The sequence below is a fragment of the Thalia democratica genome, chromosome 1 (assembly GCF_965202585.1).
Source record: "Thalia democratica chromosome 1, ktThaDemo2.hap1.1, whole genome shotgun sequence".
In the NCBI taxonomy this organism is placed as follows: Eukaryota; Metazoa; Chordata; class Thaliacea; order Salpida; family Salpidae; genus Thalia; species Thalia democratica.
Window position 1 is genome coordinate 85,251,197 of NC_139165.1, and position 72,089 is coordinate 85,323,285.

Here is a 72,089-nt window from a genome sequence, read left to right on the forward strand (position 1 = left end):
ATATCAGCTTTTTCTCATAAAAGCATTTTAAAAATAGCTTTCGTTTCTAATGTTTACAAAGTTTTACCACTTCTAAAGACTCATCAAAATACGGAATAGTCATGGAGCTGATCCTTCCCCACGAGAAAGGAGAAAAGGCGATGAGGCAAGTTGAAAACGGCATCGATGAGGGGACCATGAACTTGCTCAGAAAGAAAGCGTACAAAGCTGGGGTTAAAACAAGCTAACAACTATTGTCATATAATTGTTTTAATTTTTAAAGAAATAGTATAAACAAAAATGTTATTAAAAATGTTTATTAAGATAGTTTTAGTATAAATTTTTAACCAAAAAAACTTGTACTGCTAACCTCCTAACAAATAACAGCAGAAACTATTTTTATTTTAACTGTAGTTCAAGTTTTAATTGAAATTTTTAAACATACAGGTACAAGTGCGACTGCCGAAATTCAGCATTGAGTACGCGAGGGATCTCGTGGATGATCTGAAGCACATGGGCATCAACGACATGTTCGATCCTCTTCACGCGGACTTCTCGCTCATCAACGGGAAGAAGAATTTGTTCTTTTCGTCAGCTCAACACAAGACCTACTTGGAAGTTTGAATGCTTAAAATTTTCATGCAGATAAACAGCATGCTTTTTTCAAAATTTTTATTTTAAATATGATACTCCAAGAATGCAAGTATTTTATAGAAACTTCGACTACTTGTCAACTAAAAGGTCGAACTAATAGTTATTTAATAAATTAGCTAAGTCGTTATCTAAAGGTACAGATAAAAGTTCCTTGATCAAAATATAGCAAGAAATAAATAGCATGCGGTTGTAAAAGCGTTTAACGCTTTTAGTTTGACTCTCTAAAAAATTAAATTGATTACAAAAATCAAAAATTTTGGTTTTAATTAATAAAGTTGATTTCGTTTATGACTATACGTTTTTGTTTTATCAAAAAACGTGATTAAAAATCGAACAACTAACTTTTACGAGTCGAATTGTTTCCGCTTGCCTTCAATTTATTTCATTTTAGACAAGGGCTGCAAAAATAAAGAATTCTCAAGACAAAAAACTAAGAAGCTTTAATTTCAGAAATCAAAATTTTATTTGGTACCTACTTTTTAGTCGAACAAAAAATAGTTTCAATCACAAATAAAACTACATATCAGTTTAACTTATTGGCTTCAGTTTAAATTGTTTATTTTAGTAAAAAAATATTTACTTTAATCAAAACTAAAACATTTTTGAAAAACTTGAACTTTTAACCAATAACAACTATTTATTTCATTAAAATTAACATAAACTATTTGATTTAACTATATATTTTTCTACCAATCAGGTGAACGAGCGCGGCACCGTGGCTTCCGCTTCGTTCGCGGCCGCATCGACACGCTCCACTGCGTACGCCTCCTTCGACAGGCCGTTCTTCGTCGTGCTGAGGGAAGTTTACACCAGAATGCCGCTGTTCATGGGCAGGATCTCCAATCCCAATCAGTAGTGACGCCGAATAAGAATGATTATTTCTTGTTGCTTGAAAAAAGAATATTTTGTCTTTCTGTGTTTATTTTTCAATTTTTTTCCAACATTTTCAAATAAATACCAAGTTTTACGAATTTTATTTTGTTTTTTTTTTAATAACTTTTGTTTGTACAATATATATAACTATAGTTTAGAAAGAATTCTTATAGTATTAACATTTGTATGAAATTTATTTAAGACAACGCAAAATAAATGTCTAATTGTTTTTAAGCAACAACATTTGCTGTTCCCTTTAATAATTGATTTTTTTTCTGAAAAGCGAATCGTACCACAAAATGTAAAGTTATAAACTTCTGTATTCTTGAGACATTAAGTAAAATTATTTAATATTCAGTTCAACTCTAAATCTGATGATAATAAATTGTTAAACTTATTTTAGAATTATTACTTAACTAGTTTCTTTTTATTTTTAAATATTTAGCTAATAAAAAACGTAAGTGCATGTAGTTAAAGTAATATAAAATCTAATACTTTATTAATCTGATTCTTACTTTTTAAGTACAAAAAATTAAATTAGAAACTTTATTATGACGTGTATATACAAATTTAAATGATTGGAGATTATTCATTAAATAACATTTAAAAAAATAATAATACTTACAAAACTATTGACTAAACACAACATCATTAAAGTTACTAAAAATTATACTTAAAACTTAACTAAACTGTTTCATTTATTTGCAGTAATATATTATATTTAATAAAATATTTAGCTTTTAGTGATTTTATGAAAAAACAAAACTGCATTTAAAACAATTTACAAATTAAAAACATAGTAAAAATAAGTTCAAAACTTATTTTAGTTTTTATATACATAAACTTATACAATAACCGTAAAACAGGATCGATCTATAACATCATTTATTCGCTATGAAATAAATTTTACAGTTAAATTAAATTTAAGACACCATAATTTAAAGCTATTGTTAAGCTTAAAATAACCTTGTTTAATTACGTTAATTTTATTCTTTAGGATTATTAGGCACTTTTTACTGCCTATCAAGATTTAAGTAAATTTTGGTATGGATAGTAATAAAAGCTGGAGAGTTCATATGATAAGTTATATAAGCGCAAATTGATAGGTTAAAAATAAGACTGTACTCTACTATTATAAAACCATTGTTAATCAAACTGTTACTTGTTCTCATCACTTTTAATTGCAAGACTTTTTATGCTTTTTAGAACAAAATCCTTTTAGCTTCAACGTGTTGTTTAATTTACATCATGTAAAGAAAAAAAACCTTCAATTATGTATGCTAAAAACAAAAGTTTTGATAAACTTAAATTTTTTAAATTTGAGAGAGTTGTGATGAAGAACGTCTTTTATGTTTAGACAAAATACTTATTTAAAAATTGAATATGTCTCAAAAATTACTTAAACTATAAGTTCTATTAAGAGTTGTTTTAAGTTTGTAATTCAGACATATAGTATTAATTTTTAAATTAAAATTTCAAAACACATATCGAATTAAATTAATCTTCCTTTAAAAGTATCCTTTGATCGGTTTGCTATTTTTTTTAAGAATTTTGTATATTTTCTTTGATTGCTCCTTAGTTGTTTCAACAAAACTAGTAAAATATCCTCTTTTAGATCAAAATAATATTTTTACTATATCATAACTGTCTGAACTTTAAAACTAACTCAGTAGCTATTATCTTGTTGTTTTTGACATTGTAATTATCAACTAAACATATATTTGTATCTTATAATATAATTGTTAAAATAAAACACAAAAACTTCAGTTGAAATTTATCGTTAGTTTTGTTAAAATTAGAATACTGTAATGAATATTTTTACTTTCTAATTTTCTATTTCTTTTAATTTCTTTTATTTAATTCCTTTTACATTTGAGTAAAGTTTATCAGTTCAAACTTGTTTTTATATAACTTTTTTTACTTAATCTATACTATCGTTGTTTGTTATGAAAAAGTTAGACTCACTTTTTTTTATGTTTCACACTCACAATTGTTGCCACAAAGAAGTCACTGGCATAAAACTATTTAAAACTGTTACACTCACAAGGTAGATTTTCTCGTGTTGACCTCAATTTAGCCTTCGAAATCTTAGTGATGACAAATACGCAGTCTAGATTGCAATTTGATCAAAAATTTTCCTTCGTAGTATGAAATTAATTATACTATTTTCTGTTAAGAAAGCTAAAACTTGAAAAGTTTTGTATGAAAAAAATTGCACAAACTAGAATGGTTCGAACTTAGGTTTAGCATTATTTAATGCTATAAATCAAGTTTAAAAACAGATTAACTTGTATTTTAGGTAAAATTTTAGCAACGGACCTTGATTAATGTAAGCAGCGGGGCCGAGCTATAGTTTGGAACATTTGTTTTTTCTGCTACAACTACTAACATACTAAAACAGAAAAAAAAAATTAACAAATTAAACATTTATTACTTATCTATTTTGTCAAGAAAATAATAAAAAAGCTACAAAAAAATCATAATATTTAGGACAAAGATTATCATGGTTCATACAAGCAGCGGGACCCAGACACAATTTCGAGTATTTGTTCTTATTCGATTACATTCGATACTATTCCGATTATATAATACTGAAATCATTCTCCCTTCCACAATCATCTCATCTCTTTCTTTATCGGTCAGCTTTACAATTTTCCACTTATTCCCAATATTGTTGTGTTTGTTACTAAATATTTTCTTAAAGTTGTTAAGTTGTGAGTACAAAAACGTTAATATAGCATTACAAATGTACTTTAAATATAAAATGAACATATTTTGATAAATGTACAATTAGTAGTTAGTGACAAATTTTTCGAGTTGAAAGTTTTTTTTTTTTGATATATTTATTATTTAGAAAACAATTTTTTAAACTTTCATCTAATAAAATACTGAAGAGTGTTTAGCGCTTTTTTTTGAGTAGTCAACAACTCGCTGTGGAACCACGACATTTAATTGGATTTTAATAACATATGTTAATAAGTCAAATAATATTTTTATCTATCAACATAAACTATGTCAAATATTTTTTATTATCAATAGGTCACGGTGGCGTCGCGTGGTCTTTTTGTTAGGGGTGCTGCAGATTGAGATTGTCAAATTAGAAAATCTCCTAGTTTGAAACATTTAGATTAAAATCATAAAGGTAATATGAAGAAATAGAAAATATTTCAGAAAAAAAAGTTTAACATATTCTTTTAACTAAATAATAAATAAAGAAAATAAAAATAAAAACATATAATATAAAATCTGTATATTATCACCCTTTCTTAACAACTATAGCTACTTTTAATTTTATTTATGTTCATGTAAGTTTCTGTGTTTACACAATTATAAACTTACTAACTTAATTTTGTTACTTGTCTAACTATTTGAAAAAAATGTAAGTAACTTAAAAAAATGAGGTTGCCACTACTCGAGTTATTTCTACTCGAATTGCTCTTGCTCGAGTTTTCCCTGCTCGAGTTGCTCCTACTCGAGTTTTTCAAGCTCGAGTTGCCCCTGCTCAAGTTGTTCCTGTTCAAGTTGTTGTTGCTCGAGTTGCCTCTGCTCAATTTTTACCTGCTTGAATTGCTTCTGCTCGAATTACTCCTGCTCGAGTTGCTTCTGCTCGAGTTTTCCCTGCTCAAGTTTTCTCTGCTCGAGTTTTACTTGCTCGATTTTTACCTGCTTGAATTGCACCTGCTCGAGTTTTCCTTGCTCGAGTTTCTTCTGCTCGAGTTTTACTTGTATTATTGTTCTCGAGTTGTACTATATTTTCAACAACATTTTTAGTATTGAGACTTGTGTACGTTTAAAATGCAGCTGACACAGAATGAGCTTGCAGCTACAATTTTACAAACATTTTGAACATCAAATATAAAAACTTGAAAAAAACTAATTTAGCAAGGAAATAAACGACGTTCATTTACATATTTGCCTGTACTTTTTGTACAACTTCATGATAACATAACTTTCTTACGTTTTAGCTCAGGAGTCGGTAGATTTTTGTATCTTGCGGGCCAATTTTTCTTGTCAAAATTGCTCGCGGGCCACACTATTTTAACAAAAATCTTCAAGAGCTGCATTTATTTTAAAATAGTTGTTGTATTTAATATAAAAATACAGTTTTAAATAAAAATACTGTAAAGTAAGCAATAATAAAGCATTAGTAAAGAGTACTTGTTGAAATGAGAGTCTAATTAAAAGTTTTATTACAAAAATATATATTTTTTTTGTTTTCAAAAAATAAACTTTAGATAAAAAGTAACTCGCGGGCCGCAAATTTAGGCTTCAAGGGCCACATTTGGCCTGCGGGCCGCAGTTTGCCGACCCCTGTTTTAGCTAATATAGTACATTTTATATCAATTTAAAGCTCACATCCTCACCTTTATGATAAAGTTACTTTGATGTGGTTTGGGGCTATACAGCTGAATCAGGGGCCTATTTAAAGCAGCGTGTTTAAAGGCTTAAACTCTAAATTCAAAAAAACAATTAGCATAAATTTTAATTTTTCAAGGTGGAGCTACAGCTCCAGCGTTCCACCCCACGCGTCGCCCCTACTAAGTCATGCATATAGTCAAATACATTATTGCAGTATTTAACAAAATTTTAAATAATAAACCACAGTGTAGTAGAAACAACTTTTGCACCAACATTACTCTGAAGTTTTTCATCACGTGAATAACGTTGACATTTTCCTATTTCAAATCCACTTCGCTCACTGAGTGCTTAATAATGATGTTTTCTACTTTTAGAATAAAATATGTTTTGCATTTTTTTAGTAAAATATGTAAATGTGTCTACATTTATAGTAGTAAGTTTTTAAAAACTAAGTGTCTGTAAACAGTTTATTTTCGAAAGATGTTTCTTATAACTTTTGCTTTTAATTATATATTTTTATATATATTAAGCCTTTGAACTTTACCATAACTTTTAATTCAAAGCAAGTTTTTTTTCTTTCTTTTCGGAGTAACAAGTAAAATTGTTTTAACTTTATTGTAAAAATAAAAATATCTATAAGCTTTGTTTAAATCATCATTTTAGCTATAAATTAAAAAACTAATATGCTTTGTTTATCACGTAAATAGCACTACACTGCACCTAACGAATTAAAGTTAAAGTTTACAAAAGGCCGGTAACTAAACGCATCTTTCGAGATCGCTGTACTTTTGTTATTTGTGTTAGAAGTCTAATCAATTTTTGATAAAAATATTATAAAAATACGTTACTAGTTAATTACTATTAAATAAAGTTTTATAAACTTTAAATTTAAAAGATATTTTGCACAAATTATATGAGCCCAAAATTACTAGAAAGACGTTTATCATTTATTGACCAAATAGACCAAGTAAGCATTGTTTGCTGTATTTACTTATCATAAGATATAAAATTCAATAGTAAAATAAATTAATAAAAATTAAAAGTTTACTTTTACAAATTGTTCAGCCTTACTCTAAAAGTTTTAGGCTTTACTTATGTGACGTAGAAAACAAATCGTTATTGTACATTTTATCAACCAAACTTAAGATGAAATTTATGAAGCTAATAATTTTGTAATTTTAAAAGTTTGCAGTAGTTAATACTTGTTTTATATATTTGTATGCATATGATTAGTATAATAAATATTTCTTACTAACTTTTAGTTTGTCAGATTTGTTTTGAGAGCTTTTTTACTCAAACAGCGATTGGAGTTTTTCACAGTAGTTGAAATCATTTTCGAACTCATCTACGATAATTTTAGTTTGGATAATTCTTGTTTTATAGAGTAAACCTTTTTTTTTTTAAGTTTCTTTTATTATGCCATAAAACAAGAATCACAACAATGCAAATTTTCTTGTCATAAAAACATTAGTATAAGTTTTTATTTACTTCATATCGTTATTAAATTAAAACATCTATTAAGTTTAATTTCTTTTTAGCACAGAATATATGTTTGAAAAAAAAATTATTATATAGTTACAATCACAGTACATTAATTAATTTAAAAACTTACTAAATCTTAAACTTAATTAAAAACAAACACATACCATAGAGTTTCTTATCTATATTAGATTTAATTTTAGACAAAATAAAAATAAATTTTAGGGTTGTTTATTTTTTTATTTTCGAAAATATTGTTTTAATTAAAACGTGTAATGTTTTAAAGTATTTTACGTAAGCATTTTTTTGTATAAAAACCTATTATAAATACGATTGTAAAAAAGAATGCTTATCTAAAGAAAAATCAGAGAACAATAAATAATTAAAAAAAACTAAAATTTTAATATTTTTTTAAGCTGTCAGCATTGTGCGTATATGAATTAATTATTTATGCTAATTCTAGACAGATTAAGCTTCAAAATTAAAATATATTAATTTTGCGTTGGAAAATTTCAAAGAAAAATTTTCAAGTATACAAACTTAAGCAGAGTTGAGAAAATTATTCAAAGTACTTTTATAGAACGCCAAAATTTAATGAATCTTTTTTGGTCTGAGAACAATTTTTTTCTATCGTGTTACTGTTAGTGTTTTTTGGCCTTCATTTAAGTTTCAAAATATGATTTAACTCAGTTATTTTAATTTAGATAAACAAACACTTTTAATATTTAAGCTAAAAACTATAGATGTACTAATTAGTTTTTACCAAAACTAACAACAATGCTTTATTGAGTCGAAAAGAAACATATTAGAATTATATACAACATTTATTCTTAGTTTATTTTGCGAATGATAATATTAAGTTGCTGATCTAGTGTCAAATGGTTTGAAATAGCATCAATGTCTGATTACCCTCTTGAGTTGTGAACATTGCTAATTTTATTTGTTTATCTTAAATAGTGAACTTTACGTTCAAACGTTTCAAATGTGCATTTATCCCAATAGAAAACTAGTAAAATCGAGTTAAGACAAAAAATAAAAGTTAGACATATGACATCTAGAGTTATTCGTTTTCATTAAAACTTTTTAAAAGTGTGTTTAGCTATTTGTTTTTACTAATACAACCAAACGGCAACATTGTTTCATTGCATTTTAGATTGTTTTTTAAAACCAGTATTTATTACATACAGTAAAACATTTAAGTATTTATACATTTAAGGTATGTAATTAGCCAGGTTTCATAAATTTATGCCACAAAAATGCTACTGAAAATTGTTAAATTGTTGTTTCTAATACTGTGATATAACTTTTTACTAAATATATTTAGTCACTGTTAACAAACATGGAAACTCAAATATAATATTTATAAATAGTTTTATAAAACACTTAGTACACAGCAGAGACCTAAACACAGAAAAGGACTTTGCACTTAGTTGTGTTAATATTATTTCTTTTAAAGACAAAAATTAAGATATTAAATTTATCCTATCAATAAATAAAATATCTTACTGCTAAATAGTTTTATACATCATTAAACAATTTAAGTTGCCAACTGCTTTGTGAAATTATACACTAACTAAAGTTTAGATAAATATAACACAGTACTAAACTTTAGTTACTGTAAATTGATATGTTACATTATGATATTTCCTTAAAAAAGTTAGTTTATATTATCATAAAAATACAGCTTTCTATCTGAAATAAACTTAAAAACAATTTTATTTTAGAACAAATTAAACATTTATTAAAAAAATAGTTACTATCGGAAAAAAAATTCTAGTAAGCATTAAGGGCCATAAAACCAAACTAATAACTATAATATAGTTGTAATTTTATGTATATATCAATAGCTGTTAATAAAAAGAGGTTTTGATATAGTTTTCAACATTTATTGTGTCTATTATTAACTATTTATCTTAGATTTGTTCTTACCTCATTGAAAACTTCTGTTTTACGTTTTGAAATTAATAAATTTTGATTTACTTATTTACAAAGCTTTTTTTGACTTTATTTTAACATCCATCGAAAGCTTATTTTTTAATGTGCGATACCTTTTTTTTATTTTTTCAAAATTGGTAAATAAGTTATATTAAGTTTTTGTAATTCATTGAAACTTTTCTAATATTAATAGAACAACTTTTTAGAGCTGTATTCGTTTCAACAAAAAAAAAATTATCTATCTTAAAATGCTTTTAAAACAATAGACAAACTAGTTTTTAATATTTTTTAAATGTAGAAATTTAAAATAGCTTACATTAAGATTATGAGATAATGTTTTGGTTTTTATTACAGAAGTTCAATTAGCATATAGCTTTTAAGAAGTATGTATAAGTAAAAAAGTATTAAAAAGTTATTATTAGTTTGATCTTAATCTGCTATAAGGAATAATTAAACATACCAGTAGATTTTATTAAAAATGAAAAAAATAAAACCATTTTTCTTAAGTTTAAGTTTTTTAGGAAAACGAAATGAAAATTTAAACACGTTCGCAAAGACAAAATTGTAATTTTTTTATCTTTTATAAACTATTATTTCAATAGTTATATTTTAAAAAAGGTTTTTTGTTTACTTTTGTACTTTTTACTATTTTCGTTAAATGTTTTGTTAAGTGTTACTTTTTTAATATAAAAACTATTAACAAACATAAATCAAAACTGATCTTTTTTTTTTTTTTTTGTAAAAGTATATGCTAACATGGTAGATTACATTAACAAAACAACTCTTTTTTTTTTTCTAAAATAAACTATAATTAAAAAGGTTTTTCTAATTAACACTCATCACTTTAGTTTTCTAACTTTTGAATTTAAAACACATCCTTAACTTTTAATACCCACCGTTCCAATTTAACATGCCTTCAAACAGTATTTCTAATCTCAAACTACTTTAACACCTTTTTTAATCAAACTTTTTTGTCTTTTCAGGTATTTGTCAAAAATAAAACTAACTTTACCTTCAAAAACTTACACCACTATGGAAAGCAAAAAAGTTGCATGCTTTTTCAAGTCAAACTTATAAGTTTTTTATTTAACCTTTTTTAAAATTTTACTATATTGTAAATTTCAAAAAAAAACAATTTCATAAAGTACTATTTTGGTTTTAACACTTGTATTAGTTTATAATTACTTGGTTAAATTTTATTTTTACTTCTTGTAATAGTATGTTCTTTCTATGATTATGTTAAAGTTTATTTATGTAGAAAGTTATTATTTAAAACCTGTTTCACGATTGCTAATGTTTTATTCCAGTTATTCAGATGACATTATCAGTTCAAAAAAGCAAACATTTACAAAGTATTCAATGTTTTAAACTGTTTACTTCTGGCTATCCCTAATTGTAATTTTTATTTAATTACTGTGTATTAATAGATGATATATAAATTTTTAGCAATTCACAATGTCACATTCTTTTATTACACATGCTTAATTATACTAAATATTGTTGCTTGTGAATAACCTGTATCATTTTTAGGTGATACTATAAAATACCAGTTAGAGATACTATAACAACAATCATAATAGAGAGCTAACAAACTAAATATGAATTAAACAGTCTCATGTCGTTTAAATTTGCACAACAGCATCCTTTTGTTCAATAATTTGATAAAAAGATAAAAATATATGTTATATATTTATTTTCTCAAAGTAAATGAATTGTAGAACAAATTTAAGTATGAATTTTTGGTTCATTTTAAGAATTTTATATAGATTTTATTGACAAAGTAGCTTGAAATAAATTTAACAACTGCTTGATTTGGTGAAATAGTTTTTATAATGTTACATATTGTTATAAATAACTATTACTTGGACTTAGGTTTAGATTACAAAGGTTTTTAATTATAATCATTAGCCTTCTATTTAAAACAATTTAACGAATACTTTATAAAACATAGTTGAAATACTAAACTACTACTATAATCAGTTTACACTAAACATTTTTTTGGGTAGTTATCAAATTAATAGAACAACTAAAAACCTCGTAAAATTAAAAATAATAATAAAACGTTTATCAATCATGAAACATTTTTTAAACAAAAACTTAACTGGAAATTTTTATTAATAACATTTTTTTTTGTTTAAAATGTTTAGAACAAATTGAACAGGTCTACCAACGATGTAAATTCCAAAAAATATACAAAAATATTGAAAACTACTACATACATTAACAGTTATTTTTTAAATATACCTTATGTTATTCACGATAAAATTTTGTTAAAATCCAACTATGTATGTAAAATAGAGTGCTTTTAATTACAGCGACCTTTGAGTTTTAAGCTAAAAATGTTTATACTTTTATCAAACACCACAAAACTCCATATGAAAAGTATTAGATTATTTGAACAAACTTTCATGCTTGCTGGCACCATTTAATTTCCTGAAAACCGACAAATTCAATCTATAAGGGACCAAAAAAGTGTTACCTTAGAGTTTTTATCTGAATATTGTTTCTCAATATGGCAATTATCACATAAGCATATTAATCACAATTTAAGACAAGTATAGAAAGTTTTATGGAGGCACTTTTTGATTTTGTGAAAAAGACTTACTAAAAATAATAAAAGTTACATAAAATCAAGAAAAGCTTACACAGACTAGAAGTTAAAAGTATTAAGCTTTGACATTCCTTTGTTAGTCGTCATGAGTATAGTATTTTACCAATGACTTAAAAATCTAGAAAAATCCTGTATTTAAAGAAAGTTTGCTTTTATTATTATTGAAATTGTTATTAATTTAAAATTAACTCACAAGCGCCGTTTCAGAAAAAAAAAATTATCGGTAATAAATATTAAGCTAATTAAATTTTAACTACATTTTAAGATATTAAAAAAAACATTATTAATATGTGTATTTCGTTTATTCAGACATAGTTTACTTTGTAAACCGAAAACGCATATTTAAATTATGAAAACATCTTTTTACCGACATAAACAGGTTAAGCAGTGTACAAATGTTAACAAAGTAACGGTTTTTAGACTTTATAGCAATGATTAAAAAGAACATAACTTTTTACTTAAATAAGTATTGTAGAAAACAAATCCATTTTGAATTAGTAGTAATATAAAAATAATAATTAATATCAGAATAAACAGAATTGAAAGTTTTTGTAAATTAAATACTATTTACTTCTTAGTTATTTTGTATTTGTAGAATTATAAGTATAACAGCAAAACATTTAGATTAATTGTTTAAATTTAAATATATGAGTTTATACCTTTTTGTATGTATTATCAGTGGTTGTTAAAATATTTATAACCATACTTATAACTAATAAATCCCTATGCGCAGCTAATAATCTAATAATTGATTTTAAGTGTAAAGTCAAGTACCGTAAAATAGTTAAAACATAGATTATTGTTTTCTGATATCAAAATACTGATACAAAATAAATTATTTAACTCCTTTGTAGCTTTAAAACTGTATATATTATTTACATATCAAGAAATATAGACTTTCATCCCTTGGGCTTTTAAAACCTTTATATAAATACCACTTCTTTGTTTTACAACTAAACATATATAAAGTAGAAAAACAGTAAAAATTAAATATTTAAACAATGTTTTTGTCAGAAAAAATTAAATTAAATTTATGAAACATTTTTAAGAAAAGATCAACATTCTCAGTGCTGTTTTAATATTTTTTTTTAGTTAATTTTACTTAAATTATTGGTTTGTGGTTAAATTAAGTTAGTTATAATAAAAATATCCTAACTATTAAAATGATTAGGAATTAACCATTTTTGTTTTTTCATTTGACAAAGCCTCAGATTAAGAATTGTTTTAGTTTTATGTAATAAAATATTTTGTAGTTGATAATAAAAAAGGATTAATTTTTAGCAAAAGAATAGTATTATGAAACTTAGCAAAGTTTGCTCTTGAGCTATTTTATAACAAAAATATGTTACAGAGTAATGATTTAAAGTAAACACTTATTCTGCTATACTTCCACATTTAAAAATAAATTTTGTAGTTTCCTCTACTTTGTAGACCTTTCAGTTTGTGTATATAAATAGGAAAAGGGAAAAAAATAATTACTTATTTGTTTGTAGTTTCAATATGAACTTAAAATATAAAGTCTACATTATATTTTTAGTTTCTCAAGTCACTTTATGAAATTTTATACTCTCTATTGTTAACAGATACGCTAAGTGATGCGTACAACATCTATATACTTAAAAACTTTTATAATAATTGAGTCTAACTCTATAGTCAAATAAAGTTAACTTTATGTTTTACTAGTGATTTGTAAGTTTCTTATAAATAGAGTATTTTAGTTTTTATAAAAATTTATGCTAAAACTTATTTTTTGTCTAATTGTTAACAATAATTAATTTGTATTAAACTTTAATTACTCTTTTTTTATTTTTGTTTAAGATGTACTTCTCATAACAACTAGTAGCATACTTTAAAATTTATTTAATATAAGAAGGTATAAAATAATTTGAATAGAACAAATTTAACAAAATGATTGAAATTTTATTTTCATTGCTTTGTAACGTAAAAAGGAAATGTTTTCTTTTATAATCTTATTAACTTTTAGGTTTGTGCTTTTTGTATAAATTTAACGTTTGATAGGTAAAAACTGTTTGATTAATTTTCAGCAGTGAAAGTCAATAAACGGCGTTTCTTCTTTACAAAAATAAACACTTGACTTTTGCTCCGGTTCGACAAACATGTTTTTATTCTTATTTTAAATATTAGTTCTATTTGAAATGTGAATACCTGAGTCTTGTCCCATGAATATTGATCGTATAAAGAACAAGTGAACTTAATTAAATTTATTTGAATTTTATTTTTCTGATGTGTATACGTAAACACAGTTTTTTGTAATTAATATGCTGTTTTTATTCTTTTTTTTAAATGTCATGTTTTTTTTTTGTTTCCGGTAAAATTTGTGTGAATATGCCAATTTAAATTAAATAAGTAGTTTTTTTAAGGATGTGCGTATTCTTGAAATGTAATTAAAAAAGAATAGTTAATATTTACCTGCAAGTATGTAGTTTACATAAGAAATAAGAAAAATCCGAAAGTAAGTTTTGGTTTGTTTATTGACATTAAGAAAGTTGTATAGTAAATTAATAATCAAGTATGAATGGTTTTCAATTGGTTAAACATTTTTGTTAAGTTGTGGAATAAAAAGAAAATTTATACATGAACACATTTTAAAACCGTTCGAATTTCATTGCAAACAAAACCAAGTTCACAAAACTCCAAATTATACACAAAAGAAAGTGCGCATTCAAACTCAAGTCAATCCGCGCGTAGCATATATGAGGAAAGGCGATACTAGGTTAGCAGCGTTAATTACCCAAAGTTGCGCCGCAAACGAGAGAGCGACAGAAAAAGGAGAGAGAGAGAGAAAAGATAATACCGAGCTTTCCGTTCAGTTTGGCACAAACCATTCATCAACTCGAGTTGACTGCTGGTGTTTCAGCTTTTGCGAATAGAAAATCCAGTCGTTTTAGACGTGCTTTGTTTTGTTTGCTTTTGCACACTGATGTTCCGTGTGCTAGCAGAGCAAAAGTTTTGTTTTTATGAGCTCGAAGGTATGTGTTGGTTTTATTTTGAATGAAAGACAAAGGAGTTGGTTTGAGATTAATGTATAACTTTAATGAAAATAAAAATAGAGTTTTTTTTTATTAAGTTATAGGTTTTAAATAGTTAGTAAGAAAGCTTTAACTGTATCAGCAACTAATAAAAACAAACGCTTTTGTCAGCAAGACAGCTTGTTTGAAAGTGTAATTTGATTTTTAGCAGAAAAATAAAAGATTGTAAAAAATTAAGCTTAATTAGCTAAAAGTTTGAGTTTTAATGCTTTTGTACATCAAACCATGCTTAACTTTTTTTAATTAAACATGGTATTAGAACTAGTTAGAGTTAAAAATTAGAGTTTTAATATTTTCAAACTGCAAACTGTATTGTGCTGCTTGAGTTGTTTTGTTAAAAATATTATAAGAACTTTATAGGTTTTAAAACAAAGTTTATTAAATTATATAAAACCTTGTTTAAAAAACAACAATTTAATAAAGATCGTTAAACTAATTACTACTCACAATCCATTTAATTAAAAGTAAAACCAAAACAATAACTTTATTTTTTGTTTAAGTCTAAAAAGCCAGATCTATAATAACGTTTACTAGAATTATGTTTTATTGTGTAACATGACAATGAATAGATAAAGGTCACTGTTACAAGACTAATAAACTTACGTAAAGTTTTATTTGCTCAAACACTTTTAAGCCAATGGTTTTTCAAAACTGGCCAGTATTTACATTCAGTAGTCTGATCAGTAGTCTTTGTATTTGTTGCAGTTGAATGATATTGAAAAGGTTAAGTAAAACACTTGGTTGGTTTTTGATAACTTTTTAGTTTTAGTAAAACTTAAGTACATTTTTCTCAAAAAACTAGTTTATTATCTAATTATCATTAGTTCATAAAAATATGTTAGAATTTAATTAAACATTTCATTATTTTATTAGCTGGTGTATTATAGTAATAGAATATAAAGCTTATATTTTCAGTTACTATTGATATATCTAATTATTATGTAAAAGATGTTCTTATTGATAAAAATAATACTAAGGTAAATCAAAAGCATGTTTAAAATTATTCAAAATACATCAGAAAAATAGGTAATATAATTAAAACTATACTTTATTAAAATAACATTTTTATAGTTAAACAAAGTTTAAAGGTTATCAAATTACAATGCAATTATTAATTTTCAAACTTTTTAGTGCGGTTTCAATTTCATTAAAGTAACTATAAAAAGGTCAAACTGTTTAATTAAGTTCAATTAGTAAAAAAAAAATTAGAGAACTTACAAAGCGTTTAGTACGCGAAAACGAAACCTACATTTTAAAACATTTTGCCATATGCGTTCAAAGTGCTTGTTTCAAGTGTGAGTATTTGAGCGCAACTTGTTAAGAGCGCAACAATTAGTTCACTGGACTTTAAGCCGAGTGTGTCAAGAAAGCGCAATCCAGTCGGTTAAGAGGTTAATTCCGCGATCATTCGTGATATAACAGCAAGTGGCGTTGAGAGAAAAGCAAGGAAAAAAAGCTTATAAATAAGTAAGCGGCGCGCGTTGTTTCAAGCGCTACAACACAGATGGTCGTTCGCAGTGGGTTTCGTTGTTTTTATTATTTTCAAATTTAAAGTTGCTTTCTCTGGTAGCCGAAGCGGTCCTTTGCACAAGGATCAGAGGTTAATTGGATAATTAAATCACTTTTATTTTGCTGTTCACTGTTTAAAGTTTGTATAAAACGCTTAACTAGAGCTAATGAGCTATTGTTTTGTTATAAAAACACTTAATTAGGTTTGATTAGCTTTTAATAGTTTAAACAATAATAATTAAATTAATGTTTTAAGTATTAAATGTTTTCACGTTTGAATTTACTGATGTAGTATGCTGGTTTTTAAAGTAAAAATTACAGTATTGTAGTTTGTTTAAATATTTCTAGTATTGAGTTAAGTTGAAACCTAGAATTTAAACTTGTCTATTCCAGTTATAAACTTAAATATTTGAACTAAGAGAACACAATATAGCTTGCATAGCAAAACTGTACTGGTTAGAACACAGTAATAACATTAAATACTGTAAAAATCCCAAGGCATGTAAGTAAATGTACATGAAACACTCATAGCAAGTAATATTTTTTTAACTTCCGTATAACTCAATTTAATTTCAGAGTTTTCAAATTATAAATGTACGATTCACAATAAATCAGTTTAAGCAAGTTCTAGAAAAACCCAAAGGACTGAGAAACGTAAGTTTTTCCAAAAACCATCACTTTTTTGTTCCGCTAATTTAATTTGCTTCCGGCCAGTAAAACTTCCCATTTTAAACTTTGCTGAACTTTTAATCCATTGTTTGTTTTGAACCTTTTTTCTGTCTTTTTTTCAACTGAGAAAGGTTTTTTTTTTGCTTTTGTGAGAAAAAAAAATCTTTAGTATGTTTTTTTTACAAAAACCAGCCTAAAGCCCTAAAAGCTTCATAATTTATGATTCGAAAACATTTGTTACCTTGGCAACTAATAATGCTGAAAATAAACTCTAGAGCTTGTAGAGATTTAAGTAAGTTATTTTGAATGGCTAAATGTATACTGCATTGAAAAATTCAAAACTTTAATGTTAAGTTATAAAGTTTATTTATTTAACTCATTTTTGTGCAAACCATTAAATAGTGCTTACAGAGACAAAAAAGTGAAAAATATGAAAAATTGTTAAAACAAAAACACTTATTTTTTAAATTAGAGCAAACTAAGCTTTTTATCTGGCTAAATAGATGTGATAGACAAAATCACAAATTTAAGTAAAAGCAAAAGTATTATAATAGCAAAAGAAGCAGAAATGCAAACTAGTACTAATAACTTCACCTATAGGTGATTAAATCTTATAATGTGGTGCAATTTTTTAAAAGCTAATAAAAACAATAAAGTAAATTATGGTTTAAAAATCCACATTGTGTTGTTTAATACTTCAAACAAATGTATAAATGTTACAGTCAATAGTAAAAGTATCAAAGTGTTCATGAACGCAGTAATTGAAAATTAAATAACAAAGCTTGTAGCATAGTTTTATTGAAGAAGTAAGTGACAGTTTATTTAAGCTAGGTTTAGGAAAAATTTTTAAACACACTTTTTTTGAGTTTAAAACATTTAGAAAAGTAAAATTTGAGTAGACCAACAAAGTATATATATTTTCAAATAAAGTTATCAGAAAAAATACAAAGTTCACAACTATAAACTTAAAAGTTGGAAAAAAATAAATTGCAAAAAAAAATCATTTCCATTTTCTGCAGTTTAAACAATGCAATTTAGTCATTATACTATTGTATTTCTGAAAAGTACCTTGTTATTACATCTTAAATTTGTTTTGTGCTATCAGTTAAATTTAATATAAATTATTTGAAAAATAAAATAATTTTAACTTACTGAAATATTTAAGCTTTTTCCTAACTTGAACATTTAAGATTACTTATTTTAATATAAGAAAACTAGTCAGCTGTTTTTTATAATGAAAGTAGTTAGTTGTGTATTAGTTACAAAATATTTTTTAATCTTGATGTTTAAACACAGACTGTATAAAAGGTTATACAAGTTTAGTTTTTGAAAATAGTTTTGTCATAATTGTTTTCATCATTACAATAAGCCTGTAGGTTTAATACAAGTTAATACAAAAGTTAAAACTAGCTACATTACTACAACACTTAATCTTTATAATATCTACAAATAGTTATAATTTTAAATTATACTGTACAACACAGCTTTTTATTGATTACTTAATTTCTTAGATTTGTTGTAGGTACTTATGTAAGCATTTTAATAAACTACATATACTACTTTTAAAGATTTTATTTGCATTTTAAAGAGAAATGGTACATTATTTAAAGCTTTTTAGATAAATCAAAATAATAGTTTCAACTTAAATTTCAGCTACTTTGAATAAAATAAATCATCAAACATGAATGGTGTTTCTCCAGAAAAAAACCGAAATCTCAATGATTCAGTGGTAAGTTTTTACTCTTAACAAAAGAAATGTTTCCGGTTAAGTTTAAGTAGAGTTTTTATTAAATTTTATTTGTACTAAAGTTTATAATGAAATAACACTTATTTGTTAATTAGAAAAAAAGTTTAATGAAAGATGCTTTTTAAAAAATGACTACATAAATATACATTTAAATTAAAAACAACTACTTTGAACATTTCAAAAATATTAATATTGTGTCTTGTTGTAATGTAATTTTGTTTTATACTTTTCATAATCAGTTTTCATTTTGCTTAAGATAATAATTTCTGCTTTTAGTGTGGGATTAATCTAAACATATATCATCCTAATATATTAAGTTAAATTAAGCTTAGTTTCGTTTTTATATAGTTTCAGACCAGCACTAATTATAACTTTCAAAATTTGTTTCATTTATTTATCATTACAGTCAAGCTCCGGGTCGGAACCCCAGGCCACCAATGACGTCACACCGAGCATCAACGACGTGGCTCGCTACCAGGAGCTGATGCGGAGGGCGCTGCTGGTGCACAACCTGCAGGAGCAGCAGAAGCAGGCGCAGCTGAACCAGCAGAGGCAGGAGCTGCTCAGAATGATGCAGTTCAGCCAGCAGTTCAACAGCTACCAGCAGAACTTCGCCATGCACAACTACATCGCCAACGCCTGTGAGTTACATGTTTATTAATATAAATGTCTTAAAATAAATAGGTTGTTTGTTTGTTTTTAAAAATCTATCAAGTAAAGTATGTGACTATGCTTAAAGAGTGTATTCAATTTTTCTTACCGTATTATCAATCTACAACTTTGTAAACAAGAGTTTTTTTTTTTGTTTTTTTATTAAACAAATATAGCATAGCAAATGTATGAACAAATGTATGAACTAACAAAAAAGTGTAATACTCAACTACCATAGAGTTTAAGAACCAAGGTTATTGCTAGGAACATTTTGTTGCTACCGCAAAAATTTATTAATTTAATAAATTAGTTTAAACTTTAAAAAAGCTTTTATTAGACAAAAATGTTAAAAAAAACTTTACTTACCATCACGAAGAAAGAGCTGGTAATTAAACATCAGTTACGCTTTCACCTCATCGAGCCTACAGCGCAACTTTGGTGGCTCTAATGGAGCGTAACGTCAACGCATCAATCAGGCTTAACTTTCGACAACGAAGCGCGATTCATTTTCTTCCACACCACAAAAAAAAATTAACAGTTAGAAAGGGGAAAAAGCAGACAAGCAAAGACGCATCGCGCCTCGCATCAATAAACCAGCCGATGTTTGATTATGTCACTTAACGGTTCATTGCCTCTCATTTGACCTGCAACAGAAAGTTGGCCTGAAAGCGGCGATTTGCTGCTTGTTTAAACCGGCCTCGCTAATGATGATTAATTTTGAAACGAGACGCTTTGTCTTGATTACCTGTAGTTTTAGTTTACAGAGGTTAAAAATATTCGTTAATGCTCGGGTATACGAGGCCTGAAAAGTTAAATGTTTGTTTTTAAAGTTTAGAATGGGTTATTTTGCCTCTCAAGTGAGGCTTTGTACGTTTTAAATTTATTTATTTTTGTTTAATTTACATTTTACATTTTTATAAGTTCTCAAAGGTATTTTCTATGTTAATAAATCAGATAGTAGTTAAGATTTTAAGATCAGAAAAACATTATGTTTTTTATAAACAAACATGAAATTAGTATTCTTTTAACAAGTATTTACCTTCAAGTTTAAAAACCTTTTTTCGAGACCACATGAAATAATACAATAAGCGAACAAAAACCCTTACAAAAAGCTAAACTCTATTTCAACGTCAATCATAAATTGTAAGATTCTTATGAATTAATATCAGGTTAAACATTAATTTATTGCGTCTTTGTAATTAAAACTTCTTAAAAAATTGTTATCTAAATTTATAATTATTAAAAAGTTAATTTTCAACAGTTTCGCCGCTCGCCCTCCAGCAAAACCACTCGGGCGTGTCGTCCACCACTTCCTCACCGCCCTCCCTCCCCAACAACTCGCCCTCCCCTCCCATGACGTCACCTGTGACGTCATCGAGCAAGAGGACGTACAAGCCGTGCGTGGTTTGCGGCGACAAGTCGTCGGGTTACCACTACGGAGTTTCCAGCTGCGAGGGATGCAAGGTTCTTATTATAAAGTTGTTTGAATTTTTGATTAAGTTTTTGTTAATCAGCTACAAGTATAAATTTGAGCACTCCGTTCTTGTTTAGTGTGCACTTTTTAACTGTGTGTTTAAGAAGTTGGCTTGTGTTATAACGCAGTGCTAATTTTTTTCACTTCCTACCAAATAAACCTTTATTAAAAAGCAAACAAGATACAATCGTCTCACCCCTGAGTACACACATAGAAAAATTTACAAAAGAACTAAACCGGAAGGTGAATGTGTCATCGTTGTAGTTAATAAAAGTACATTCTAGTAAATCAGATTTGTGTCAACTTTCTTTATGTGTTTAAGTTCTGTCTTTTGCTAAGTAAAAGCTTTTACTAGTCCGAGCTAGGTTGTTAATAAAATAACTGAATTTGTTTTCATCAAACATTAAAATTGTAAATTTAAGCCCTAATGCTAATGTATCAATAGCTTTTTTAAAACTTTAGCTTAGCTAACTTAGTTAAGTTTGTATAAAAAAATTCTCTAATACCAACATGATAATGCATCTTAAATAACCAAATAAAACTTAGAATTGAACATTGAAAACTGTAGTAAATATTTTTTTTACAAAAACTTTGTCGAAAAAGTTTTATTCTTACTTCAAAACAACCCTCAACTTTCGTTTTGTTATGCAACTCCTTCCAAATATAAAAACAAACATTTTCATAAAACATGTTTTCAAAACATTCTGCGTTCCCACTGAAAATAAATAAACAAATATATATTTGTAGGAGGGATTTTACAGCCTTGAGAACATAAATATAAAAACAATGATATTTCAGAGCTATAAAGCAAACTTTTTTGGTGCTTTGATATTTTCATTTTTTTTTTAAACTTATTTAACACCCGAGATTATAGTTTTATCGTTTTTAGTAAAACTTGAACATAAAAAACCACTTTAATAAGTAAAGATTACAAGCTAGTCGTAGGTAAAACAAGTTAAGATTTTTATTTTGTTTCAAAACAAAACTGATAGTGCTTAATTTGCATTCTTTATTATATATGCTGACTGCTAAAAAAAAATTTTCTTAAACGTTTTGCAACAAATTACAACGAAAGCAGCTTTTTTTTCCACTTACAAATTCAAACACTTCATTTTGAGCCAAATTAGGTAGTCGCATTTCGTGTTCGGGTCGCTAATATCAAGTCAATTTCAAGTTATTACCTCGTTCAACCAAAAGTTCAAGCACGGCAATTTTTGCGACATTAAAATCAACTTACGCTTTATTGCATTCCATTGTGTGTGTGATTTTCCTTTTCACTTTTTCCGATGCGACACTTACACGGTAGTTGTTGTTTCTGAAGGGCGGAAAGCTTACATGTGGTTGTTTGAGCGCGCATGCGGTTGACTTGTACGGTAGTAATGAAGCATAATGACTGTGTACTGGCCTCACCAACTTTTGAATGTGTTTTGCCGGTTTTTAGTTTATTCTTTTTACTTGTAGCAATTTACTTGCTTGTTTGATTGTTACCTTAACAGTTTTTTGTGCTGAATGTTCTTTCTTATATAACTTGGTTACGTTGTTGCGTATTGAAATTTAAGGCATTACTTACGACCAAATACTACTCATATTGCTAAATAATGTTGAAAAAACTGACAGCAAATCTAGTTTTGACATTATCATTTCTTTCAAAAACACTCCCTTCTACTTGCAGCTTTAAATTTGTTATGCTTTTCTTTTGATTATTAACATTAGATTAGTAAAGTTCAGCTAGTATTGATTAAGGTTACTTTTGTATTAGTCGGTAGCAAAGTTATACATTTTTCTCTAAGTCGAAAAGTGGTAAAAATGCCCTCAATTAAAAATAAAAAGCAGGAAAACTCAATCGCACTGCGCAAACCTAGCTAAACTTTAAGAAAATAAAGGCTTGATTTCCATTGTTGTTATTTTAAGATGAACTTCTTTTCAAAGTTCAATAAAAAGAGAAACATTGTTTTTTTAAAGCATTTAATCATCATTACCTCAAGCTACTTTGGGACAGCTGAAAACTGAAAGTTAAAAAAGTTAAACAGTTTATTATTATCTGTGTTGCAGTTTTGAAATAAACTTTAAGAGTTAGATAAAAACATTAAGTACTTTTTTTTATCCTTATACAAAATAATTACAGCTTGGTGTGCAAACGACAAAAATTGCTTTTATCCAATTATTTCTGTGTTAATTCTGAGCATAACATTCGATTTCGCCTCTGTAAAAAAGGCGCTATTAAATGTCGCTTTCAAGTTCAAACCTATTACCCGCTGCATTTAACTTGTCGCTTTTCACAGCGCACCGCAATAAAACCCGACCAAATCTCAAACGAGGTTGAACAAATTTGGTTATTTTCAGCTTTACGACCGAAAAACGGTGCGAAAAAATGTTAAGTGCGAAAGCATTTTTCTGTGCATTAAAACTTGCTAACGGCTGATTTTTGGTGGCGCAACATATGTTTTTCTGCGCTCAAAAATTAAAACGCTTTTAAAAGCAAAATTCCAACGTGTGAATAATTCGTTCTTAGGTGGGCTTTCAATTCTCGAAAATGTTGTTGTTCTACTTTGTCTTAGTTCGAAAGCCGCTTCTGTTTACTTTGCAAAGTTGGAATTTAAAACGTGTGCGTTTTTCGTGTGGACTTAGATAAACTCGCCAATTAAAGCTCGGTTTGTTTTGTCGCGTATAATGTTACCGTTTTTAATTGGTTAGTTTTGAAACATTTATTTTTTTCATATTCAAAAACAAAGTTGCTAACTTTGGAGAAAACGTTAGGATTAACACAAGTGTTATATAACTTGCATTTTCTTTTTTTTTTTCGGTTACTTATTTGAATGGAAATAAGTTAATGATTAATTGTATTGTTTTTTACGTTTAGTAAACACTTCGTTTAAATAATACTTTTAAACGTTGTTCTTTTAAGTTGTTTTCAATTAAGTGTGGAAATTTTAACGTGTTTAATTTTCGTGATTTGCAACAAAACTTATGCATGTTTTAAAACTTTAGTTTATTTGACCTTTTAATTACAACTAATTTGGTTAGTAGTTTATTTTTCTTAGTATACATCTCGAATGTTTCTTAGCATTTTTTTATTACTAAAACTATGCTCAAAACAAAGTAAAATAAGTACTATAATTTTCGTTGCAAAACAGTAATGTCTTTTAATTAATATCACTTTATCAAAGCAAAATGTCAAACTTATCTTTTGGAGTGTATAGTATAGCTTAGCATAAAAGTTTTACTTGTATTACATGCTATAAGACATTACTCTGATATCATTCTAAATTACAAAGGGTTATCAGAAGGTCGATTATCACTATAATATCTTCACTATATCACTTTAATCTATTTTCTGACTAAACTATCAATCATTAAGCTTTTTAGTTTAGTTCTGCATGGAAGTCTTAAAGCCTTGATAATGTAACTTGTAACAAAATTTTGTTCAAACTTGCACAGGGTTTCTTCAGAAGGTCAATACAGAAGAAGGCAAAGTACAGTTGTCACAGAAAGAAGTGCTGTCCCATCACCAGGGAAACCAGAAGCAGGTGTCAGTTTTGCAGGCTGCAAAAATGTCTCGAAGTCGGAATGCTGAAAGAATGTCAGTTTGTTTAAATGTTTGAAAAAGTTAAGATGGAAAATGAAATAATTATTTTCTAAAAAACATTAAGCTATTTATAACACTTCTTAGATGAATTTTAAACTTTCTACGAAGCTATTGAAACAAAAATTTTATTTATTGAATTTTATATATTGTATGATCTATTAAACTTGAAACTGCAAATAAAATACCTTCAAAGGGATAAAAAGAACGCATTAGTAACACAACTTATTGCTCATTTTTACATTAAAAAACCTAAACAGCGGTTCGAAACGACGGGCACAGGAAGCGGGGCAAGGAGAAGTCCACCGCCGCCAACCTGGTCAAGCTGAAGAACTGCAAGAAGCTGTACTCCAACGTCAAGCAGCTCAACCCGAGCGCGACGAGCGAGATCTTCCCGCGCGAAATCCCGTCGGAAGTGACGTCGGTGGTTGACGTCATCACTCGAGCGCACAAGGCCACTTCGCCCAACCTGAACCAGATCACAAAGTTCTGCTATGTTAGTTTAATTTTAATTTACATCATATACAGCAGATACTTTTAGCATCAAAGTTTGTGAGATTTGACCTGATTGCTCGTAAAATATGTTAGAGTTTTCAGTATAAAAGTGTGACTCATATTTTTGTGTGCGTTAGTTTATAATTCATTTACATAACTTGTATAACAATATCAAATATGCAATGCGTTTGGGATGATTGTTTACATCAAATACTTTCAAGTATTCTATTTAAAGTCTAAACTTTGGTTTTAATTTATTTTATTTTAGTCAACGCTTAGTTTTAGTTTAACGAGTAAAACTTTATTATACTTGTATGGCTCGTAATATTTTATAGAGCAAACTTTACGCTAACAAGAATTTGAACAATACAAGTATACAAAAGATTTTTATAAACTATAATGCAGCAGGGTCGGTATGGTTTTAATAGAAAAAGACAAATTTTTTTTGAAAAATTTACTTGTGACTCGTGCTTATATATAAAAGTCTTCCGCAGGCCGCAGTTATTTAAACTGATTCAAATAATAAATTACAAGTATAGGAATTTTTACTTAAGTTGTAATACAATTAGCAACAAAAAAGCTTTAATACTTATTAATATCTCAACTTACCGAATGATTATAAGTTTTGACCAGAAAAAAATATGTTATCATATTTCTTTTAAAAATTATGTTTTTAGCTTATAAGTTACATCGCGGACCATAAATTTTTGCTTTGTGGGCTACAGTTTGCCTAACCTGCCAAAAAGTATTTAGCTGTTTAGAGTTGTAGAAAAAAGTATTAAAACTGTTTAAAAAAAGAATATGTTTCATCCTTTTTTCTTACGTCATGATTGAATGTGTAATGCTTGTTGTAACTTAATTGCTAAAATAGCCACCATGAATTATAAATATATCAATTTGCTGTTTAGTATATAATCAAATGTAATTAAGTCGTGAAAATTACTATATAAACAAATTTTAGTCAAGTTATTTTAAAACAAAATGTTTTTTTCTTTACACACTGTTAACGGTTTAATCGTCTGTATCTGATTACTTTGGTGATTATAATGTTATTCAATTAGCTATTTTTAAACAACAAAATGTTGCTATTAGGTCTTGAAAGTTTAAATTTTCAAAAAAAAACTTAAGCGAGATACAACGCTAAGTAAGGTTTAAGTTTTAGTAAGTTAAAAACCAAAACTACTTTAAGTAAAAATTTTACTTAATAGGTTGAAAAAGCTCTTGAAACTTTAAAAAAAAGTGTATTAACTAAGTATTAGAACAAAAAGCTTAAATTATATACGTAAGAAAAGGTTACTTATCGGTTTACAAAAGTAATAAAATTAAACTGGTCTAATTACACAAATTATGTAACTTTTTCAAAAACTTGTTCGAATAAGCAAGTTTTGGGTGTACAAAGGTTACAACTGATGATTAAACTTGTATTGTACTTTTAAGCATTACACAGTATGTAAATTATTTTTACAAGTATTTTAAACTGTCACTCTAGAAAAAATCAACTTGAAAAAATAATACAAGTAACAAAGTTTAACTTTTACTGTTTTCAAAAAATTCGTCATAAGTAATTTTTTTATTTTTAGCTGCGCAATTCGAAAACAATTTAAACTTTTTTTGCTTATATAAGCAAAAACCTAGGTTTCTACATATTTGCTGATGGAAATTATATTTAGTACATTCATTTTAGCAAAATTCGTAATTTAGAAGCTACTTACCATATTTTATTTAAACCAGTTACTTTTTTTAACGCAGCTTTGTATGCAATAAAGCTTATCAATCACTAATTATAAAAAAAAGTATTAAGTATATTTTAAAAGCATATTCTTTTAAAACATATATTTATTGTTGTGCAAGCGAATCAATAAATTTTTAAAACTAATAAAAAGTCTTAAAAGATTGTAAGCAACAACCATACGTAACATACAATCTACCCTTATGTATATGTCATAAAGCAATAATCCAAATTTTAAACCTTGAAACATTTTACAGCCTGTGTTGCTGACCTTCAGTGAACGTGACGACCTATTGATATTTATATAACACTTCACAGCACGTGTGAGCGTTTATGTACATAAACTTCCAACATAATTTCTGCTAAATCAAACAATTGATTTTCAGAAAAAAACTCGCCTTTTAACATAAGTTTGTACCTCATGCTACGCACTACAGTTTTTGATGACTTTTTGCACCTGTTATATCGTATATGGAACTTTTACATGTGTAACATTACTTGATTAAATTTCAATGTAGTTCGTGTTTTAACAATTACTTATTAAAAAATTGTACTAAATACATAAATGGAAATCAATAATAAGTAGAAATTTTGAAAAAAAACTTTAAAACTTTGCTACTAGTTCTTAAACGCAATTACAAACTTTACTAATATAATGTAAAATTAATGAATGTTTTTTGTCAGTTTGAACTATTAAGATATAACTATAGTTTTTACGACTAATAAAAACCCCTGTCTTTAGTTTTCAGTAGCTTTTGAAAATTAACTTAACTGAACTTGAAAAACAATAAAATAGATTGCGAAGTTATGTTAGAAACATGGTTTGGGTTTATAAATTGCAATCAGTTTTTATGACCGAAGAATAAAACTCATTTAAACTTAAACAACAACAAGAATAAATTAATCTTTGTAATACTGCAACCTTGCTTTTTACTATATCCAAAGCAAAATATTTACTTCGGCGTAATTTGTCAGCTTTAAATTTAGTTCCAGTTGAAAGGTTTGTTTAAGTTTAAATTTAGTTCCCATAAACTGTTATTAATAACTATAGTTTTTTGATGTTTCAAGAAAAACATCTTACTAGCCAGTTTTTTTCGTTTGGAAACTTATTTATAGTAAATTCAAATGTTTTAAGTGCTGTTAGTCTAAAAGTTTTTTTTATAAACACTAATCCTGTATTAGATTCAAGTGTTGTTCACAGTGCTGTTTTAAACTATTACTAAGTCAAAAGTAGTCATTAGTCATCGAATAATATTTGATTATACGTAATTATACATTATATTATATAAGTTTTAGTAAAATGTTTAACATAAACACTTAATGTAAACATTAGTTATTATTGTGAATTCTAAAAACAAATTTGCATTTGTTAAAGTTATTAATTGTTAGATAATTATAAAAAAAAATACGTTTGTAAATAATAATAGTATAATGTACAATAATCTTCTGACTAAAAACATTTAAAACCTTTAAAAACAATCAAAAATAACTATAATTTTACAATTTTTTGTCACAAAACAACTTTGTTACAAAAGTTGCATACCTACAAAACAACGCTTTTTAAATAACCTTAATTACTTGCCCAGCAGAATTCAGACAATGTGACTGAGGACAAAGATGAAAAGAAGACGGACTTGGATCTGTGGAAAGAGTTCAGCGACAGGAGCAGCAAGTGTATTGAGAAAATTGTTTACTTTGCAAGGGAAATTCCCGGCTTCGAAACATTGAGCACCAACGACAAGATTGTGTTGATCAAGAGAGCCAGCATGGATGTACTGGTTAGTTGAAGTTTAAACATGAGATTGTTTTTTTTTCAGTATTTTAAACAATTAAGATAAAAATGTCCGGTAATAAACAGTACTATCACAAATCATATAAAAACATAGCCTTGTATATTGTTAGAGACAACTTAACTCTTTGAAACTTAAATTACTATTTTTTATTACTTCTTGTAAATAATCTAATAGTATCATGTATTACTACAAAATGCGACTAGCTTAGTTGATAAAATAGCTAGGTCTTTAAGCAGTTAAAACGATTAAATTATTAATTCTATTTGTTTTAGTGACTGTTGGGTAATAAAAACTTTCTGTAAAAAGTTGATGTAAACAATATTTATTAATATAATTATTTGTTGAAATTTATATAAAACTGTATAACTTTATTTAAAAACAATTAAACTATGAAAGTTGTTTACTTGTGTTAGCTTACATTATTTAATTACTTTCTTTTGTTGTTGATAAAAATTCAAAGTACTTAAAACTACCTTTGAACTAGAACAATTATTGGCTAATTGAAAGCACTAAACCTATTAACTTTACAGCAAGCTTTCTATTACATATTTTAAATGATTAAACATTAAACTCTTTTGTAGTAATGCCAACGAAACAAACACACTTAAATTCTTCTGTTTAGTTAAGCTAAACAATTCTTTAGCTTGTTTATGTTCAATAACTTAATAACTTAAAAAGAATAAAATAAATGAATTTTAGTTTGTTAAACATCATAGCTGGATTATATGACCTAAAAGTAAGCGTTAATAATTTGTGAAAGCAACAATGTTTGCTTTTATTTTAACAAATATAGTGATTTAATTATAGGATTAATTCAACAGTAAAACTTGACATTATTACTTCACACTCTTTTTTAGTCACATTTAATTTTACTTAATTTGTTCAAGATACGTACATTTTTAAAACTGTTTCAATAAAAACGGTTTACCGAACAACCTTGACAACATGACGTCACAGAATTATTACGTCACGCAGGTGTTGCGGTTGTGCACGCGGTACGACGTGGCCAACGACACGATGACGCTGAGCGACGGCCTGACCCTCAACAGGGACCAGATGAGGAGGTGCGGGTTCGGGGTGATGACGTCACAGGTGTACGACTTCGCCAGGCGGCTGCTCCCGCTGAACGTCGACGACACGGAGGTGGGCCTGCTGAGCGCGATATGCATCACTTGTCCCGGTACGTTTTGCAGTTTTATACTTCCTTGCGTATTATACAGACTGTAAGTTTTACAAAAGTTTTGTTTAGTGTTTTGCGTTTGTACATGACTGATGAATTTTTTTTTTGTTATTTTTTGTACGTCATCAAAAAAAATCATTTTACGATCGTTTAATAAATGCTTTTTACATTCAAGTTTGCTGAATTTTACAAATTCAGCAAAAAAAAAAACGTTTAAAAACTATAAACACAAAATCAAACAAAAAACTTTTTAATCTAAACAGACCATAACGATCTTGATGATGCTGAAAAAATCGAGAAGATTCAGGAGCCGCTGCTGAGGGCGCTGAAAATTTACTCGAGGAAGAAAAGACCGTTTTGTCCGGTGGTTTACCCGAAGCTCCTGATGAAGATTTACGATCTTCGCACCATCAGTATGAGAGGTATGTTGATTTTAATAAGTCATTAATAACATTTTTATCTTTTGTAAACTAACACAGATTAAAAAATTAAGGTGCCCAATATAAAAATAAATGAGTAGAAAGTTAATATTTTTAATACAAAGTAATTAAATTGTTAAAATAACTATACTTTGAAATTGAGGTTTGTTTTTAGCTTGAAATCTATAACCAAAACCTTTATTAAAATGGTTCATTAACTTCTATTTAGTTTAACTTCAGTCAGAATGGAAAATTTACTGATAAAAACGCTTTTTGTTAACCTTTAAAAGAAGTTTACTTACTGCTGCTGAATTTTTACAAAAATTTTCTTGTCATTCAGACTAAAAGTTCATGTCATGTCATAGAGTTTTAAATTTTTCATTTCAATTTCAGGCGACCTTTTGCGCGGCCTTTTATACGCGACCTTTCAGTATATTGCCGTGTGACCTTTTAATACACTGCTGTTAAATATTTTCAGTCTGAATATTCAATATTAATAATTCATGCGCTGTCTGTTGGATTTTGTTTGCCTTTAATCATTCATTTCTGAACTGTCTAGTTAAAAGCTAAGACTGGGTTTAAACGTATTTTGTTTTGATTTTTTTTGCAAAAAATTTTAATATTTCCCTTGCGCACTAATACGTTAGTACGTCTGTTAAAAGCAATTTCATACGTGCATTTTCTGTTTTCATATTTAAAAAAATTGTTTTAAGTCGAACTACACAAACATTTATGTAGTTATAAAACATGGAAACTTATATCACCTACCCGACCAAAATACCCAATTATAACTCATCATGAACTTAACTTTTTTATGATAAACAAACAACTGGTAAGTATTTAGATTATTTTAATTGTGGTTAATTAAAACTATCTGTTAATCGTAAATATTTAGTTAGATAGTTTACTATATTTCTTCTTCTGGATAAAAACTTATAAATGTTTATATAAAAACTGGAAAAGTTATTCACTATTGTTAATAGCTTAAATTAAAAGCCTGCATGACAAATTCCAAACTACGCTCAAGTCAACCGAGTTTAAGCTCGATGTTCTGATAACTTTGATTGGCCGCTGGAGTTCAAACAAGTTCTCAGTCGATACATCTCTCTGTGTTAGCTGGACAACAACAAGCTGTCGTACAAATTCGAACAACACCAATTTGTTTTTTTAATGCACACTTAATTGACTTCTGCAGCTCATATTTATTTTTAAGTTTGAACAGTTCATGCAGTTGTATGTTTTGTTGGAAAATTTGTGCAAATTTCTTGTGGCTGAACTAAACAGTGAAACAAATTAAGATATTATATAATCAATGTCGCTAATATTCCGAGTGGTAAAACTGTTTAAGAAGTATTAGAACAGCTTTGTGCTATTCAAACATGCTTAAAAATATTTAGTACAATCAGTAAATTTTTGTTGAAAAATTTAAATATCACTAAAAACTGTTATAATAAAAAGCAGTTTAAGTTTTTGGTCAAAAAATGTAAGTATTTTAATAAATAAATTTCACAGAATTTATTTTTAAAACGTTTCTTTTTCTTTGATGATCAAACTAATCATCTCTTAATTGCTTTAACAACTAAATGATAGTAATAGCAAAAGTTAACGTAATCTATTACAGACAATTTTATTATAGCCTAGTATGTAGCTTCAATAGTTTTATCTCCTTAGTCTAATGTCCCATAGATAAAAAGTATTCATAAATGAATTATATTCAGCAACAGCTTTAGATATACGACGAATATGTTTGTAAACTATTAAGTATAACTCATTTACATAGATTTTTAATACGTTGTTTGAATAGGTAAAAAAAAAACTTTTTAAATACAAGTATCTAAAAATTTTGTTGAAAAATAACCGACTATCTTTAAAAATTGAAACCAATAAAAACAGTATTTAGTTTAAAAGAAGTTCATTTAAACTGTTGACTAAAAATAACTAACAAGTAAATTTAATTAAATGTATCTAAAAATTAAGATTATAACTAAAAAATAAACTTTTCAGGTTCCGAAAGGGTTCACTCGGTCAATTCCGAAGTTCCAACGGAGACCATGCCCCCTCTGGTGTCTGAAATGCTCCTGAGAAACGAGGAGAAACCTAAATTACAGAAAAAGTCCCCAAAGAAAGACTTTTCGGAAGCAAAACGTTTGAAACAAGTTTATTCAAACTACATAAAGCAAGATTGAAACAACAGAGTCTTTCTTGCATCAAATGTAAATTATTTGAACAGTCTTATGACTATAATGAGAACTTGTGTATTTGGTGTATAATTAAATTGGATTTGACTAAGTCTTGTAAATTTTGACCTTATGTTTATTTTAATATTTAATTGCCATGAATTGCTTATATAGTATTTTATCTTTTTAGGATTTTAAACTAGTTTATCTTTTTTATATCTGATGATACTAGAATACGTTTTAGTATTTTGATTATGTTAAACTTGAAGAAATTTAAATTTATCTAATGATGTATGTAAAGATTATTTTTATGAATAAAAATTTTTGTTATTTATTTTTACCCTGCACCATTTTTAGTATGCTTTTTTAGTAATGAAAGCATAAAAATTCTAATAAAGTTTTTTTTACAATATTTTAAAAACGTCAAAAGTTTGTGTTTGGAAGAATTTTAAAGTGCTTTTGAATATATAATAAAATGCCAAGTTACTGAATAATGAGTACAAGAAGCTTTATAACATAATGTGATTAAGTTTACTTAGGCTTTGAATAAATTTGCTTCTTAAATTAAGTTTTAAAAACAACTCAATTGTATTTATTTTGTTTTATTTTTCGAACTTTGTGTCAACTTCGTTGTAATAAATTAATAGAAACAAACGTGTTTTTAAATTACATTCTAACCGGTGTAGTCTTATACTGGTTTATTTTGTCAACCTAACTATTAGTATATTTAGAAGTTTCAGTTTGAGCACAATCAAGTAAATATCTAAGCTCTAGTTAAATTTAATTTGTTACTTTTTATTTTAAAAATACCGGTAAACCTGAAATCATAAATATTGCCTCTTATTTAGCTTGTCTAATTAGAGTTTAAATCCTTTAAAAAAAACTAACATATCTGATAAAAATAATAGTGAAAAACATTTTAAATAAGTGTAAGACAATCGTCTTTTTGTAAAATGAAATGTATTAATAAAGTTTTATTTAAAAATATAGCACTGCATAAGTTTAAAAATTAAGTTATACAAGTTTTAAAAAGTTATTTGTAGTTATAATAATTTGTAGTTATAATAACTATTTTTAAAAACTTAAATAATTTAGCTTTACTAATGTTATAAAATGAAACTGAAAACTGGTATAAGTGGTTAAAAATTTTTTATTTTATTTACATTGCACAAAAATAATAAAAAGCATGGGAGATTAATACACGTTAAGTTTGGTTTAAAACCTGCTCACATACTAAAAGGCTGCGGGTATTAGTTTTAACTATAAAAAAGTAATATTTTTAAAAGTCTCAACAACGTTCAAAAATAAACTATTTCAGTTTTAAAGCAATATAATAAACTTATCTAAAAACAAACAAAAAAAGTAAATTGATAAAGATGTTTCAGTTTTATTTGTAAGTTAATTATATAAGTTAGGTTTTATTCTATATATATTCAATGGTTCGACAGAATACTTTAACGCTGAAAATTTAAAGTTTGTTCCAAAACTAATTGTAACAAATTGTTAATTTTTTCAATTAGTTCCATTACTTTAAAGAACAGTTTTTTTACAAGTACTTGATTCTAAAAATTATTAACGTGCAAAATCAAACAGTTATCATGAACACTTTTGAAGGTTTCAGTGATAAAAACCCTTTTCGATCCAGCAATTGTAATTCGCGCAAAAGTCAACAAAACACGAACGGCGTGTCTCTCGCACTCTGTGCAAACAACAGCAGGTAGCAACAGGTTACATAAAGGTTGCATTGAAACAAATGAAATTTCATAAAGGTCGACGCTTTGAAATTAAACAGCAAAGTTTGTTTTAAGTTCATCTCAAGGATTTGTAGGAACACGTTACTGTTGTTTTTGAAAGCAAGAATAAGTTTAAGTTTCGAAGCTCAAAGAAAAATAATCTATTAAATTTTTTTAGCCACAACTGTTTTAACGGCTTTAATTTTTTTTCAGTAATAAACTATTATCCAAAATATAATATACAAATTATATTTATAATCAATATAACTTAGTGATTTAGTATGCACTACAACACTTTTTAAGAAAAAAATAAATTTTTGTTGGCGTTTGCAAACCGTCTACTACTAAGGCGTAATAAAATCTTGAACTCTTCATAAAAATGTTTGTAGTTTAAAATAAAGTTTTACCAAACGCAATTTGAAGAACAACAAAATAAATCTAAAGTTACTTCTAAGAAAAAATAAAAGACCTTGGTTACAAACTTATATTACTAAATCCAATAACGAAAGAGAAACTAAACTTACTCAGAAATTCTTATATTTTAACTATTTTTAATAGCTAGTGACAATTGTATAAGTAATTTTCTTTAATAAAATCCTTTACAAACAATTATTTGTGCCAAGAAGTCAAATACTTTGAAAAAAAACTTAGCTAATTATAACTAATTTTTTTTAAATTACGATTTATGAAAATACAAATGCTAAACTGTTCAGTAATTACAAAACAAGTTTATTTTAAACAGAAAACTTTTACTATTCGTTACCACTCGTTAAAAAATCTCATTATGACAGACTACATGGGGGTGATTAATTACGCACATAAAATTTACCGACTCGAAACGAAATTTTCAGCATAACTCGTTCTACCGCGCATACATCACACTCGAAACGGCACCTGCAGCGGGGAAGAAGTAAAAGTTGCTTTCCGTTTATTCGCGCTGTGTGGCCTCGTACACAACTTTTCTGTTCGAAACAGATAAGATAGCTAATGTAAGGTCGAAAAGTTTTTCTTTGTTGGAGATTCTCCCCTTATGTTTGCCACTGGTGCCCCTTTAATGCGGTTTGACCCCCCTTTTATTGTAATTTGACCCCTTATTTTGACTTGTTGATGGATGGTTGCGTCCGATTCGCATCAGTGACTTCAGCATCTGTCTTTATCATGAACTTTTTAGCTGCTTAAAAAGTATTACATGCTTGATTTCAAAAATATCAATTTTAACACTGAACGTTTTTATCAAAGCTTATATTCAAAAGTGTATTAATCTATTTAAAACTAGTTTTTACTTACACATGTAATAATTACTTGTTCAAAATTAATTGTAACTCAATATACTACTAACCAGTATATTTAATAACAACAATCAATAACTAAACTTAACTTAATTTTAAGAGAAATCTGGACATTATAATCATAAAAAGAATTATAAAAAATCTATGAGTACCGTTTAAGAAAATTGATTAAAAAAGTTTTTTTTTCCAATTTTCTAAATTTTAGTTGCAGTTGACAGATTGACCAACATATTGTTTTAAATTAATATTACAAATAACTTAATAACTCATTCTAGAATTTGTTAAAGCAGAATTCAAAAACTAAAACAGTTAAAACTTTTATCAATTTAAAATTAAGTTTTTTTAATTACAATAGTAGATGTGATTTAAGCACAACTATTTCGTGCTAAAGTTTTTTTTTTTGTCTTTTAAAGATGTTAGAAAGCTTTAATTGAAGTAGATGAAATATAAGTCAAAACTATACTAAGTAAATATTAAAGCATTAAGTTTGTTTTAAACTTGTTTTGTTTTTTAATAATTTACTAACTTAACTTTTACAGTGCTTAGCAAAGTTTTTAAATTATGAAAAAGTATAAAATACTTTGCTATACATCTTTAAAGTAATATTTTTGACTTTAGATAACTTCAAAGATATATTAAACTATTTTTAAAGACTTTAACTTTGAATTCAAAAGCTTTTACGTTATGAAACTTTTCATATAAATATGGAATGACGAAACTATAAACATCTCTTTGAAAGTTCAAAAATATGCTTGTTACCGAATGTATCTTCTAGTTTTTAGATTGTTATGTATTACATATCTTATATTAAAACTTTATTTAAAATATAAATTGAAGCTTTGATAAGGTCGTTTAAAATTTTGATAAGACTCTTGACGTAATTTTTATTCTGAAAACTTTTAAAAGATTGTGGATTTAAATATTTTACAACTTTAACTTTCACTTATTCATACAAGGTAGTTTAAAAAAAAAATTAAAGCTAGTAAATAAAATATTTCAAAAAATTACTTTTTACTATTATTTTTTTACTTAACACGCAAGTTAAAAAATATTATAGAAAACTTATACTCTATTTCATTCAAAACTTTATACTCTAAAAAGTAAATGTAAGATTTTTTGCAAAAAATTTCAACCGAAAAAGTTTAAACTTTGTTTTATAAACACACATTGAAACATGTGAACTAGCGCACATAAACTTTTGGGTAAAAGTTTAACAGGTCAATAAAAGTAACACTGGGTCGTGCGAGATAGCATACAAAAATAAGCACCTAGCTACCATACAATCACCTTGCTAAACACAGGCTTCAAGTTTCTTTCGTAAATGAAATGTTTCTTTATTAGACTTTAAAAAAGTTAAACAAGTGTTTAAGATATATACAGAGGTCACTGGCACAAATTAAACTTTAAATTTGTGATTACGAGTTGAAATGCATTTTTTAAGTTGACGGATATATTTATACTCCGTTTATAAACGTAAATGTATATGAACTTTACAAAGTGGTAATTTTTACAAATATAAAATTGTAAAACTGCTAAATTATTGCTTTTAATAATTATTTACTTAGAAGTGTGTTTACTTGTAGTTCTTAAACTTTTTGAAGATCGTGAATTTGAGTTTGTTTTCTTTTTAAAAAAGAAAACAAAAGTACAATAGACAAAAAATGTTTAGTTTTTAATATTAGAAATCAAATAACACCTATCTTTTGAAAACAATAAAATTAAAAAAAGTTGTTCAGTTAAACTTGTGCATACAACAGTTATATTATTTACATTTGCAAATTATTTTTCTCGTTTTCTTTAGCTAGTTTTCATAAAAATTCATTTTGTTGTATATCTTTAATTCTACTTAGAGTCAAAATCTAACTTTTTTTATTAATGTCTAACATTATTATCTAACATTCGTCCGCGTAACTTACTAACAGCTGAAAAGTAACAATGAAACCTTTGCTAATAATTTAATATGATGAACTTCGATGATTATAGAATTTTAATAGTTGATCAAACAAAAAGTGATTCTTTCCACGTTTTGACAAAGTAATAAAATAAAATTTATGTCAGTTTCAGCGGATATTGACAATTTACAATGTGAGTCGAGGCTTATTGTGACTTCACCAACGCAAATATTTGCTCATTGTAGAGGCAGTGTTAAAAAGTTAAAACATATTTGTATAAAATGTCCGATCGAAACTGCATTGAATAGTAAACAAATGATCAAACATTATATATTTTTTAGGTTTTGACTATAATTACATCGAAATAGTTCATGAGAAGTACGAATTTTGCAGTTAATGTCTTTTATTAAATTTTTAGCCTTTTATTGTGTATACTCGTACTTAAATTAAGACTACAATATTTTTAAAATTTTTTAAACTTTATACAAAAGATTTCTTTTCTTTGGCATTAACAACAACAATATTTTAAAATAATAATCATATGCTTAAGTTCATGTTCTCATATTCTCGTTTATTTTTATGAAAACAAAGTACTTTTAGTATACAAATTACAAAATATTGTACTTTGTCAAAAGTATTAATTTTCTTATAAATTTGTTATAAATAGGAACTATGTAATAAAATTTTTTTGCCTTGTATTATCTTCTAGTAAATTATTTAATTATGAGGTTAAAATCAAAAAACAATTCAATTTAATAAAGTTTTTCTGTACAAGACTTAAGTTAAAATAGTTGAAACCAATGTATTTCATATTAAGTGGCCTAAAAATAACTTTTTTTGTCAAAATTTTTATGTACCATTTGGTTTATACAAGACTAAATAGTTTTTTATTAATTTTTTAACATTTTCAAATTATGATTGTAACTTTTAGTAAATTATCAATGGTTTTGCTTGAATATCGCTACACTGTCTTTCAAGCCGTATTTTTACCTAGAGTTTTATCGTTCGTGCGTAGCGCTTTTTAAAAAAATTTGAAATACTTGAAAAGTATAAAAAAGTATTAGTTTTAGTAACATTTGTCATTAAAAAAAAAAATGTTATTTAAATTATATTGTTGTTTAATTGGATATTTTTAGAAATTATATATTTTTTAGAAAAGCTTTTTCAAAAAAAAACTTTAATCTTAAATTTTCAAGTGTTAACATTAAAAGTTTGATGTAAAAGAAAATTGTGCTAATGAACTGTTTTTAGACAACTACTTAATAAAAAATTTATTACCATTAGGGTTATAAATGTAATAAAAGAATGTATAGATAGTATATGTAAAATAAGTTCTTTATTTCGATAAGATTGAGTTTTACTCCACATAAAATGTCATATTTATAATCAATCATGACATGATACAAAGAAATTATAAATAGGATATAAAAAAATACTTATGAACTTATAAACCAAATAAGAATTGAAAATTTACTCACGAATAACTAACTAGTTTTATTTAAGACATTTACCCATATAAGTAGAGTATAAAATTAAATTTATTAGATATTCTTTTGTGATTATATTATATTTTCATATAGTTTATTCAAATTTCAATACAAATTTCTCAATTAAGTTTAATTTAAAGTAATGCATATGGGTGTAACTTACCTGTAAATATTTATCGAGTAAAATAAATTAAAAAGTGTATGAATAAAGTATGTTCTTAAAGGCTAAATTTGATGGTTAAAAGATTTTACTCACAACTAACATATAAAATAAACTAACTTTATTTAACTTTTCATTGTCATATTATCCAAAACTATTAAAATAAAAGTAATTCGATCATAAAATATTAACGAGATACAAAGAAATAACTAAAACTATGATTGCATAGTCACAAAACCGACAAATAATGCTTTATCAAAAAATAGTTAATTTAGTAGTAAATAAAGGTATTTTCATAATTTAAGAATTAGTGAACTTATTATTGGTTTAAATAAATGTTTTACTACTGACAATTATTATCATCAAACTTGCTTAAAGAAGTACGCTTGATAAATTCTTTGAACTAAAGAAATTAATAGATACTATTTTTTTAATAGTATTAGCTTAAAATAAAGCTTTAGTGTCCAAAGGAAAAAAATAAGTAAGCTGTATGAAAATTATTCAAAGTTTCGAAAAAAATCATTACTGTTGTTATGTTTTTAAGTTTCAAAAGAGTTGTAAGGTTACGCTTTAAACTGAGTAGTCAAATGAGTAGATATTCTTAACTATAAATATCTAGAAAGCTTGATGTTCTAAAAATTTTGTAACATTTAAGAGAAATGTACATAGCCAAAAAGTTATTCTAGTATGTTGAAAAATTATAGATTTGGTTCGCTTAATAAGTAAAAATATTTTAATTACTTGCAAAACTAAAACAAAACTTTGTGTTAGTCATTGACGTTAATAATAATCTGTTTAATGCAAAATTTTCCAATCATTGTATTTTGAGAGCTTTGTTGTAATTAAGAAAAATTTTTCAGAATTTATCTAGCTTTTCATAGATTTTTTAAAAACTTTAGTGTCTTGTTTTATTTGTTTAACATAGTATGTAGAAAACCTGTGATTTTTAAAACTATATAGGTGTTGGCAATTTAAAATGAGTTGTGAGAAACGAATTACGAGGGATCTAAACGAGTTCACCCCAGTAAGATTTCCGAGGAAAACAAAAGTTGAATGCTTTGAAGGAACACAATAGTAAACTTATTCGTGTGTATACATAATGTTTTAAAATGTAGTTTCATATTTATAAAAAGATATAGGTATTGATGCTTGTTTTTGTTATATATTTATTGTAGTATTATTAACAACCTAAGTATATTTGTATTGCATAGCAGTTTATATCAACAAAGTAATACAAGTTTTATATATATTTTTAGTTAAACAAAAATCTATAAAAAAAATTAGAACATAGTCATAGAAAACACTTAATTTCAAACATTTATAAATGGAGTTTTAAATTCTTTGAGTTAATAAGTTCTCGAATGTTAAAATTTACTACGGATTTTTGGTACATAACAAGCTTAGTTATCAGTTTTTTTCTATAATTTTAAATTGAAAATCTAAACTAATATATTAATATCTTAACAATTTAAAAAAACAAACACCACTCGATAAAAACATAGAAAAATTAATACCAATTGCGATGAACGAATCTTTGGGGATCCAAAGAATTCACTTCATCGTATAGTAATAACGTCACAGAAGTCGTAATATGAAGTCACGGATAACACTGCGATGAAACAATCAAGTGGTGATTTAAAGACCTTCAGAGTCTGTATGATGAGACCTGTTGATGCAAGTGACAACTTAGAAGAGTTTGAGTTGATCATTAAGCTTCCGGATCAGTATCCTTGCAATGCACCCCCAAGTATTAATTTAATCATTTAGATTGCGCATCCAGCTGTAAATGAGAAAACCGGGGAAGTTGGTTAAGACTTGTTCAGAAACTATGATTCTTCGTTTGAAATATAAAAGAAATCAGACGGTTCGCAGTTTGGTTACTATTGAGGTAATTAGGCTCGTAAGAATAAGAAACGCCAAATAAGACTAAAAAAAGTAAAATTTTTAGATTTTTTAAGTGTGTCTACTGTGTATATATATACTTATATGTATATATATATATATATATATCTTTAGTCGCGTGTTTGTAATTATAACTTACGTTGTACAATAAATAGTAAATGGTTCTTAGTTTTTGTATACTTATTGTAGTAGTTTAAAAAATATTAAATATATTTGTTTTAAACAGTCTATATTAAAAGTAAAATGTTTAAGTGAAGTAGGAAAACTTATTTAAATGCTCAATTTTGGTTTTTGTTTATTTTAGTTTTATTAATTCAATAGTCTTTATTTTTATCTAGTGTTGTGTTTAATTAATAAATTGCTAAATTTAAAGTTTGTCAAATAATAACTAAAAGTTTTAAAATAACTACCTTAAGACTATGCTAAAGAGTTTTTTAATCAAACTAGATAGTTCTTATTAGTAATGCGTTTACAAATATTTCTAAGCGAAACATATTAAACTACCAACTTATACTATTATTTAGTGTATGTAAAAAATGGGTAGCAGTCTAAACTGCGCGAGCGTACAAAAATGCACGAGGGGACAAAATTGCACAATTTACTAAATTGCACGAAGATACTTTTCACGAAGATACGTTTGCACGAGGGAGTAAATTTGCACAAAGATAAAATTTCACGAAAATACTTTTGCACGGAGACAACTTTGCACGGGTTAAATTTTATTTTTTTTTTTTACTAATTTAATTAACTTTTTTTTTAAATTTAGTTTTTTTTTACTATCACTGTTACTCCTAACCCTTATCCTCAACCGTTAAGTTTTTTTTTTAATTATATACATTTTTTTTTTTTTTTTTAAAACTTATTTCGTTTTTTTTTTAAACTGTAACTGTTACCTCTAGCCCTTAGCTTCGGTCAGTAACTTTTTTTTTCTTTTTATTTTATTATACTTTATTACTCTCGTGCAAAAATGTAACTTAAGCAAAATTAACCCCTGATTCAAAATCGTCTTCGTGTAGTTGTGTTCCCTTGTGAATTTTTGTGCTCTCGTGCAAATTTGGCTTCGTGCAGATTTGGCTTCTTGCAATTTTGTGCAGTCGTGCAATTTTATTCTCGTGCAATTTAGTAACTTTGTGCAATTTAGACTCGTTCCCATAAAAAATATACAAATAAAAAAAGGACTCAAAAAGTTTGGTCCAAGGACCCGGTGTACAAAGATTATTTGGTTATCGACATATTTATGGTCGATATCAAATGAAAAAAGTATAAAATGATTTCGATTTAAAACAAGTTATCAGATCAAAATATTGAACCATAATTTTTTTTTGATAACAGTAGCTGATGTTTGTTCAATTATTTTTATTGAACTATGAAGTATAAACTTAAAAAAAAGTACCAAAGATTTTTTAGTGTTTTATCAATGCATGATAGGAAATTGTTATTACTAAAATAATGTTAGTGTTATTCATTGACGTCGCGTGGGGTGGAATGCCGGAACTGTAGCTCTACTCGAGCAGGGAAAACGCGAGCAGGAGCAACTCAAGCAGTGAAACTTTGAGCAGTTTTCTTAAGTTTATTATATTATTTTCTGTTTTTTATTACTAGATAGACAAGTTATAAAACCAAATTAGTAAATTTATAGTTGTGCAAATGCAGAAACCACCTAGGACGTAGATAAAAATAATGTAGCTATAGTTTTCATGAAAAGGTGTATACAAAGGTACAAGAGATGTGTTGGTTTCTTTTTATACGTTATATAAATAAACAAACATGTTAAACTTCTTTTCTAAGAAATTTTCTTTTTCTTCATATTACTTTTTTATTTTTGGTCTAAATGTTTCAAACTAGGGGATTTCCTACTTTGACAATGTCAATCTGCAGCACCCCCAACAAAAAGATCATGCAATGCCATTAGTGTTGTTACTAAAATAATGTTAGTGATATTACTAATAACTTATAGTATTGTACCATAAAATAAGAAGTAACTTAAGTATTTCATTAAAAGTTAGATAAGGCTGATAACCTGTACTACTTATTTGTTAAGTTTAAAAGAAAAACATTTAAGGTTTTTTTTTGGATTTTTTTGTTATTAAACTAAATTATTAATTCTATTTCATTAGTATAAAATTTCCATAAGTCTCTAAAAGTTACACTAACACGGTTCCTAAAAAATAGCACTAGAAATTAAAAGAAATAAACAAACTTTTATTAAGTGTTCAGAACTCCTTTTTTATTAAATTCTGGTAACCCTGTAAAATTTAAAAACGTCTTAACTAAATAAATGCCATAGGTTAATAAACCCAACATTTTAAAATATTGCTTAATGAAAAATATTATGAATTAATTTATATAATTTATAAATTTAACATTTTAGGAAGTATACAAAATAAATAATCTAAATCTTAAATTAAATTAGTCATCTGATTAAATTCCTTTCAAAAACTTCTAAAGTTTCTGTCAAAATACTAATACTTTTGATGACCGTTAAACACACAGTATTTAAAAAAAAAATATTTATAAGTGTTTTTATAGTAATATTGAATGATTAAAATAAATATTATATTGTATTAAAGTGTTTATTTTACAAATCTGAAAAATATTATGTGTGAAAAAGTATTGAACTTAATAAAAAAAATAAAGATTGATGTAACCATGTGGAATGCATCCTTGTTAAAAGGGCAGTTCCTGAATACCAAAATAAAACTACCTTTTTAAGAAGGATGCATTGCATTTGTATTACAATATTACATCAACCTTTTTTATTTTAAACTTAAAAGGTTTTTTACTCACATAAATTTCTTTAAAATTTGTTTAATATAAACCCAAATAATAATTTTTAAAATCATTAATTTTATTTTGAATGAATGATAACAAACTTACTCCAATTTATTAAGTGAAATGTGGAGTTATTAAGCTTTCCATTAGAATTTAAAAAAAGTGAACTTGGCATATTTTATTTAATATTTTTTTTTTAAATAGTATAGCTGTGATATAGAAAAATTTAAATATATAACCAAAATATTTAAGTATTTAGATATTATTTTAGAACATAGATATTTATTTTGGTAAGGGAATCTAGTACTCAAATTCAGTATTGAATACAATTTTACAGTTAAACTTCTAGAAAGACACTTAATGAAGAAATTTGTTTCTAATTTTTTTTTATACAGTTAGTAAATGCATTTGTAAATAAATATTTAGAAGTAACTATACATAATTATCCTACAAAACCTACAAGTACAAGATGAATGTAGTCTTAAAGTTGATCTTAGATCCTGTTCATTAAGTAATGAGATTTTAAATAGCATTGTTTATTATGAAAAAAATTTTTAATGGATAAAAATAAAAACAAAATTAATAATGTATTTCATTCTCAGCAATATATTTTGTGACAAAACTGTATTTTGAAGCAAATATTATAACGCAGCGTTTATCTAAGTTAACTTAATGTTTTTTTATAAATTATATATTTGTTATACAATTTAAATCTAGTACAATGTGTTTAAAGTTTTATAAACTTTCAGTTACAATAATAAGAGTTGTGTAATTGAGTTTAGTAAACAGTTTTGATCAAGTTCAATTTGTATAAATATTAATGGTTTTTAATTTAAAATGATATTATACAAAGAAAATATAATATTTTTAAAGTTTTCACTCATTTTTCACAGAAAGTAGAATTTAAAATACTGAACTCTATTAAGTAAAGAATAATATTGTGTAATGTGGCAAACATTAGAAACTCTAGCTGTACAGGTAAGTACTTGTTTACAATTATACTACATCATACCATGAATATTACTGGTATTAAGAGCATAATTTTAGTATTAATCAGCTTATTATTTTGTTTGTAGGTTCAAAACTATGCAGGTGGCTTTGGAAAACTGTGGTATATTTTCAACTTTGGTTTTAGATTGCTAATCTTAGTGGTCATAGTTGGCGGAGGTATATTTTGGTTTTTATATTTGATACTAACTGTAGTTGTTGTACTACGTATTGGATAAAATCAGGTGTGATAAGCTTTAGAATGTAAACAGGGTTGTACACATTCTGAATACTCATGATATATCAGAATGGTTTGCAGCTTTAGAAAATATTTAAATAACTCAGGCTAGTTTTTGAAATAAACAATTCCAGAATATCTTTTGCCAGTTTAGTTTTTAAAACACAGGATCTATTTAAAGTTCTAAAAATCTCAGGCCAGTTTTTTCTAAAATTTAAATGTGATTTGGTAGATAAAGTTTTAATATTTGGTGTTTAAAAAAAAGTTTTTTTTGAAGAATTTATTTTTTGATTTTGTTATAATTGCATGTTTGCTAATACGATTAACCCATGCGTTAAAACCAAGGCCACTTAAATAAAAGACACATAACAATAAGTTTATACTGTTTAAAATAAAAAATCTTGTTTTTATTTTATTTAAATTTTACAGATTCACATAAAAAGAGAAATTTGATCATAAAAAACTTGTACTTCTTAAGTCAATTTGCTTAAATGTAGAAAGCCATTGTCTTTTAACTGCTATCAAGTGATTAATTTATCTACACTTTAAAACCTGTGAGTTTTAAAAACTGCAAAAAAAGTGTATAATATTCCATTTTAGCATCAACTTTAAGTTTCTCACCAGTAAAATATCTCCTATCTAAAAATTCAACTATTTTTCCAAGGATTCAAAAAAACTTAAGATGAATTAGTACAGTATAGGGTCACTCAGGAAAGTTTTAAAATGAGTTGCAACCCTTAATAATTTAATTGTATCTCATTTGCATAAGTTTAAAGATAAAATTCCATGAATAAATAACTACAGCAATTTCCCTATAATACTGTAATACATACAACATTTTGCAGCGTATGTTGATGAGCAAAGTGCTTTTGAATGCAATGACGTCAATCCCGGGTGCACAAAAATGTGCTACAACAACTTTGCAAAGATGCCTCATCTAAAATTCTGGCTTCTTCAGGTGAACTTTATTTATAGTTTCAATACTTACATGTGATTTTTTCATAGAATAATGTGCTATTGAATTTGGCAAATAAACAAAATAAAAGATGAAGAAGATATATATAAATATATAAGTATATAAATGAATAATAAAGTTTTCCTTTTTTTTTAAACACTCAAGCTATAAAAAGTTTCGGTTACATTTTAGTTCAATTTCTGTCAATTTAAGTTCAGGCATTTCAAACTTATAAAAAATAACTAAATAGCTTTTAACTCAATAAGTAATTTATTAAAAAAATTACATATAGGTCTAATAAGAAGTATTATAATAGTGAAGCTAAATTAAAAAAAAAATCGTTTAAAAATATTTCTAAAAATTATTAAAATAACATTGTTTTAAACTTATTCTAGCCATTTCTCAAAACACATTCAAACTTTTTCAGAAAGAAAAAATAAAGTTTTTATGTATTATTAAACGTACAGATGTGATTTTCTTTTTTAAATATATATTACTGTTTGACTTATAGTCCTTTAAACTATTTTTAAGTATTTTAATTCTTGAGAATTAAATAGTCGTTTCAAGGTACTTGTTAACCAAACATTTCAACTATAATAATTGTTGTGTATAATAAGTATATTTATTTTAAATTCAAATAGTTTTTATTCAAACAGATATTGGCAGTATCAATACCTAGCATACTGTTTATGCTTTTTCACAGTAACCAACAAAACGATTGTGATAAAGCAAAAATTACTGAAGAGAATGTAAAGCAAGCGTTTGGTAACAACAATCAAAATGTTAGTTATCTTAAGAATTTTTATGATATTAGATATATAAATAAATGTGTAATAACAATTTACCTTATATTTAGTCATTTTTTTTGCATTGTGCTCAGTAGTTTTAAAAAACCAAGTAGTATTAGTTTTACTTTAAAATGTAAACAATTGTTAAAACACTATTTGTATAGTTAGTAATTAAAAAATTTGTTGATGATATAAAATATAATATTTTCATTATGCATTTGAAAGAGTTAATGCTGTTCCCCTTAATTAAGGAATTGAAAGTACTGTCTAGAATTTTTAACAAAAGACTATAACTTTTTTTTTACTTGTATTTCATTTGAGTTTTTTAATATTAACTCATATTTGTAAACAATTAACAATTTACATTGTGTAGTCAATGTATGTAATGAAAACTATTTTTTAGTTGTTGTTTAAATTGATGTTTAAAATTTAGTGAGCAAATACATATTTAGACTCTGAACTATCAACTTTCAGTAGATGTTTTATATACTGAACTGAAGTATTTTACATAATTATATATTTAAAACTTTTTAATTTTTCAGATAACAGTAAGTATCAGTATCAATTTATTAAAGCTTAATAGACTTTGCTTACTCTGGGTACAATGTTAGTGCCGATCAGACTTTTAAATGAACGGGCTATGTAAAAAAAACCATGCGTATATAAATAATGATGGCATTCTAAAACTAAGACCGCTTATGAAAAATTAAAGCAAAAAAATCTAACTTGTTTTTAACAATCCAAATAAAGAAACGTTACGGGCCTGTAATATACTGTCCCCTATGAATATGTTCTTTGTTTTTGAAACAACTCTTTTGGTGCTAAAAATAACAATTCTACCTGTTTAAAAAGAATTCTAAGTATAATTCCTAAAAAAAGACTTCTTTTTTATTTAGTTCTGTCGTACCTAATGGTTGTTTTTTGCATAGCACGATTGATCTTACCTAAATAAGTCAATTATTTGATTCCTTTTTTATAAGTATACGACTATTGTTAATATTGATTTGAAGTAAAGGAGGCTATCTTGTAAGTTTTTGAACAGCAGTAACGTCGTAGCACTTCGTTTGGATATTTTGGAAAGTGACAAAAATATTTTTAAATTAAAGAAAAATATTTAATTTCTTTGCTATTTGTAGTAATATTATGTTTATTATGCCCTTCTTAAGTACGAATTGCACGTTGAGTCTTTAACACATAAAAGCTTTTCTTGAGCGAAAATTATGTCATTGAAGTTCAATCTTTGATTATTATTAGAAAATTTTCTTTTTTCTTATTACGCATTTTTGCTTGTAATCAAAGTGTATACTGAAAAGAAATACTACTGTATTTCGTTAAATAATCACTAAAGGGTTGATATTTTGCATTTTAAAACTTTAATATTGGTAACTTTAGTATTGCCAAGTACTTTAATTATTGGTAACTTTAGTATTACCAAGTAAGTGTTGATGCATAATGATGTCATAGAGAATAGATGACCATTGTTTTAATCGGCGAGCTACAGGTAGAAAAATTTAGATTTCGGTCTGTAGAAGCATTCTAATTTTAATTACTCTCTAAGATTACGCAACTATCTAAATCTTTTCAATAAAAATTGATTTTGTTTGACGTTTTTTACTAGATCTAGTGAAAGTTTCAAATATTCTGTGAAATACCAAAAAACTGCTTTTGCTCTTCATTTCGAATCCGATTGTTTAGTGTATGTTTTTTAAAAATTAGTATACCAGACAAAATTTATATAATTTCTGGTAATTTTATCTTTTCAGGGCTCTTATATTTTGTAAATTGGTGGGTCTGTAGTTTTTTGATCATACGTTGCCCACCCTTATGATAAAGGGTGCGTTACACTTAGAATAACTAGAACAGTTAACTCTTACACTCAGATCTACCGTTGTAAATAAAGCAGTTTAAGCTAATAGTAAATTGCGTGTTATAAAATACAATTAAAGTAACCTCTCGCATCTTTACGCATTCGTGACGTTACGCACTCTCGTTTAGTTACGCATTTTAGAATTCTAAAAAATTAAAAAATAAAAATTTTAAACTCAACACCCAAAATTCTTATGGTATGAAATTTCATTCCTACTCAAAAAATTCATTAATATATCTTTAATACAAGAGAAGTTTATCCTTATGTGGGCAAAGGTCAAATTTAAAAAAGTTTTAGTAACATAAACATTGTTTATTAAACATTTTTATTATATTTTATATATTTTTGGTCAAAAGAAATCCATTACAGCACCAAATGCATATTTTTGTAAAAGGCTAAAGAAACAAATTTTAATATAGACACCAAACCATTTCTTAATTGTAAACAACTGCTTCACTATAAAATGAATTCGCTAAGTAGAATAGAATATAAATGTTAAGTATCAAATAAGTCACATATAAATAAAGAAATAAAGTACTTTTAGAAAACTTTTACTAATTTTAAATTTAAGTAATATTATTTTATATAAATTTAATTCCTTTTTTTAAATATGTATAGTTTTATCTTTTGTTATAATATTTATAAACAAAGTAAACGAATTGTTAAAAGTTGGAAAGTACCAAGTCTGCTTTTTATTAGAAGCAATATCAAAAAACAGCCATTATAGTAAGAATATATGGTATCTCTCGTATCTTTACGCGTTTTTTCTGTGGACAAATGTGCGTAAATAAGCGAGAGGTTACTGTACTTTTGAATTTAGATTATGATAATTCTAATATATTTTGTAGTCATAATTTATGTCTCTATTTCTAAATATGCGATAAAAGGGTAATATATACCTCAACTATAATATGCCATATATCTTATCATACTAGCTTGAATAACTTTGTAATAATAAAACGAAATCACATTGGTTAGATATCTGAATTGTTGTTCTAATACTTCAAGTAAATCACTGAAACAAAACTGTGTTTGTCTTGTATCATTTTTAAATATAATAATCTATTTAAGCTCCCCGTTTAGTCAAGTTAACAAAAACTACTACTTTAAAGTTTCTACTTATATACATCTATTTTTTTTTTATTTACACAAAAATATAATTATATATAGTAAGAGTTACATAAAACACCAGTTTTCAAAATAAATAACAAATGTTTAGGCTGAACAAAGCCTCATGAATGAATTGCAACCTCGTCAAAAAATAGGAAATTACAATGTAGAAAATAAATATATCGATGGCACTACGAAAAAAGTAAGTTTTTAACTATTACATTAGCTCTAAAGAAATTTTACTTTTTTGACTGCTATATTTATTAGTAAAGTTATAATATTATACTAGTTTAAATTTTTGAAATATCTATATTAAAACTTTCTATAGTAGTAATATAGTTATAACTGTGGGCTTAATATACTCTTAATACTTGATTTATATATATATATAGAAATAGAAAATTTAAATAGGCTTAAATGAAAATTATACGTATTCAGCATCTAATTCATACTTTTTAAATGATTGATTCTTTTTTTACTAAAAAATTGACATAAATTTTATATAAAACTTATTTATATCTTACCAAATAGTTTTATTAAATTGTAGTTGAACATACCAAAATAGTTTTATCATTTTTTCTACTTTATTTAAAAAATTAATAAAACAAAATATTGAACAACTAATTAAAGTTTGAGTTACATGATAGTTTAGATACAAGCGCTCAACAATTACTACAAAACAGGTTGTCGACAATAACAGCACTAGAGCTTGGTATTTCATCAGTCTTCTTGCGAGGCTTGCCATTGAATCATTGTTCATGTATATGGGTTTTTCAATTTTTAACCATCAGGTTTGTTCATTATTCTTATCATACCTTTATCATACTAATAAGTGTTTAAACACGCAAATTTGATAAACAGTTTAGATTTGATCATTACTAGAAATTGTATAAATTTTGAAGGCCATTTTTAACCCCTATCTTGTCTTAGCATAAAGTGTGGGCTATTTATAAATATTTATTGTTTTTTAAACATGTTTTTTACTCAACAACGCTTTGTGATAGTTAGTAAGTAATATGTTGGCTGAAGTATAAAACTAGTTTTTTTTTCCGTTGTTTCTTGAGTTTTTTTATAAATAAGCAATATACTTATGATTAATTATTTTTCTGAAATCTAAGAAACTAAATAGTTTAATAAATACTTAAATTAAAACTAAACGACAGTTATGAAAGGTAACTTTATTTTGTTATACTTAGTAATAGCATGCTCAAGAACAAAACAATATAAATTACCTAACAAAACATTATTATTGTTCTTTACAGATTCAGAAACCCTACTACGCTCCTGACGAAAACCTGAGTGACGTCATCACGAAGCAAAACAGCTGGGCCAATTACGTGTGGGGGGAAATCCCTGGGCAGTACATCTGCAGGGAGAATGATGTCAAAGTAAAAACCGCTGTGTCTCGCGCTTGCCACCAGCACTTGGACGATGGAAAGCAGGGCTACGTTTCGTGCTGGGTTTCGAGACCTTACGTGAGTGTTGATTGATGTCATTAGTATTTTAAAATATCGTTAATATAACGTTCAAAATGTTAATTAAGTTAAGAATATTTATACTTTAAATGTTCGTGGACGGAAAACAGAAGTAAATTAGATTTAGAAACTGTTTTTTTAAATAAATACAATAATCCAAGATTTAATAAAAAATTTACTTCAAGACTAAAGTTTAACAATTATGTTTCTTTTTTTGAAGCTTGATATAGCTTATACAGGTAAAACTCTCAATAATTTTAGTATTGTTGTATTATTAGTTATAGATGTTCCTGGAATTCTAAAAAATAAATCTTGTTTATTCGTTTTTTACTTAAGTAGTTAAAAAACTTTAAAGTTAAAATTATATAAAGTATTTCATATATAATTTTTATAAACTGTAAAACTTATTTTGTTTTAAGCTAGTAGAAGTTAAAACTTAATTTAATCCATAAAAAAACTATATAAAAAGTTTAATTTTTTGTTTTTAATTCAAAGTTTCATCAACAACTTTGGTTCAATTTCTATCTTTCTCTATGTCTAACTTTTTTCCATTAAACATTTATTTCGGTTTAACTAAACTTATTGGTTTAAAATCTTACAGTTTTTTCATTTTAGTTTTCTTTTTATTCAAAGTAAAGTTGTTTATTGTTTTACGAAAAGCATGCTATATAATAACCATTAGATTAACAAACAGATGATAAACTTTCATAAAAGTATTTAATAACGAGTAAGTAACTGTTTTATAGAAGTTTGTAAAAATGTATTTATTACAGGAAAAAACAGTGTTTCTCCGTGTCATGAATATCATGACCCTCTTGTCTCTTTCGTTAACAAAAACTGAAATACTTGCGTTTATCTACAGGAAGTTTTTGAAGAAATCGCCAAAAACGTTTGTTTAAATATACATGTTTTTATAAATAAAATAAATGATAGTTTTTATTAAGTCTAACTCTGCTTATGTTAAGTTTCAATTAAAAAGAATGCTAGAATCTAAAATTATTTCTTTTTTCTATTTTCTTACTTTAGTTTTTTCAATATTTGTAACACTTTTACTAATGCTAAATATTGTTGTAACAACATTATAGCCAACAAACGAAATCACTTTAAAAGTTCAGATTTAGATTTACAAAATTCTATTAAAGTTAAATCGACAGTGAATAATTAAAATTTTATTAGCACTGTTTGTTACACGATATAATCAAGCATTATAATTTAGTAGTAATAGTTGTACCAAACACACTTATTGTTTGTATAATAAACTTTATTTTCGATCCCCACATATTAATATAAAACAAAAAAGAATAAATTGTTGAGTAAAGATTTTTATTTCTAAAAAGTCTTAAAAAAAAGTAACTATAAAATAAATATAACAATGTAACTATTAAACTAATTGTTAAATATTGTTAATTATCTATTTTAAACTTTTTTTTATTTCCATTAAAGATTACTCTAAAATCTTTGAACTTTTTGAATATTGTTTTAAACAAAAAATAATTTTATGCTTTGTTACAGGATGATTCCAGGTATTCCTCAACTAAACCAAAACCATACGCCTAACATGTAAGTTTTTGATTAATGAATAAACAAAACAAAATACAAATTTAATGTTGACTAATATTTATAATAAGTAAAGTTATTAAATAATATATGGTTTGTTTTAATAAATACTTTGGTGTTAAGTGCATTAATTATCACTTATAACTTTGTAAATGAATGAAATACTTTGATTTTCTAAACAAATAGATAATGCAAATAGTATACAATACCAGTATACTAATACAAGTTTATCGTGTTTTTATTTAAACTAGTTCAATAAATTAAATAATTATCAAGTACGAAAATATTTTGAATATTGTTTGCATATCTTCCAAAATTATATATTTTTTTATCTAAATATTCTCCGGTGTTGTCAGTGTTTATTATTCTTTGTATTCTCAAATAATAACTTAAGTACGCTTTGAAAAAAACATACCTACTTTTTTTGAATCTAATTGTCCTATTTACAAATATAAAATGTTTTATTAAAAAAAACATATTACAATCAACTGCTTGATTAGCTGTATCTTTTATTAACAACATAATGTACTACCAGACAATATTTACAAACAACTTTACATTAAAAAATGTTTACTTAATCTTTCTTGTTCCATTTTTTTGTTAATCTGTATCAAAAACAAAAGAATTAATGACCAAAATTTGTTTTTGTTTTGTTTAATTGTAAAAAAACTTTCGAAGTTTTATCAAAAATTGTACTAACCAATATTCATTTCGGCCAGCAACAATAAACAATGAACTTCATCAAACGACCAACAACAACAGCATCTGAGATAATCTACAGCCGGTTTGTCCTCATTAGAACATATCAGGTAGACATAGTGCCGATAAACCCAGTTGATATTACCTAGCGGGCTAAAGTACAAAGTACTGAAGCGACCGTTTAAAGGTAAAGTTAAAAAAAAAGTATACAGCTAAATAATTCACAGCCGTAAGTTTTAGAAATGTTCAGCTTATTGGGAGATTTTGGTCTATGCTCGTTTAATCAGTTTTATCCAATGATCTTTTCGGCGATTATCAACAAAGTTAAGATGTTCTCCTATGACTATGCCTGCCTGATGAGTCCAAAAAAGGACGAAACAGGTCGTAGGTTTTCTTGGATTCTTTTTTTTTGTTGGTTGTGTGGTGAAAATTATTATTTATTGTTGATAACACATAACATCTCAACTTTGTTGATCCTGGAAGAAATAAATATTTTTTAAAACTGATCAAACAAGCACACACTAAAACCTTACAATAAGTTGATAGTGTCTGAGACGTTAGGCTGTGAATGATTTAGCTGTTATTTTTTTTCAACTATATCCTTAAACGGTCGCTTTAGTACTTTGTACTTAATCCCGCTTGGGAAGATCTCATCCGCGGTTTCTCGCGACTATGCCTGCCTGATGAGTCTAAAAAAGAACGAAACTAGTCGTAGGTTGTCTCGGATGCTGTCGTTTTTGGTTGTGTAGTCATCACATTTGAAAAAGCATAATAAGTTAACAGGTATGACAAAAAATATCTAAGATGACTGGTGGGATTGATTTCGTTTAATAACTTTTCAAAACTGGTTACAAGAATAAAAAAATGTTAACATATATATATTTTTTAAACTTATTTTAGCTTCAGTAATTGACTGTTTTTGTAGGTAAATAAAAATAGAAATTTTGTTGTTAAGTTTTGTAATTAGTAATTAAATTAAAGTATTTTTTATAAATCAAACTCAAAAGAGAGTCAAATTATTACTCTCTAGAAAACCAGTCGTCACTAAAAAATTGACACAGCTAAATCATTTATAGCCGAACGTTTTAGAAATTGTCAGCTTATTCTGAGATTTTAGTCTGTGCTCATTTGACTCACTAAAAAACTAAAAAACTACCAGTCTCTCATTTCTTAACCATTTAACGCACAACTGTGAGCTTATAAATTTTTTTATCAATCTTTTTTTTTCCAAATAACGCTAAAGTAATATATTTATTTCACTGCCACTCAAAATAAAGAGTTGAAATTTATTTTTATGGCACTGCAGGCACACTTGATCTATGCAGGAAGAATTTTAAACGTATTCATAATTTTTTGATTGTTATTTTTGCTGTCTTTAAAGCTAAAAACACATTAAACTGTCACCGTAGCTCTCTAGTTGTTAAATACCCATAATAAAAAATGTTACACAATGTGCAATTTTTTAATAAACATAAAACATTATTAAGTGTTTATTAACATGCTCATGTTTTATAACATAATAACAGGATGAACAATATGTACAGTTCGTTACCAACGAATTCTCATCAAGCTGACAGTCACAATATAGGTAAGTTTTATTTCATAATGACGTTTTTGTTCATCAGTAAGTGTTCACCTAGTGGTTTATAAAAACATAAATGTTTTAGTTGCAAATCGTTTTAATTTAATGGATAACTACTAAAACAGCTCAATACCTCCTAAAACAACTGTTCACTTATAGCACTTTTAAACATTTCAGATGCCTATCACCCGGATCAAAACTTACAAAATGCTCAGTTTGCAGGTCGAAATCAGTACGGTAATAATTTGAAATGCTTGACTGCTCATGAATAAAAACTAGTGTTTTAAATTAATAATGAAACTTTTTTTTTCGATAAATGTTTTATTAATTTCAAACTTTAATTGCAGATGGTCAAAACATGAATATGATTATACCAAAGGTTGAGTACAAAGGTAAGTTGTTATTTTATTTCTTTAAGATTAAACCTTGTTTTGTTTTTTGATTAATAGAGCTTAAAACGAAATACGTATTAGATTAGTGAGGTTAATCTAAAGAAAAATTTAATATTATAATACTTTAATGAAAATTGTATTTCAAAATACATATTCTTCAATAAAAATTTATATTTTTACTTTTTGAATATTTTATTTGCTGTATTAATAATAATAATAATAAAAATAATCCACAGAAGAAGAAACCAGTCCGAATACTGAAGTCTTAGGTTGTTTATTTAGCAAAATTTTCTAACTAGACTTTTAATAATGTAGTAATTATACATCCTTGTTATATTTCTCACTGTAATGATAAGTCAGCTAAAAATGTATTTTACAATATTTTGGAACTTTTAACGAATTTTTTACCGAACCAAAAATTTTATAATGATCTTTATGCTTTTTAGGTGATGAACAAAACCATTACAAAACATCTACAGGACCTGGATATATGGGTAAGTGACAAACTTTAATCTTAAATAGTTTCATTATAATAGTACATCTAAAAAGAACCTTTATATAATAAATCGGACGAAAAATAAGACTTATAGATTTGGTACTATAGTTGTTTTGAAACTAAAATAAGATAATTTTTTTTTTTAATTTTTTATACAAATTTCGATGACTAATTTTAATGTTTAAATCAAAAAATTATTAATGTTGCAGTTGGCAATATATTTGTTTAAAATAATGTTATTGTTTACGAATTATACTTTACCGGTAATACTTTTGCGTATAAATTTATCTTACTAATTTATATCCTTTAAACGTACGTATTTAGTCAGTTTTAGCAAAATACATAATATTTTAGGTAGCACAACTCTAGGTGGCAGTGCTGGTTATTCAGGCCCTCCCAGTTACACAAGTAAGGAGCTTGTTCTGTATTTCTTATTATTGTTACACATTATAATCGATTGTAATTTAAAAAGAGTACTGTAAAAAAATTGCTAAACACTTTGTACAGTCAAATAACACAATAGTTCAACAAAAATATTTTTCATATGTAGGTGGTAGTGGAAACAACATTTATCCTTCTCTCAACAGTCCGTCTCAAGGTCAAAACAACTCGTATGCTACAGAGTGTGCGAACCGTAGTATTTATCAGTGAATTTCATTTTCACTTTTAGATTAATTTGTTTTATTAAAACATACCTTGTGAGTTAATAAATTTAGTGTTAAATTTGTTAAATATTAGTAGTTAATAATTTCTTGAATTCATAACTCGTTAATTTTTTGTAAACAATTTGTTGGGTTTTTTGCTTTTTGTTAAACATTAGAATAAACTAATAATCTAAGTCTAGTTGTTTTATTAATAACTTTTTATACATTTCAAAAAAATTTTTAGATAAACCTCAACTATTGTTTTATCAGAAATAACTAAACATTAGTAGAAAATAAACTTTGAATTTTTAAAGCCGTATATTTAAAAACATCGATTTCTAATAAAAGAATATTTGTGTTTTACAAGTTTATCGAAATAGAAAACCACTTTTACAAAACTGACTTAAGTGAGAGTTAAAGTAAACAAAAATATAATATCTTCGCGAATATAAATTATGCAAAACAAACTGGCTATTGTTAAAATTTGAAGTCTTAAAAACTTTTGTTTTACAATTATTTAAATTATTTATAAATAAGTTATTATTAGTAAATCTATTTCTTTACCAGTATGTAAACTATTAAACCAATTGTAAAATCAATCGTGGATGAGTCATACATCAAAGTGAAATGTGCCATAAAAAGAATTGATGTATTTTTAATATATGATTTTAAAAAGCAAAAGTAATATAAACGTTAAACTGCTACTTTTCTAGTTGCTAAAACTTTAGTATCACAGACTAAAAGCAAATGTAAAAAGCTATAAGTTAAGTTATTAAGAAATAAAAAACTAAACTTTAATTTAGCAGTTACAAAATACGTTTCTAAATTGATTACAGATTAAAAAAAATATTTCTGTACGTCGATTAATAGTTATTCATATTTATCAGCTTCAACAGATAAAAAGATTTTATTGAACGTTAGTTTTATGTTTTTGGGGACTTTATATCTTTTTATAAGAATATCGACTTTCGACATATTGAAACTACCAACTTAGTAAAAATAAAGATTGCTAGAACTCGTACAATTTTATTTTGTTAGAGCTAACTGAAGAAAAAAGCTAATGCCCTAAAACATCTTTTTCTAGTTTTTATATGAGTTACTTTGATAAACGTATTTGAAGCTGCTAGAACTTTGTAGTATAGATCAGTTACTGGAAAAATACCCGCCATAAAAAATATCCGGTCTGTGATATATTTTTAGCCAAAAACCAACAATCAAAGAAATGAAGCAAAACAATACGAATAACTCGAAATTTAGATAGTTTTATAGAAGATCAACAAATGACATTTTAATTCATTTTCAGTGATCGGTTTTGCTAAAAAAAATATCATTTAATATTTTGCCATTAAAAGAGTTAATTTACAATATACTATTAGTTTTGATTTATTCTGGCCCAAAAGGATATTTATTAAATAAGTGCGAAGTTATAAAGACATTTCTAATAAATCTAACTTATAATTTACAACAAACTGCTGATCCTTGAATTTAGATATTCAAATCAAATAAGGATAAGAGTATACTGTTGCTAAAAACAATCATATTTACTCTGTAATTAAAAATAAGCCAAAAGAGCTAGAAGTTTAATTCAGTGACTAACCATTACCATGTGTAAATATTATAGTTTATTGAATGATAAGAAATGCGCTCAAAACATTTGGGTCGCAGGACATAGTGCATGAAAAACTTTTGGTTGTTGAGTCGCACACCACAGATACCTTTTAACGTCTTGTCCAGGACAGTAAAAATACAGTTTATCAGTTATTAAAAAGCACAATAAAAAATTAGTATACTGATAATACATTTTGTTATTAGAAAAAAAAAGAAAATAGATTTAAATAAAATGTCTGTGTTGAGATGAAATGTTAATTAAAACAAAGCCCAATAAAGCCTTTTTTATGAGCGTTTTAAATATAATATTATTAAAACTTTAATTTATTTTATTTCTATCAACTATAAGATACACTATAAAACTAACAGTAGACTTTATTTAAACTTTTATAAAAGTTAAATATGCGCTAATTTGTTTTATAAATATTAGTTAACAACTGTTAATGATTTGAAATAGTTTTAATTTGAAAAAGCTTTCGTTATACTGTAACATAAAGATGTTTGTAAAATACCACTAAAATCCTTAGAAAAAAAACTTTATATTTTATACACTATAATTTTTAATGACTTAGAATATAAAATAAGGTAAAATAAAAAGTTGAAGTGACTTAACCAGGCAAGGGGTCGGAAGAATTTTATAAAACTTTTACAATTCTTTAGCCAATTTTTTAAAAATATGTCTTTCACGGGCTTCACCCAGTTCAGTTATTTAAAAAAGTTGTAGTACATATTCCATAAAATAGGAACCCTTATGCATTTTATTTTGTACATATATTTTGTACTTCAGTTAAAGGGTAGGCAGGCATTTAGCTGTCGCAAACTAAGTTAAAAAAAATTGTTCGGGGATTTTCATAACAACGAGACTAATATGTCGTGAATTATTCCTTCTTTTTTACTATTCACTATCATAAACCTCGTAATAAATAGTGAAAGTTAAAATAAAATTTAGCTGTCGCAGATTTACTTTTTACGGGCTGTATCCCATTTATAATAAAAACCGAATCGCAGTTTGTCAGCTCTTTGATTTAAACTATTGGTTTTTTTAGCTTACTCATTTAAACTTATTAACTTGTCATCATAAACTCAAATTGTTACTTTTCTTAAAACTTAAACTTGTTTTTAACTTAAATCATCTTTGTAATGTTGTTTCTTTATCACCTCTTTATTTTTGCTTATTAAGTAATTTTGGAAAAAAATACTCACAAATAGTTAATTCATTAGTATCATAAATTTTTTTGTTGTTTTAAATCACAATACAGTCCTCAATGTATACATTGGCTATTCTATATGTCGTACCAATCTATATAAACTGTTTATTTTGATTACTTCAATCAGTCAGTTGTTAAATCACTTATTTATCTTACATTTTTTGTTAAAACTTGCATGTTTTACAGTTTATGCTTAATTTGACTATAAGATTTACTGTAATTATCGCAGGATTGGAAATTTAATAGGTTTAGCTTTACAATGACAAATGTTGCTTCAAATACTAAAACTACTCAACTATTACTATTGAAACTAATAAAACTCAACTTAAAATTCAGTAAATGATGGTATTAAGTTAAAAAATCAGCTATGTATTTGAAAATATATTAAAGTTCTCAAACACAATACTTAGTTAGTTTAAGTAGTAGTCCAAAAAATGTTCATCCTAAATTTTTATCAATTCTTTATTAACCAAAATATATGTTTTGTGATGTTAAACGATGTTTTTTTTATGTCATGTTACCTAAATTCTTTTAGGTAATCTTGTTAGTAAATAAACTAATCTGTGTTTAAAACAAAAATAAATTATTTATGAAGAAAGCTCTTTGAAATTAAAATACACGATGTGAGATAATTAAAAAATGTAAATATTTTACGTACTTTTCTTAAATATGAATTTTATTAAAGTAATCATGTCATAAAGTCAGCTGTATATCAAATGAAACAAAAAGTTTTTTACATTCCATTAAAATATAATATAAAAATATTACTAAAAACATTATTTTTATAAGTTAATTTAAAAATCCACTTAAATTTAATTTAAGTTTTGTGACACTAAGAGCTTAAAATTTTGAGATTCTAATAAACTTCTAAAAACTTCTGGTTAAAAATTTTTATATGAAATTATAAACTAAGAAATGGTAACAAAAAAAATATATATGCCTCTGAAACACCTCATTCTAAAATCAATAAAAAGTAAAATCATTTATGGCAAAAAAAAAACAGCAGTTCTTTTAATACAAAATAAACCATAATCATTACTAATACATTACTTTCATTTAAATACTTAAATAACCAATATAACTTAAAATTTTTTATGACAAAAAAAAACAACAATTGTTTTAATATAAAATATACAATTATCATTTATAAATACATTGCTTTTATTTAAAAAAATTAACAAACAATAAAACTTAAAATCAATTATAGCAAAAAAAAAGAACAATTCTTTTAGTATAAAATAAACAATAATCATTTATAAAAAAAAAGAACAGTTCTTTTAATATAAAACAGACCATAATCATTTTCTAATACATTGCTTACAATTAAATACTTTATAAAACTTGACTCAATTATGGCAAAAAAAACAGCAATTCTTTTTATATAAAATAAACAATAATCATTTTCTAATACATTGCTTTCATTTAAATACTTAATAAAACTTGAAATCATTTATGGCAAAAAAAAACAACAGTTCTTTTAATATAAAATAAGCAATAGTCGTTTATGAACACAATGCTTTCATTTAAATACTTTAATACTCCGAATGATCGTGGATTTTTTTGAAAAATTCCTTTTTTCCTTCGTCACTCATACCGGCCACGTGCTTCTGACTTGCAGCATACGTCATCGCCTTCTCGCACTTGAGAAACTTGTCAAATGTCGGGAACTCGCCGAGCAGCTTGTTCATTGTGACGTAACAGAATGCTGGTGTCCACTTTTCCTCTGTTTGGATCTCAAGAAAGGTTGCGGGACCACCTGTTAATAAACTTTTGTTATGTGGTTTAAACTAATACTACTATCATTGATATATTAAAAAAATGTGTAGAGCTAAAACTAAGTCAACACAATTAAATATTTTGTAGTTTAAATTTAAATAAATGTTATTAATCAATACAAAAACTTATTGTTTATCAAGTAAAAAAGTGTAGCGCTTACACCAAAGTTAATCAGAACTTACTTAAACAAGATTTTGAAAACTTTTCATCATGATAAATTTCCATGAGCTCATTTCCATCTAATTTCCGTGTTTGTTCATGTGTTTGTTCACTATACAGCCCTACTATCATTTCTTCGTTTCGCAGATAATTCTCTATTGTAGGCGTTTTTCCTACTGCCTTTATAATAGAGTAGTACAACGAACCTGCAGTCATTTTTTCAGGAAACTCTAAAAAGTTGATGTTTTCTGCCACAACAGGAAGACTTTCTATGTCATTTCCACGGTAACTGTTTTTTACAAACATGAACTCAACGGTCTTCTTGTTGGCTAGACCCTTTTGCTGATCAACTTTAAAAAATATTCCTTCTTCAGCAGAAAGGTCTGTGGAAGAATTTTCGTCTCTTCCTAGCTTTTCCTTGTGTCTTATACTTTTGCTGGTTTTGTTCTCATGCTCAGCTAAGAGTTTTGTATTTGTAGCTCTCACCAAGTTTTTTCTAATGCATTCGGCTTTGAACATCTTTTTCATCTTGTTTTCATTCCACGAGTATGACTTGTTGATATCATAATCAAAAGTCATTTTAATGCTTGTCTGTTGTTCATATCTATAAAATGTATAGCATTAAACAAATTATTTTATTTATTTTTAATAGTTTTTTTATTTCTATTTATTTTTAAATGTTATTATTCATTAAATACACTCTCGATACATAAAATGTTTTTATTAATTTAGGTTGTAAGCTCTCGAAGAGAAGTGTATAAAATACTTAAGTTTAAGAAGTATACTAAATGTAAATGTTTAGATAATTAACAATGTATTCAGATACCCAAAATAAGTAAGATCACGTGTTTATTGAAAGTTAAGTTTGTATTAAAATTTCAATTTTAGTGTTGATTTTTTAAATCTCGTTACAACCTAAAAATTTTTTTTTTAGTATATTAGATGTCTTTTGTTAATTAATTGCAGTTAAACTGCTATTTGATTTTTTTAATTTTAAATACATTATTTTGCATAAATAGGAGCAAAAACCTTTGTTTTATTCAGTAAAGTTTTGTTAAATATTGTATTAAGTAAACTTGATAATTCTAACCAACAGTAAAGTTGTACAATTAAATTAAAAATTGGCATGGAAAAATTCACAAACATTAACAACAATGATATAAAAAAAAACCTTTTAATTTAAAAAAACCTCGTCAGAAGTTTAAAACACTTATTTCTAAAATTTATTAAACATATGTTAACCAAAAATTAACATATTGCTTTTAATATTAAATTGAAATTAGCAGAAATACTTTTGTTTAAGAAGAAATGGTCAGCTATATATTTTTATTTTTTTGTTATTATCTAATACATGATTACTTTAGTTTATCCAACTATTGTATACTGCAATTATAAATACCTTTTTGTTTACATAATAAAGAAGCAAAAAACATTTTTGTTTTTTCAAATAGTTAAATTTTCTAGATACCTGTTTGATCTTTCAACAGAGTTAGTTGAACTGAAGCTTTGAGTGCTAGAACAACGATCTTCCTGAAGTTCGCTTTCAAAGTCTTTTTCAAATTCATCCGTTATCTTCTTAAAATTTAGCTTTAGTCCTTCCATGTTACCGCCTTTTTTTTGAGACACTGTTGTAGAATGTACTCTGTACTGGGTTGGGCCACTGTAAACACAAGTTGAGTGTTATTATTGATTTAAAATAAATTGATTGATTTACAAAGAAAACATTAGTTCATTGATAAGATGAAATTGTTTAATATTTCAGATTACTAAAAGTTTAAGCTAGTCGTGTGAAAAAATATTATTTTGAGAGCTTGTGAAAATATTTATTAAACGTATCAACAAAACATTCTTTTTTAAATATGTTCTAAAACTTTAATAACAAACGTTTCTTTCAAGTCTGTCAGCGAACTATTAAAGCGAAGTTTTTTTTTTTCATTTTTATGTTTTATTGACTGCTTATAATCTTAAGTTGACAGTTATAACTTAGAAGTGTAATGCTTTATGTATAAAGCTAGAGATAATAATGTACTACATGCTTCTAAAAAATAAATGATGCAGTCTATATAAACCTCTTTTTATTTTTTCTTGAATTAGTTGAGCAGAGTTTTTCATCGCCACCTTTGCTATCTTTCATTTCGCTTGCAATTCGAATCTTTGAAAGAACATCATCAGAACAGTTTCCTTTTCCTACCTTTTTGTTAAGTTTCTGACCTTTGTTTTCGGCTGAACTCAAGCACTTTGTTGTTTCAGCTGGCAACGAATCAACTGATCTATTACACTTTTTTATCTCTCTGGAGTGCCTGCTACATAACATATGTATATAAACGTTTACCTTATTGTATTGTTAAAGGACTGTTTCTTTAATCAGTTTTAATCAGTAGCACTTAAGATAAACTTGTTTTTTTAAATCATAAGTGAAAATCGCTCATATACATTGTTTTCTTTTTTTGTTAGTAGTATATAAATATATATAAAGTAAATATCTGATTGTTTGAAACTATAAATCTAACCCTTTAACCCTATCTTTTTCATCAGCATCCTTTTGTGAGCTTTGAGTTTTACGGTTCTTATTTTCTTTACTTCTATCTTGACTTCTTCCTCTGGTAAAATTTTATTTTTGTTATACGACTTAAAAAGTAAAACCGCTTGTTTGATTAAAGGTTATACTGTACTTGAGTTTTTTCTTTATAAAAAATAAACAAAAAATTAAACTAAATTTAAAAATCTATTGCTAGAAAACCAAACCTTTTTCTATCCTTTTTAGAACTGATATTTTTAAAAGTTCTTTCCTTTTCTTGTCCCCTTAAAGCTGAGCCTCTAAGTGTAAGGTCCCTTCGGAACCTTTTTTCTAACCCTGGTTTACCAATTTGAATGCCAACTTTTGCTAGCGAACTGTAAAGAATGTCATATTAAAATTGCAAAAAGGTGTATATAAGGTTTTTCAAAATCTTAATGAACAAACTTCTCCAAAGTTAAGTAAACAAAAACATATGAACAAAAGTGTGCATATAAAGTCTGTAATTATAAAGAAATTTGATATATAAGTTTAACTAACAATTGGCTGTCACTTAATCGTGAATTTCATTAGTGTAAAATATTTGACTACAAAACAGTAACTTCAATTGTTTAGAGTATTTAGAAAAAAAAGTGAATACAACAGATCGGGTATATTATTAAAAACATACATTACTTAACACTCTTTTGGGATTAAGCTTTATGCACTAAAAATAAAATATTTTTATCATAGATTTTTATAAAAAATAACGCAAAATAACTTTTTACAAAAAATCTAAGAAATATGACGTAATAATCAATAAGTTGAGCTTAAGCTACTTAATAATCTCATAAAACTATAGAATCTAAAAAAAGGACATATCTTCGGGAATTAATACTCTCTGTGAACTTTAAATGTTTAAGCTCATAAATGTTAAAAGCTTTAATAACGAATTCTATTTACTTATAGTTTGTGTTATAAACTAATTAAAGCTTAAATTATCAACTTTTTACCTTTACTTTACTTTCTTTAAATCGTCTTAAACTGTGCACAATGTATTTTTGTGGTAGTTGCCACATAAAAAAAGTCTGGAAACAAAATACCTACAAATAAATTTTAACAAAATTCTAACCGGTACTCTTTACCATCGGGGTCGTAGTAATAGTAGTCCTCATGACCCGTGTCCCTCGTAACTTTGACGCACTTCCACGTGCTCAACTGGGGCACCAACGATGTATTTAAAACTGTCCTTTCCTGTAAGTAATTTAAACTCAGTAATTTACCTGGTGATACATTGATAAACAATACATGTTTAAATTTATTTTCAACTCATGAAAAAATGATATTTAACACTTTTTTTACTGTTTTATAACATAAAATAACTATAAATTATTCTATCACGTGTAAATCGTTTAAACACAAGTAGCTTGCCATTTATTTATACATCGTTTATACAAAAATAAAAGTAATAGACAAATCTTCTCAAGTTGGATTTGTAGCTATAAACATATTTTCTAAGAAAACAAAAAATAACCAATTTGGTCAATTGTTTTTATACAGCTTTCTTAAGTAGTTACTTTTAACAGTTTAAGTTAATTTTTTTTCAACTTTATGAGAGAGTAGATTGTTATTGTTACAAGAATAAATAAAAAAGATATCAATGGACCTCTAAACAGATAAAGTATACAACATCTTTTTTTTTATTATGCTAGTTTTGCCAGAACAATTATGTGTTGTTCTAAGTGAAGTTGCAAAAAATTAAACAATGTTTAACTCCTGTTAATTTTTAAAGTTAGTGGTTTTGTACAACTATTCTAAACATTTAAGCCATTTTGCTAAATAGCTGAACAACACTGACTTAATTGTATTTCAGTAATACAATGAAAGTATGTAAAAAAATAAACTTACGTATTTGGTTCGTGAAGGCATTAAATTTAAGTGCTTTTAAGTGCTGTAACATAGAAATAAATTAAAAATTAGTAGAAAATTTCTTATTTTTCAAGATTTTTCAGAAAAAAAAGATTTGGATTACTGAAACTGTCTTCTGAAAAAAATATTATGCTGTTAAACACCTAGGTTAACTCACCTATTTACCAGAAGAGATTAAAAGCTTTAAACTTATGAAACAATTTACTATATAAAAAAATAAATATATTTTTAATTAGCTAAATAACTTTTTTAAATAGCTTTCCTTGAGTCATTTCTTTTTCAAATAATGAAATAATTTATTTGTTTAAATTGTAGTAGAAAATTGTAGTATTAGTCTATTAGTGACCAGTAATAAAATAAAACTTAATAAATATTTTTAACACATGACCATGTAAATAAAACAATTAAAATAAATAGTTCACTGTATATTAATTTGTGTTACTATGTTGCTTTTCATTTATGCTTCACATAGTTTCGATTTAACTATGGTTTTACCTTTGTTTTTTAATAATAAAACAACAATGCTGTTTTAGTATTTATAAAATGTATCAAAAGTTAACTGTAAATAGTTTTGTCTATTTTCTTTAATATTTAAAACTTTTACCCATATTAATAAAATTTGTTAAGTAAAAAGATAACTTTAATAAATAAAAAGAAATTAAACACCATACCCAAAAAAGTATTTCAATATAATTTTTTATCTTTAACCTTAAAATATGATCAATGGTAGATTATGTGTACCTTTTAAATGTTTATTAAACTGCATTAATTGTCAGCTATTTTTACAAAAAATAAAAACATTTTATAATAAATTTTTAGAAAAAGTGTAATAATTAATAGGTTAAAATTAAAGCCCTTTTAAAAAATTTTTACATAAAACAATACTTAGTTATTTTTACTTAAATTTATTATACTTGAGAAACACCTTGTTATTTATATATGTTTGGTGTGGAATACTCTATACTCTGAAAGATTTTAATTAAATTAATAAACATAACTTAGTATAAAACAAACACTAACTTTACTTAAGATTCTCTGACTAATATATTTATATTACTGGTTTTATTTTACTCACTATAACTTTAACTTGTGTATGCACTTCTAAATTTCATTGAACTTTGTAAGACTAGTTAAATAGTTAGCATTAGAAAATAACAACTTAAATGATACTTTAAACACAAAATGATAATTAAAAATGATAAATGTATCTTTTCAGAAATATTTGTGCCAAAAATTTCTACAAAAGTATATTAAGTGTAAACACTAATTAGCTGAGCTGCTTAATTATTTTGATTACACAAGTGAGAAACAATTAATTACTAATCAACCGCGAAAATTTTTTTTAAACTAATTTACTCCCTACCTCACTCTTGCGATTGATTTAAACTAATTAGTTGCACTTCACTAAAAAAAAATTCTTATGAAAGTTTGTTTAAAGTTTTATAATTACAAAAACTTGTTGTTTTTATTTTACCAATAAAATTAATATTGTTTTAGTGTAGAACTTTTTTGTTTTATAATTCTAACCTTATCAGCTTTTGACCAAAAACTTTAAATGAATCGTTGCATCATGCAGTTTTGATGATACACCTTGAAAGAAAATGTGCTCTCATTCTCTTTATTCTCTATCTCACTTTTTGTTTTATCAGACTTTGCCCGGGCAAGACTTGTAAGTGCGATAACTCTTAATTTTCTCTTAAAAACAAGACGGTTTTTTGAGTAAAACTTGGAATAGCGTTACATAATGTATAGTCTTATTTTTTATTTTTTTTACTATCACTGTTACCCCTAACCCTACCCTCGATCAGTAGCTTTTTTTTTGTTTTATGTATTTTTTTGATACTGTTTATACTTTATTTTTTCTGTATTTTTATTCTCGTGCAAAAATGTAGTTTATGCAAAATTGACCCTTGGTGCAAAATCGTCTTCGTGCAATTTTGTTCTCTCGTGCAATTTTGTACTTTGTGAAATTTTGTGCACTTGTGCAATTTAGTCCCATTGTGCAATTTAGTAACCTCTTGCAATTTTTTCTATGTGCAATTGAGCCTGTTCCCATACAAGACAAAAGTTTAATAAAACTAAAAATATTTCGAGCAATTCTTATCAGTAAGGTAAAAAGCTAACAAGTAATAAGATTTTACAAAATTATATAGTAGCCAAGTAATAATGTAAACATTAAGTTAACAACAGATTAATGAAAGACAAAAGCAATTAGTAACAGTTAGTACTATTTAAGCTTACTTACGTTATAATTGATCTACAGTAAAACTAAACATAAATAAAATGAAAACAAATCTTTTAAAGTATTACGAAAATAAAGAAACAGTATAGTCAAAATAATTTTCCTTATATAAAACATGTTTCATTAAAAAAATATCAATGGCTTCATATTTAATCAAATTGAAAACATTACTACAAGCTTTAATAATTTTAAATCTCTTCAGATTATAACTGTTTGCGGAGTTAAATTCTTAATCAAATGTTCTGCAAGAGATGAATGTTTAGATGCATTTAAAACCTTGACCGGTATATCATATTTCTATTTGAAATGCAAATATTCTCTACACTCTTCGGTACATGCTCTTTAATCATTTTTCTTAAATGCCTTGTTGTTAATCCAATTAAGCTTGCTTTACAACAGCAGCTGTATTGGTAAATTACCATATTTTCATTTAAGTTTGATATTGGATCTTTACCACCTAGTGTTAATAGTAGCTTTGAGGCGAAGACGATTCTAGGGTTTGTTGCATAATAAGTATTTCTTATTATTTGTCTAGTTTTATTTTCTAACATCTCTGAGCTTTTATTAATAAATGGAACTTGCGTACTTTATACTTTAAAGGTGGCAATTCAAGTTCTTAACTTAAATAAAATAAAATAAAAGGACGGGGAACTTCTTTAAATAAAAGGAACAAATTAGTTTGTTTTTGTGTATATTTTAAAAAGCTTTATTTTAAAATTTAAGAGCATTTTGTTCAGCAAATCTGTATTTTAATTTGTACAAACATTTAAACCAATATATAGTTACGTCACAATACGGTAGTCAAACTTTTTTAAACGAATAAATTTCAATATTTAACATAATGTCACTTTAGTAGTTGTTTTGTTTTCTTTGTTAGTTATCTACGAATTTCGAAAGACTACTAAATGTCAGTATAGATATTTTTATTTATTTTATTTCTTTATCTAATTATTTAAGTTTAAAGATTGTATAATTATTAAGTAACTTACATTTATCAAAATCTAACCAAACAACATAATCTTCGTATACTAGTAACTTTAAGCTATAAGTTTGAATTAGATTTTATTAAGCTTTTGGTTATAATTTTATTTATTTTATTTTTTTTTGTTTCAAGTTTAGCATAATGTCTTCCTACGTGTTATTATATAATTTTTAAACAGATTTTAAACAACTGAAGATCTCGTCTTCAAACGAGTGATACATTGTTTTGTTTAATAAAATCTAAAATTTATTATCAAATGGAACTTTTAAAGTAACTAAACATTTTTCCGGTCCTATTGTCTTTATTCTATCCAAATTTTCCAAATTTACATTATTTTTTATGTTAACTAATTGTTGTAGGTAACCGTTTTTATTTAATAGTAAATTAATCTGCTTGATTTCACTTAATAGCAACTCTGGGGAATAACTTTTGTGTGCATGAAGTTCTGATTAGATTTACTTTAAACTCTTTATACTACAGTTTAGTTGAAAGTTTAAATAACTTCCTGTAAAAGTTTTCTTTCTATACACCGAAGTCATAAATCTGTTTTCTTCTCGTTTTATTTGTACATCTAAAAATATGTGTTTTATATTGTATTCTTTTCTATTGTGTAACTGGTATAGGTATGAGTATTTTTCAAAATATAAAAAAACAGCCCATAATTTTCTTGCTTCTAATTAAAACAAAACAATAATCGACATAGTATATTAAATCATTTTTAAAAGCAGGAACAATTTTTAATTTAGTATCACCCATAAATATGTTAGCCAATGTTGGTTCTAAGATGGATCATATGGCTTTCACGTCTTGTTGTGAATAAATTTAGAAATTAAAACTAAACTTAATGCCAGAAGTTGCAAGTTTCAAATTTTTTTATAACTTATTATGTTAATTATAGGTTTACTTATCTTATACAATGTATCAAAACAATCTTCAATGACCTCTTCCAACGGTACGATAGTAAAAAGACTTTTAATATAAAATGACGCAATGAATGTATTATTAGCTTCAAACTTTTTAATTTTGTCAACGAACGTAAAGGAATCCTTTAAACAATATGCCAAAAAGTGTTTCAAAACTGGATCAAGACTCAAGTCTAAAAACTTTGCCAATTTATGCTGTGCTGAATTTACCAAATATAAAATGGGCCTCAAAAAATTTTTTCTTTATGAATTTTTGATAACCCATAAAAACGTTGGGTAAATGACCCAACTGGTTCAATTAAATTTAATATAGAGTTACTAATTTCTTTCTTAAATAATAACTGTTTCAAAAACTTAATAATTTCATTTTCAACTTTGTCAATACTCTTTAGTTATTTTGCTGAGCCTAAAAGTTTGAATTTTGTTAAATCACCAATAATTTTATAAATTTTTTCTAACTAGTCAGATGTATTCTTCAATTTCACTTGTCGGGTTTAGATATAATCTAAATAATGTCATTTTCAACTCTTGAACTACTTTCCATATTTCAGAGAAATCCAACAAACTAATAATTTATTATTTGTGAGAATAAACAATTACTAAGTTTCACCGCAGAGCGGATTTTCAAATTGTAAATCTTATTTAAATAGAATGTATTTAAATAAGATTGACAATTTGAAAATCCGCTCTGCGGTGAAACTGAGTAATTGTTTATTCTCAAAAATAATAAATTATTAATTATCAATCTCCTATTATTGGATAGATTACTGTGTTCTATTTATTTGTTCTAAACTCTATAGTTAAATCAAACAAACTACTTATTTCATGTATTCACTTACTCAATTATATGCCAAGGACGATAAGTTAACTTTTTTAGCAGCCTTGTCATCAATAGATCTAGGTTTCAACATATTTCAACATACATAGTTGTTTTAAAAAACACTTAAATCATAAAATAACAAATTATTTAAATACATGTCTTTGGGTAAGCAAAAAATTAATTCCACTACTTAATTCAAAGCTCTCTTTTAAATAAATAATTTAACTAAGTTTTCTACTGGCTAGATATGTTATAAATAGTTTGTAGAAAAATTTCGAAACGCAAGAAAAAAATTATAGGTTAATCAAATGTTTGATATCATAAATTTATGTTATTTTTTCTAGTCTTTTTAAAAAATTATCGATAAAACTTCTTTTTCAATTAGAAAACTACAAAAATATTTCTGATGCCAAGTTGATTTTCTTAAAGATAATTACTATAACATCTTATAAAGTATTGTCATAATACATAAGCTTGGCTTTTTTAAATTGGTTGTTAAAAGTATATGTATTTTTTTTTAATTTTTATTACACTTTTAATAAGCTGACAAGTGTTTTATTAGAATTTTAAATACCTTTGAATAAAATTAAAATTTATTTTTTAGCGTTTTTAAAAGTAATAAAGTTTTATTCTTTCTGTATAAATAGTGTTAACATCTTCAGAAAATTAAAACTTTAATATGATTAAACTTCGGATACAAAATACTAGCTTTAAGATATTATTATTTTTGACGTACCATTGATTTCATAACTGAAAGGATAAATAACAAAAACAAACACTATGACTTTTAAAACTAAGTATTTAATTATAGATTGATATAGCAGTTTTACTGAAAGAACTAAATATACCCACTTTTTTAAAATTTAAATTTAATTGATAATGACTTTATTTTTAAGTGTCTCAGTAAATAATATTTTTTTTTTTTTTTTTACGGTTACTTAAAGTTATTCTCATTTAAAGATATTAACCCTATATTCATTTCAGAGGATTTCAAACACAGACTTAATACCTTTCGGATCAAAAATAATCTTAAATTTGATCTAAATTATTTTAATGTTTTTAAGATACTTAAAAAAAAAAACCTTGTCGTAAGACTCATTGTTAGTTGGTTATTACTAAAACTACAAATTTTTCTTTATATTAGATAGTTTGTAAACTAAATATTCTAAAAAGTTTTTGAAAAAGCATAAACTTAACTTTTAACAGTTCCTACAACTATATAGTATTTCACAAACATAATTTAAGTTTTCTAGCATTTGAAAAACTGAGCATATTATGTTGAAATTATTTTAAAGAATTTCGTTTTAATAGCCGTTTATGTAATTAAAAATAGTAGAATTTTTATTCAATTTCGTAATAAATGAGGTTGATAGGCTAAATTAGAAAAGTGAAAGCATACAAATTTAATACACATTAATAGTTTTTACGTATACAGTAAAATTTGTTTTGAATAATATTTACTACCTAAACTACGAAAACTTCTAAAAATGGTATTCATTTTATTTACTTAAGGTAATATCGATTTCTAAAGTTATCTAAAAGTTTTTTTTTTAATAT

General features: G+C 25.9%; 2 protein-coding genes across 2 annotated transcripts in view; both read left to right on the forward strand.

Annotated features, from left to right (window-relative positions):
- The window catches only part of LOC145833423 (leukocyte elastase inhibitor-like), a 6,278-nt gene extending 4,674 nt beyond the window's left edge, over positions 1-1,604 (forward strand). The window contains exons 6-8 of the mRNA XM_082940602.1: positions 79-212; positions 427-597; positions 1,331-1,604. Coding sequence (XP_082796728.1) covers positions 79-212; positions 427-597; positions 1,331-1,489 — 464 coding nt within the window. The 3' untranslated portion in view covers positions 1,490-1,604. The remainder of the gene's footprint in view (positions 1-78; positions 213-426; positions 598-1,330) is intronic.
- Positions 1,605-18,770: 17,166 nt separating this feature from the next.
- Positions 18,771-56,398, forward strand: LOC145840590 (uncharacterized). Its single transcript, XM_082947898.1, has 18 exons — positions 18,771-18,847; positions 19,272-19,506; positions 20,778-20,980; positions 24,429-24,570; positions 24,834-25,069; positions 28,387-28,575; positions 29,566-29,770; positions 30,034-30,192; positions 32,194-32,334; positions 45,672-45,784; positions 46,438-46,563; positions 50,230-50,337; positions 50,809-51,021; positions 51,795-51,910; positions 54,804-54,865; positions 55,207-55,251; positions 55,698-55,745; positions 56,298-56,398. The coding sequence occupies exons 1-18, from the start codon at positions 18,800-18,802 to the stop codon at positions 56,396-56,398; spliced, it is 2,490 nt and encodes an 829-aa protein (XP_082804024.1). The 5' UTR covers positions 18,771-18,799.
- The last annotated feature ends 15,691 nt before the right edge of the window (positions 56,399-72,089 follow it).

What these genes read in the sequence shown, in the direction of transcription:
- LOC145840590 (XM_082947898.1), top strand. Translation starts at nt 18,800, where the DNA reads ATGAATGGTGTTTCTCCAGAAAAAAACCGAAATCTCAATGATTCAGTG. An exon ending in GATATGCATCACTTGTCCCG is followed by an intron (nt 29,771 to 30,033) that starts GTACGTTTTGCA and finishes TAATCTAAACAG; the next exon opens with ACCATAACGATCTTGATGAT. An exon ending in TTTCAATTTTTAACCATCAG is followed by an intron (nt 50,338 to 50,808) that starts GTTTGTTCATTA and finishes TGTTCTTTACAG; the next exon opens with ATTCAGAAACCCTACTACGC.